Source organism: Amborella trichopoda, chromosome 13, assembly GCF_054954075.1.
Source record: "Amborella trichopoda isolate Santa Cruz 75 chromosome 13, AtrichopodaSantaCruz75HAP2 v2.0, whole genome shotgun sequence".
NCBI lineage: Eukaryota > Viridiplantae > Streptophyta > Magnoliopsida > Amborellales > Amborellaceae > Amborella > Amborella trichopoda.
Window position 1 is genome coordinate 20455436 of NC_142348.1, and position 72089 is coordinate 20527524.

At 35.6% G+C, this 72089-nt stretch overlaps 1 protein-coding gene and 1 long non-coding RNA gene across 10 annotated transcripts; one reads left to right on the forward strand and one right to left on the reverse strand.

Moving 5' to 3' along the window:
• Window positions 1-28512: 28512 nt before the first annotated feature.
• On the reverse strand, window positions 28513-42203 carry LOC18433828 (protein DETOXIFICATION 16). Of its 8 annotated transcripts, none has more exons than XM_006843910.4 (8): window positions 41566-42203; window positions 40173-40717; window positions 39865-39951; window positions 39380-39436; window positions 39027-39265; window positions 30341-30459; window positions 30152-30238; window positions 28513-29013 (listed from the first exon to the last, which is right to left on the reverse strand). In XM_006843910.4, exons 1-8 carry the CDS (start codon window positions 41839-41841, stop codon window positions 28948-28950), a joined length of 1476 nt encoding a protein of 491 aa, XP_006843973.1. In that variant the 5' UTR covers window positions 41842-42203; the 3' UTR covers window positions 28513-28947. The 8 variants fall into 8 exon arrangements, with proteins under 8 accessions (XP_006843973.1, XP_020522663.1, XP_088711453.1 ...); XM_020667004.2 differs by having other exon boundaries at window positions 40173-40753; XM_088855327.1 differs by lacking the exon at window positions 39865-39951.
• Window positions 42204-59472: 17269 nt separating this feature from the next.
• LOC148779072 (uncharacterized) lies at window positions 59473-63067 on the forward strand. Of its 2 annotated transcripts, XR_016047208.1 has the most exons (3): window positions 59473-59759; window positions 62751-62849; window positions 62940-63067. It is a non-coding gene; the product is annotated as an uncharacterized LOC148779072 (long non-coding RNA). The 2 variants fall into 2 exon arrangements; XR_016047207.1 differs by having other exon boundaries at window positions 62751-63067.
• The last annotated feature ends 9022 nt before the right edge of the window (window positions 63068-72089 follow it).

The window sequence follows — 72089 nt, forward strand, 5'->3', positions numbered from 1 at the left end:
GCACCAACCTTGACTCACGGCTAACCATTATCTTTCTCATGTGCAAACAAAGAGGCCAAGGTGGCGTGTTCAAACTAGGTCATGCCTTGAGTCTACCCTCTCTCATCTCTTTCTCTTGTTTCCTCTTTCTTCCTCTCTCTACACCATTTCTTTCGCACAGTAACTCAAAGTAGCAACAAACTTGTGACCCCATCTCTCTTTGCATTGTTCTCTCTTTTGCCGCACGTTAAGTTTCGGAGCCGCAACACCTGCGACCCCATCTCTCTCTCAGCGCCCTTTTTTCCTTTGTCTAGCATAGTAACTCAGAGCCACAGCAAACCTGCGACCCCGTCTCTCTCTCTCTCAGTACCTTTTCCCCCCTTTTGCCACGTGATAAGTTTCGAAGCTGCAGCACCTGTGACCCCGTCCCTCTGTCAGCGCCCTTCTCTTCCTTGCCTCGTATAGTAACTCAAAACCGCAGCAAACCTGTGGCCCCATCTCTCTCTCACTGCCCTTTCCCCCCTTTACCGCGTGACAGGTCCCGTCATTACCTCCTTTTTTCCTCTTTCCATCCTTACTTTGAGTGTGACCACAACAAATCTGTAGTCTCGTTCCTTCTCTCCTACATTACTCGTCATTTCATATGAAGCCGCGACAACATGTAACCTCAGCTTCTTGTAACCCTTTTTTTTCCCTTCATTTTTCTTCGTTCCTTCTTCTATACTGACAGTATCCCGCTATCCATCATATGCTCGATTTGATACCTCTCAGAGCAGTCTCAAGAGTTTTAACATTCAGATTACCACTCTAACTTCCTCTCCATACAGTTAAGTTGAGTCACGAGAGTTATACACACTCTTGCCCTCACTCAATTGGGTGGAATCATCCTGAGTTGGTAGTCGAGAGAGTTTTGATTCCGTAGTTGCTCTGATTGCCAAGTTTCGCAGCATTTGTGCAGATGGAATGACCTCTATCATCAGTTCTCCTTTATCCTTCCTTTGCCAATCAGTCCCTATTTCAATGAACCATTGTGGAGGAGTACTTTCGAATTCACATTGCAAGCTTTGGAGCACAAGAGCGAGACAACGTGTTAAAGTTTGAGGAGAGCTAGTCTCCAAACCGTACTGATAAAGTTTGAGGAGAGCTAGCCTCCAAACCATACTGAAATTTGATCATCTAGTAGCTATTATAGAGTAATCTAATAATTTATCTATTTTCACCTTACACACAATAAGTGGTTCTCTGGAACCACATCACGGAGCTTCTCAATTCAAGCCCTTTAACAAGCATTTTAGTTTCTCCTCATACACTGTCGACATGCTAGCTTGAAATCAATCAAAACCAAATAGAAACCTGAAGTAATTAGGGTATTTAAAATTTTTATTTTATTGATTTCTTCTCATACACTGTCGGCATGCTAGCTTGAAATTAGTCAAAACCAAATAGAAACCTGAAGTAATTAGGGTATTTAAAATTTTTATTTTATTACTTTTAGGAAATTAAAATTTAGGTTTGGGATTGTTTTTAGTTTTTAGTTTTCAATAGGGGTACTTATATCTTTTTTACATATAGAGAATTGAGGGGTAAAATTTAAACTTTTTATTTTTTAAAGACGAATGTTTAGACTAAGTTAGATTTCTTAAAAAACAAGTTAGGTTTCAAGCTTGTTTTCGTTTATATATATGAAACTATTAGATCATAGAGTAAGAAAAGAAGAGTTTATTTTGCATCTTGTGATGAGATCTTTTTGTGGTGGACTCTCTTCCAGACCCTAATAGAGGTATAATCTCTCATCTTTTGTTTGATTTTTCCATTAATTTTTATTTGTTTATTCTCTTCCCCCTTTTCCCTGCATCAATTGGTTTTAGAGCCCACAAGTTCCAACTATCATAATGCCACCAAAACCTACTCTTGTCAACAATGATCTATTGTCACAGATTATTAAAACAGTTAAACAACAATATGCAAAGAGTATGAAGAGCCTAAATCAATTCATGGAGGGTAGAGATTATTGGAATGAATCAGCGGTTACAACCGTTAGAAAATACCATTCATCAAGAAGAGGATGCTTGCAACCATTTAGAGCTTGTGCCAAATCCTGTCCTAGAGATGAATTGAGCCCCACGACCAACTCAAGGTCTTGATCCCAAGATAATTTGTAGGCAAGACCATATATTATGGAAGGTCTTTGAGATCTCAGTGAAGTAGCATCGAGGGAATTACTCAAGGTATATAAAATAAATTTTTTACAAAAGACTAACACAATCTTTCGTTTCACCTTAGGAAAACCCTCACTTACTACAAACTATAAGATCAAATTTTACAATAGTCTTTAACAACAACTATGCCCTTATAATTTGAGCATAGTTTTTATTCAAATGAAATTAAATACAACAAAGTAAAGGCTAAAGTAACAATGTGCACGAGCTTAAAGTATCCAATGGGAAGCCGATCTTAAAAACCCACCGGGTGAACACCGCAATTATGAATCACTACAGATAGCACTAGAAGGGTATGGTTTCAATCTAATCTCAGGTTGCAACAATATTACCACCACATGACAAATATCTCATTCTCATATAGATCTCAAAAATAATATAAGACTGAGCATAGGACCATGTGAAACAAAGGAGAATTCAATCCAAAATGGGCTCAAAACACAATAATCAAAGTTTGGCACTTCTCATAAATCAAGTGTGAAAGAATTGGTTCAACAGGAGGTCGGGCTATATGGTACGCCACTAGGCGAAACCCAAATACCAATCCAATTTCTAAGACCAACCCAACAAGCCCCCATGAGTCATAGATTTCGGTTCGGACATGAGTGTACCTATCAAACCTAATCGATAGTTAGATGGATTACAAAGTGTATCGTGGATTACAAATGCCCCTCAAAGACATGCACGCTTGTGAATGTGGGGTCCTCTCTCAACACGTGTGCGCAATTCTAATAGGTGGATCTTACCTCATTAGCATGGCTTCCCAAAATGCGACTGTTTGTACATATACTGTGAGCAAGCCACATATGTCAAGGTTTTGGGCATATGTCCTTTTACAACTCAGTTATCCTCACATAAGCCTCATACAATTCATATATCAAACAAATTGGGATCCACTAATCCCCCAGCCCTGGCTCACACGACATGAGACGAATGTAGTCATATTGACCCTACTTGGAAGAAAACCCTAAAAACTCTCAGTTCACAATATGTTCCAAATATCTCACCACAGTCAAAACATGTTATTTTGGCTTATCCAGATCCCAGTATGCAAAGAATCCGACAACCACCATGTTCCTAGTCACTCCCGTTGTGACTCTGAGCAGTGTAGGCATTGTACACAATTTCTTGAAAGGCCACAATTCCAACACTTTTTTGCCACAATGATGACATTTGGTCTAGCATTGTCTAGATTTTTAGCTTCATTATCATGTGATGGAGTATAGTGTCAGTTGATCAAAATCATGTTTATACATAGATTCTAACAACTAGATCTCCATTATTCTTAAGGAGTTTATCCCTAGGGGAAACCAAGGGATTCCCTTGGGTGTCTTCACGGTTTTGAAGTTTAGAGTCTCCCTTAGATGGCTTATCTTCGATCATCATGATGACAACTTTGCTAGGTCCGACCCCCTTAGGGGGTCATTTTCAACTTTCTTGTCATTATCTAGGAGCAGATCGACAAGTGTTTCCATTTGTGGTTAGATGGTTCCACCAGTACATAGGAGTGTGGTTGATAGCACCCTTATTTAGGAGTTCCCTGATGGTGAGCTTTAAGTTATAACACTCTTCGGTGATATGAGTATAGTTTTGATGTTATCCACACCACTTGGACTTGTCCTTAACCACGTAATTGGGTTCGACGGGGTCTAGAGGAACAATGAGTCTCGCTTGTAGGATTGTAGTTAATATTGTGGAGAGGGTTTCCTATAGTGGTGGAAGCTTAACTTGTAGAAAGGGTCTCTTATTTCCATTATTTACATTACTATTGAAGTTATTGGTCCTACCAGCTCCCCTAACAATTTGGCCTGACAATTTGGCCTAGTTGAGCATGAGCATTAGTTTTTTTGTTGTTATTGTTATTGCACTTTCGTCTAACTTGTGATGGTGCTGCCACTGTCAGATTCTCTTGTTTCGCACTAATGACAATGACCTTTGACCTTTCATAGAAAGTGACTCGGTCAATCATTTATTGAAATGAGATAGGTCGTAGCACATGGCTGAAGAAATTCATGCACTCTAGTAGAGGGTTCTCCAGGAACATTCTCATTTAAGAGGTATCGGGAAGTGTGGCATCAATGACCTTTGATGCAGATTCCCATAATCGATTGGCAAAGTTGGGGAAAGACTTGCCTAGGTTTTGCTTGCTTGCAACCGACTCCACGAGGGACATTGGTTGTTGTTTTGTCCCTTGATGTTGTTTGATGAAGCACCAAAACAATTCATTGAGATCCTATTGTTGGTATTTTGATACCAATTCTCGGCACCACGTTAAAGGTTGTCCAGAGAGAATGTACTGAACAATGACCTTGAGACTGTGCGGTTTCTCTTTTAGTGCTAAAACAATCAACAAGTAAGTTGTGATGTGATTTTCAGGATCACCTTTCCCATTTAACTTGTTTTCAAATTTTAGAAAACGAAACTCGGAGGAAGGGGTTCAACATCCCCCAAAATGTCCTTAATGTAAGATCTTGGAGGAAGTATATTTGGAACTCTGATCTTAGCTAGGGTCTCTTGGAATGTAGATAGTTCAGTTCTTAGTTGGGCAAGCTCAACTACCTCAAGGGTCTTAACATCAAGGCTCTATTGGTTATACGAAACTAATGGCACAATTTGGGGTGCAAGAGATGCAGCTGATGTGGGCTGCACCAGACTAGGAATAGGCTTAGATTGTGAGGATGGCTGGAGTAGTGTTAGGAGGCAACACAGGCGTAGAAGGCCGGGGTAGTTGGAGCGGCCGGGGTAGTTGAAGCTTGACACGGAACCGGCATAAGCAACAATGTAAGTAGAGGTTAATGGTTTTTTTGGAAGATATGGAGCGGACTGGTACGATTAACTCGTATGATATTGAGTTAGTACAGGAGCTGAATAAGCCACCTTTGAGTAATGGTATGGGACCGAGGCAGCCTGAAGAGGCTGCATTGGTTGGTGATGGTCATACATGACCTGAGAATGGTCATTTGAACTGACTTTGGGACGGACAGTTCGTGGTCGAGCTGGTTCTACAGGAGATGTAGGATGAGAAGTTTGATGGTGTCATCTCACTGACGGGGTTGAACTTACTTGACTCTAATGGTCAAGGGCGAGAGAGGCTCCCTGACTCTGACTTGAATGACAACTCGATGCCCTAAGTGGGGTGTGTGCCTTAACACGGCCAACACACCTTAAGAAAGCCAACAGCATTGGAAAGGAATCTCTCAATTTTTAAGATATATTCCGAGGAGTTGGAAGGATATAGTGATGAAAATTGAAACTTGGAGGTCTAAGATTCACTATCAACATTTGAATGAATTTTTACTTTAGCTGGGAGAGTGGTATCAGAGGGTCAACTAAACAAATATGTATTTCACACTCTACAATGGAGTTAACATTTATTTCTATTGATTCTCCTTGCAAAGAAGCGAAATGACTTAAGAATGTTTCACATGACCTACCAATGTAGCGAAAATCGATACAGGTAATCACAATATATTGTGATAATCATACTACGATTGCAAAAGCATATGATAATTTATAAAATGGTACAACAAAATGTACGGGCTACCAAAAAGGAAAAAAGAAGGTGGACTCGAGGGACCATAGCAAAATGAAAGTTCTTTAAGCAAACGGCATGCCGTGCTTAATAGTGGGTATTGCTGAGCCAGACAAAAGAGAGGAGAGAGAAAAAAAGAAGGGAAAGAAAAAGGAGAGAAAAAGAAAAGAGAGAGAAGAAAAAAAATATGACCTTAAGCTTAGAGGTAACGATCCAAATATTTCTCTCTCCTTCTTCTCTCTCCAAAACATGACCAAACAAAGATGAAAATTTTATTCAATCAAAGTAGGATCTTTTACAATGAGGTATAACATGATATATATAGACTTTCACTCAAACATGGGTGGATTAATCAAAATTTATCCTAATTGCTAAAAAAATATAATTGATTTGAAGTACAGAAAAATCTAAAAATAAAGGCAACATGACAATTTTGCTCTTGTCCAACAATACACAAAATTTCAAAACAGTCCCTACTGCACTCTTGAAATGTGTACGATTTTTCTAGGCCGATTCGGGATTGCTCTGACACTTGTTTGGCTAAAAGATGATCGTTTTCTCATTGGGCTAGGCAAGACGATCAATTTGGTAGCAACTTCGAACCACAAATTATGTTTTTAGGCAACTATCATGCAACTCCAAATTTGTGTTCTAAAATAATTCCATACAAAAATAAATATGAGATAGTGTTAATCCAGAATATGTGAAGTCAAAGAAAAATTTGGCCAATCCTTTGACGAAAAGCCTTGTAAGGTATGGAAATGGTAAAATGTCAAGGACAGTGGCACTAGAGTTCATAAAGTAATCATTTATAGTAGGAACCCAACCTAGTCTTTTATAAGATCAAAACTCTAAGTTCAATGTGGTAATAACAGGTTGTACATTTAATAGTTTGGTTAGTACACAAAAATTTTTTGAGCACCCATTCTAATGAAATCCATACATTGGATAAGTCTAGAAACGACATGTATGTTAGTAGGTTGAGCTAAGCTCTTAATGATGTTTATGAATGTTTATAAGTCAGAGTGTTTCAAATACATGAACACTCTTGATCAACACGTATATAATTGCGGAAGTGAGGCTGCATCCTATGTCATGAGACTTGTCTTTAATCAGAATATAAGTACAATCTCCAAATGTGCTAACAGCTAAATATATTATAGATGTGTAAAATTTGTGAGTTATACTACTAGTCCGTTAGATAGGGAATTAGTTCAAAACTATATACTACCATGGAACCTAATGGACTTTACAGTATATATTTTAAGTGAAGATTCAAATCAAAAGGTAACTTCATGGTGTGCAAATACATTATAGTTGCTTATCTTGTTTTATATTATTTTGAAATAGAGGATGAACTATTAATATTTTTACTTGAGTTTTTTTTTTTTTTTTGAAAGAATACTAGTTAGTATTTCATAATAATATAGTGTTAAAAGTGGTTTTACTAAGTTCTTAATTAATATATAGAAAAAGTGATGGATTTTAGTTCCACATTAAAGAATAGAGTAGAAGTGAACTGTTAGCATGAATCCTAAACCTAGTCTTACTGAGGATGTGACCCTTGATAGAATAAATCAGATTTTGAGTAATATTTATATAAAATTACTCTCATGCCTTATGTTCATGGAATAAAGGAGTGACTATGCAGAGCACGCAAATCGTGCAACTTGCATACATGTGCTACGGCACAAGGGCACTTGATGGAGCACTTTGTACTTAGCGTATGTACAGGCTCATGGTTGACCTCATTTTTTTTGAGATGTAACCTAGACTCGAAACAGTGTATCAGATGGTTGAATGTGTGATCCAATGGCTATAATACTAACCATTGTACTAAGAGGCATTTGTGCATGGTACATGTTGGCTCTTGGCTATGCGGTTATGGCTGTTGAAAAGGTAGATTTCAGTGGTTGATAACGGTTGATGGTGACTGGTAGGTTTTCAATAGTCACAGTATAGTGAACAATCACTACTCTTCACTTAAAGAATTTCTTCAAAGAACGACCTTTTTCTCTATAATTAGGGATCAAACTCTTATAATTAGGGATCAAACTGTTCTTTTTTTTAAAGTTTTTACTACTCATCCTCTCTCTCTCTCCATTTTCTACTCTATTTGAAAATTAAGCCCACTTTCTCTCTCTGCTTTGTGGCAACTTGGTGCTCTACAGGCTCTCCTATTCTACGCAATAATTAGAGAGATTTATTGTGAATTTTTGTTTCTTAATATCCTCATGACTATTTTACCTGAGTTACCTTCTTCCAAACTAAATTATATTAGCAAGAGAGTTAATACAATCTTGATATAGGATTTAGGGTTAAGGGTTTAGGGTTTAGATATTTAGGGTTTGGGATTTGGGGTTTAGGAGTTAGGGTTTAAACATCGTTGTGAATAAGAAAGTCCATCATCTTTAACATGATATTCATAAAATTCCTCCCCAAAACACATCATCCCCCATTTTACCCACCAAACTTTCCAACAAAATATATTGAATTGGCCCATTTGTAGGATACTCAATAACTGTAACATTGGACCACCCAACATTTTTTTTGCCTAATGTTGTCCATGGGCAGTCCAAAGTTATAAATATTGGACAACCCTTTTTTATAGTTCTTTTCTAGTATATATTTTGTTTTTCCAAGCTTTCAAATATTGGACCGCTTTCTAATTATATTTTTCCCTAATTATTTGCGCTCCAATATTCAAAAGCCGGTATTGCTAAATACAAAAGGTTATGAAAATGGAGTAATATTGGCCCACCTTATAAAGGGAGATGGGTCAAAATGTAGAGTGGTCCGATTTAATCGTTATTGGAACACCTTACAAATGGGCCCACTTAATATTTTAGACAATAAACCACCCCATAAATATTTAAAAAAATAAAATAAAATAAAATAAAATAAAAAATAAAAAAATAAAAAAATAAAAAAAAGAGAAAGAAGAAGAAGAAGAAGAAGAAAGAGGCGGTTCAAAACAACAAGCAAAATTGGAAACGAAATAGAAATAGGGAGAGTAGGACCTTGTAGTAAATTCACCGGACTTAATAGACCAAAGGGTAAATTTAGTTATTTTACAACATCTATCCCTAGAATAATAATAAAAAGAGCAATTTATGTATGGATGAAAATCATCAGCATAGCTTTTTTCCCATTAATTAGGGTTGGCTACAAGAATCCTGATCCGTCATTCTGCTTTAGTAAATACCATGCACTCGATGAGGCCCTTAAGTCCCTATATCTTTTTAGACTACTTCCAATCATATCATTTTGGGCCTACCCTTTGCCCTCTTCAATCTTTCCACTTGTACTAACTCGTGCGTCCTAATAAGTGGTGTACTGAGTCAGTGCCACACATGGCCAGCCTACATAAGTTTATTCTATCTCATCTTATCGCCTATTGGTGCCACACCTAAATTTTTAGAATACAAAAATGGGTTACTTTTCTATAGATACAAATAAAGTATGTCAAATACAAAATGGGCCACTTTTGGACAAAAATTATGTGAAGGGTTGGTCAAATGGTCATTTTTTTATTCCCAAAATTTTCCATCGGTCCGAGGATTCCATCATCTGAATGCTTGTTATTTTTGTTTTTAACTTCTTTTTCTTCAAAGTAGGGTTGTGGAGTCGTGTTCAATGCGGTCCCAGAATGCCACCCTTGGACTTCCTAAAAACCACCAAAACCCCAGCTAGGTATGGCCGAAAGTTGCTAGAAGTTATTTAAAGAAACTAAGAAATCTTAATGAAAGTATTGAACTTCATCGATCATTTGTAATTTGAAGGCATCGAAGGGTTCAATGCGGTCTAGGTTTTGAAGAAAAATAAAAATAAATAAAAAGTAGTTCGAGGTTGGTACCCTCGGACCGAGGGGTAATTTAGGAATAGTAAAAAAAAATGACCTTAAGACTGATCATTCGAGTAGTTTTGGCCCAAAGGTGACCCATTTTATTTTTTATTTAATTATTTTGTGTCTGTGGTAAATTGTTCTAATAAAAATGGTGCGACATTGTCTTTTAAAAAGGGCATTTTTCAAAATAAGAGTTGTCACTTTTTAAATGATAGGTACCATTTACATTTCCTTCATTTCGTCGTCGATCAAAAACCACGAAGCAAACAAAAAAGAAAAGAGGCCTTCATTTTCATTCTTTTGTTTGCAGTCTCAATTGCAGTAATCAGGCAGTGTCTTTCTGTTTGTACGTATGATTTTCAAAATTAAGGCTATTTTTCTTCTTCATTCTCAAGTTCTTTTATCTTCATTCTTTGCTTGTTTTCCCTTATGATCTATTCACCTAAATTATATGTTTCTTCTCATTCTTCAGTGTTCACATTTCTTCCTTATTCTTTGGTTTTTTTCTTTACTTTCTACATTTCTGCCATTCTTTTACCGTCTTCATCATCTGCTTCTCTCTTCATGCTTTGGTTCTCGATGCCGACCCTCTCTCTTTTGTCACATGGTCTCCTCTTCATATACCTCTTCATGTTCATAATAATAAAATAAAATACTATCAAATATATAGCATTAATCTATTTATTTTGTTTTAAAATGTCCTTTAAAACATTGAAAGCCACTGATCAACAATAATGCAAGCCAAAGTATATCATCAAATTTCTCTGAACATATTCTGTTTTATTATCCAATTCCCTTCTGTTTTTTTGGGTTCCCACTCGGATTTCTGAGAGATGGAAGAAGAAACCATAGATGGGATAGACTTGGTTATATTGGGAGAGGAATTTTGTACCTCATTCTTTACTCAAATCACCCTACAGCCGGTGAAAATATAGAAACAAGCATGTGCTTTTGTGTACATGGAGATCCCATATTGGTTTTATAGTTCTAGACATTATTCTCAAAATCAACACAGCCAAGGTACTTGGCTCTTAGTCGAGGCGAGTAAATCAGCTAAGTCAGAGTCAAATTGGTCAACTTAATAGACCACCGAAAAATGTAGAAAGGTCAAAAAATAAAAATCTTAAAAAACCGTAAAAAAAAGAAGAAGAAAAATCAAAGACTTAATAGAAATCATTAGAAAACTAAACAAGATTAAGAAAAGTCCATAAAATATGGACTACTAAAAATTTTGATTTATACCTTGAATATTACAAACAAATTAAAAAAATTGAAAAAAATATATGACGATCCCAAATCACCACAAAACTATCTAAATTTCTGAAAAATATATTGGTTATTTTTATTTTTTCTAATGTTCTTTTGGGGGATTTTGTGGTGCCCGACCAGTTGATCACCCAACTTGCCACTGGGGCAAGACCGAGTTATTGAGCTGAATCTCGTGATATTGATTGTAGTAAACGAGTTTGCATTTTCTCATGCTTTTTATTTGTTTTACATTGTCTGAATCCTTAGCTTTTCACTTATGTTTTTCTCTTTTGTTTTCTGGGCTGGGAAGGCAACTGATAGAGCATTTCACTCAAGTATTCCAGTAATTAATACAGCATAAGGCCATATGACTGCATTTTCATACAAGTGCGTGTATAGAGTCTATGGATGCAGAGCAAAGCCAGTTGTTCAAGATGATTTTGAATCAAAATTTTTGATGCATTAAATTGCGGCGAGATTTATTGGTTTGAATTTGTACGGTTTTTGTAGATTATTCAATTTAGTGGAATATGTGTTGTTCAGCCAGATCTTCAATGGGAACTTTTGCTTTAATGTAGTAAAAATGTATTTACCAGTTCAACTTAGTATTGAAGCTTGGCTTATAGTGTATCAAGAAAATAAATGAGAACCAATGATACCGAAAATGCTATTTTTATGATTAAGCTGGGATACTGCTCTCATTCTAAGCATATAATTTTATTTTATTTTAATATTTTGGGTGAGTCAGTGGGGAGAGGGCCCTTACTTTACATCGATCATCACGACTTTAACATTATGGTTGTGGAAAACAATTTGGATTTCAAGCTCTAAATATAGTGTATATCATTAACAAATTATCTAGACCATCCATTTAGCCTTAAAAATAAATGTTCACATATCCACAAGGTCTATAAAATTTTGAGTTTCAAATTTTATTGTTGGTGCTAAAAATTGATTTTAAAGCTATCATAGAGATTTCCGTCGCCAAAAGTACTTTCCAGACAAGGATTTGAGGTGAGGCTGTATTTTGTTGTCATAGAGCCTAGGCCTTGTAAAAACCTCATCCCATCTAAAAATATTTGGATAACCCGTGAGTCCAAATCATGCCATTTGGTCCCATAGCAAAAAAAAAAAACAGTTTTATAGGGCTTCTTTGCTCACCAAGACACTCAAATCATCGTCAATAATCTCAAAAAAAGCAATTAAAAAAATGCATTTGGAGCTTAAAAGCTGCCCCAAATCATGTCCTACTCCCTGGACAATAGGTCATCTACTTCATGGATAATACATCTAGGATTTTAAGAACCCTAAATTATTCTTTTGTAATGGAGGTGATTTGGAAATTTCACATAATGAAACCCCCTTGAATTAGTGTTTTTCGCCTCGATATGTAGAATTTGGTTTATGATTGTAAGGTGTTTCCTACTTGGAGGTGGTCTCAAGTTTAGATTTTTTATTGGCATGTAAAATGAATGAAGAAACTTTGTTCTCAACCAGTGGAAATCCTCCTTAAGATGGCGACCTCTCTAAGCATCTATAGGATCAAATATGACGAGGATAGAGAAAGAAGCATTGGCGGCCATAAGCAATCCCCTAAACAAAGATTCAGAAAGTGGTTCTCAACCAAAGATTGAATGGGATTTAATAAGTATTGATAATGTCCTCAGCAAAAAATTCCAACCAAGGCATGGCTTATTCAAATGAATAGTAGGCTTTTAGAAATCTATAAAAAAGAAATTCAAGATTTACTTGTTAAAAAACTGATTCAAAAAGCTCCTCACCATGGAGATGTTCGGCTTTTTATGTTGAGAAGGCCTCTAAAATTGAAAAAGGAGCTCCTAGATTAGTGATAAATTATAAACCTGTGAATAAAGCATTAAGATGGATAATATATCCAATTCCAAACAAACGGGACCTTCTTGATAAGCTTGTCAATGCAAGTATTTTCTCAAATTTTGATCTAAAGTCTGGATATTGGCAAATCCAGATAGCTAAAAAAGATAGATATAAAATAGCTTTTAATGTACCCTTTTCGGCACTATGAATGGAATGTTATGCCATTTGGTTTAAAAAATGCACCATCTGAATTTCAAAACATTATGAATGAAATATTTAATTCTTTCACTAAGTTATGATAGTCTATATTGATGATGTGCTTGTCTTCTTTGAGTTTATTGAACAACAGTGGAAGCATTTAAAGGTTTTCATAAATCTATTAAAAATGCGGGCTTAGTAGTCTCGACAAAAAAACTTAACCTTTTCCAAAACAAAATAAGATTTCTTAGCCACAACATCTACCAGGGAAGAATTGTCCCTATGTATAGGGCAATTCAGTTTGCAGATAAGTTTTCTGATATCATAAAAGATAAGAAATAGCTCTAAAGATTCCTTGGATGTTTAAATTATATTTTTATTTTTATAAAGACTTTGCCCTAGATGCAAAACCTTTGTTTCAACGGCTTAAAAGGAACCTTCCAAATTGGACTGATGTTCATACCAAAGCCATTCAAAAATTTAAAATCAAAGCTATAGAATTACCTTGTTTAGCACTTTTTAATGCTGACGCCTTTAAAATTTTTGAAACTGATGCTTCAGAACAAGGATTGAGAGGTATTTTTAAACAAAGAATTTATCAGAGAGAACAATTAGCCAGGTTTACTTCCAAAACTTGGAACCCAAGACAGAAAAATTATTCTACAGTTAAAAAAGAAGTTCTTGCTTTAGTCCATTGTGTAACTGAGTTCCAAAGTGATTTGCTTAATCAAAAATTTCTTATACTAAATGATTGTAAAGCAGCAAAAGATATTATCAAAAAAGATGTAAAAAATCTCGTTTCAAAACAAAATTTTGCCCGATGGCAAGGAATACTTTCAGCTTTTGAATTTACCATCGAACATTACAACGGAGACTCTAATTTCCTTCCTGACTTTTTGACCCGATAATTTTTGCAAGAAGGATAAAAGATGCCAGAACTAGGAATAAAAAAGCCCAATAGACAAGAATTAAAAAAGCCAAATGGATATAGTTCTAAATCCAAATAAGAGTCTGACTATAACATCCAAATCTCCCAATGCTTTAATAAAAAAGCAGGGCAAAGATCTTGGTATCTATCACCAGCCAAACTCCTTAAAGGCTTATAGCCCAAGTCTAAGTTGTCACACCTCAAGAATTTACAATACTAATATTCCTGAGAAGTGGTACTCAAAACATATATACAACTCTTGATATGATAAATTTACAGAGGCGAATTCTTACAAAATAACAAACGAAAGCTTAGGCATATTTACAATATCTTCCAAAGTTGCCCTTGACGAGTACTCAAAATGAAACCGTAAATATCCTGAAAAATGTTTACCATAGTTTGATGAGTTTGGCTACTCAGTAAGTGATCATCATAATCCTAAAAAAATAATCATGATTGAAAGATATAAACGAACTTTCAAAATGGAGGTCAATTTAAAAACAATGCGAGCACAAGCATTTTCAGAAATACAAAATTAAACATAATCCAAATGATTGAAATGCATATAACATTTTAACGGCAGTGCATAATTCAAAGATTTCACAAAATTACCCTACTGGCATCCCAAGTAGGTCACCTATATACGCCATCAGCGTCCTGATCGGTCCACTTAATCCCTATCGGCGTCCCAGATAGGTCCACTTAATCCCTGCAGGTCCACTTATACCTCACCGGCGTACCGGATGAGTCTACTTAATCCCTACCGGCGTCCTGGATAGGTCCACTTATACCACACCGGCGAACCAGATGAGTCCACTTGCATACTTAAAGTATTTCTAAATCTCTTTAAATATTTGAAAGCAGTAATATTATGTACTCAACATATCACTGAAATCATTAATATGAATTTCACTGAAACCATTAATAACAGTCACTTTCAATAACATTTCAAAAATAACCAATCAAATATTTTGGGCTCAAATTTAGAAAGGTCAGTTCGTAAAAGCATTCTAACATAATTACCAGTTTAATATGTATAGGAAAAACTCTTATAGAATTTCAAGAATACGGAATTATCACAATTTATGGGCTATCAATTCACAAATAAACATTTCACAACAATGCTATAATCAATTGTAAAAATATCAATTTTTAAATAATAAGGCAGTCATTTGCACATGAATTTTACAATATCTAAATATTCAAAAATAGTAGAAAGAAATATCACAATTTTGCTAAAAGCAGAAATATCACATTTATTTCTAATAATTTTACAGTATCTAAAATTTTCTAACAATAGACAAGAAAAATAAATAAATTTATTTCTAATAATTTACAGCATTCAAAATTTCTAACATAGATAAAATATCACAATTTTTATTAAAAAGGTTATGTTTCAAAATAATGAGGTCGCGTGCACATAAAATTTATCGCACCTGAAATTCATGATAATAAGCAAAAATAATTATTTCATTTATTTTTAAAAAGAATGGATTATTTTTCAAGATAATAATGTCACTTACCTAAAATATTTGAGAAGGAGCTTCCGATAAAAATTCGGTAAGAGAGAGGAGCTCACTGTGTTTGTAAGAGGGAAAGCGAAAAAACCTCTGAAAGACCCCATGACCATGAATTTTTTGTGAGATATAAGGGGCTAATCATGGAAGCATGAGTCCTCCAGCAAAAGATAAGGAGTTAACTGAGGGTAAACATCAAGAGAGAGAGAGAGACTATATGCTAAAAAAAAACGAGAGAGAAAAACAGCTATGCAGTAGGCTGTTTGGGGCGCATCTGTACACTTTCTTTTTTTTTCCGTCTAAAGCATTTTAAAAGGGAATAGTGGGGTTAAAACGAAACGATTGATAAGGTAACCCTTCATGGTACATATGTCCTTGACACATGAATTAGGAAGATGGCATACATACTTAGCATACATGTCATAGCATACATGTCATAATGGAAGTGTCAAGGAACCAACACAAGTGAATGTTAACCTGCCACATCATAGGGCAATAATAAAAGAGAAGGCCCAAATAACGCGTCAAATAAAAAGAATAAAAAAGAAATGGTGATCCCTTAAATGGTCTCCCAATTGGAAATTTAAGTTATTGTTTGGAAACACTTTAAGAAAAGCTAATACTCCTGTCATTAGGCATCCTCAAGAAAGAATGAAGTTATCAGCTATTGAATATTGGAAAGTCATAACTGATACAAAGGGCACAAGTACAACTATCCAGACACTCAAAAGTTACCGACCTATCATCCTCTTTTAATGCCATCGTATTAACTTGTGAAAAGGGAAAATTTAGGGAGTTCCTATGGTTTATTCATAATATAATGAACTATCATCCAAAAATTATATTAGTTTTTTGTATTTTTATTATCATTGCTATTTTATTATTATTATTATTATTATTATTATTATTATTATTATTATTATTATTATTATTATTATTATTATTATTATTATTATTATTATTATTATTATTATTATTATTATTATTATTATTATTATTATTATCATTATCATTACTAATATATAATTATTATTTTATTTATTTATTTTGTATTTATTTATGTTAACACCATTAATATTATTATTATTATTATTATTAGTTTCCAAAAGTTTTTGGTCGTCACAATCTCCCCCCCCCCTTAAAAAAATTTAATGCTCTAAATTGTGTACCTGATTACTGAAAAAGATAGAGATCTTTTTTTCTGATATCGTCTTCTCTTTCCCAAGTCGACTCTTCTCTTGAATGGTACTGCCATAATATATGGACCAAAGGAATCTCCTTCTTGTGCAACACTTGCACCCTTCTATCCAGTATCAAAATTGGCTGCTCAATGAATTATAGGTCCTTCTTGATCGGTAAAGGTTCATATTTCAAGATATGGGATGGGTCGGGCTGATATTTTCGTAGTGAAGAAACATGAAAGACATTATGGACATTTGCCAATTCGGGTGGTAAGGCAAGTCTATAAGCGACACCTCCGATTCTTTCCAGGATTTCAAATGGTCCGATGTAACGTGGGCTCAGCTTTATTTTCTTGCCGAATCTCATAATGTCTTTTTTTGGTGAGATTTTTAAGAAAACTTGATCACCTTCCTAAAATTCTTGATCTCTCCTTTGGTTATCGGTATAACTCTTTTGCCGACTCTTAGTTGTCCTGAGCCTTTCACGAATTAATGTTATCTTATCTATGGTTATCTGGACAATTTTTTACCCCAAAAGCTTTCTTTCACCAACCTCGTCCCATCAGACGGGTGGCCTGCATTTCCTTCCATATAGGGCTTCATATGGTGCCATCTGAATATTGGCTTGGAAGCTATTATTATAAGCAAACTCAATCAGGGGTAAATGGTCATCCCAGCTTCCTGTAAAGTCAATGACACAGGCCCTTAGCATATCTTCCAAAATTTGGATGATCCTCTCCGATTATCCATCAGTTTGGGGATGAAAGGCAGTGCTAAAGGTGAGTCTCGTTCCCATGGCTGACTGTAGCTTAGCCCAAAATTTAAAAGTAAACCAAGTATCCCTATCCGATACAATACTGACCGGAACTCCATGCAACCACACTATTTCTTTAATGTACAACTGGGCCAGTCGATCCAAAGTGTATGTTGTGCGAATTGGCATAAAATGGGCAGCTTTGGTCAGCCGGTCTACAATGACCCAAATGCTATCATGTCCTGAATTTGTTCTAGGCAAGCCAAAGACAAAATCCATAGAGATGTGCTCCCACTTCCATTATGGCACGGGTAAAGACTGCAACAACCCAGCGGGCCTTTGATGTTCAGCTTTTACTTGCTGGCATGTTAAGCACTTAGATACAAATAGTGCTACCTCTTTTTTCATATTATTCCACCAGAAGGTTTTCTTCAGGTCCTGATGCATTTTAATACTTTCGGGTTGTATCGTATAACGAGAGTGATGTGCTTCTTCCAAAATAGTTTTCTTCACACTCTCATCATTCGAGACACAAACCCGACCTTTGAATCTTAGCAAATCCTCACTACATATAGAGAATTCATCTATTTTTCCTTGCTTCACTTCTTCTATAATTGTTATAAGCTAAGGGTCTTTCTTTTATGCCGATCGGATCTGTTGGATTAATTGGGGTTCTGCCTTAATGTTGGCAATTATACTTACCACACCATTAATGGACGGAGTCGGATACTAATCCACTATGTCCACTAACAATCTCATATCTTGGATCATTAGATGAGCTAAGACTCTCGTAGATTTTCTACTTAGAGCGTCGGCCGCAACGTTAGCTTTTCCTGAATGATAATGGATTATACAATCATGTTCTTTTAAGAAATCCATCCATCTTATCTGCCGCATATTTAAATCCTTCTGAGAGAAGAGGTATTTCAAACTCTTATTATCCGTGTATATTTCGAATTGCTCATCATATAGATAATGCCTTCATATTTTCAAAGCGAATACTATTGCAGCTAGCTCCAAGTCATGAATTGGATGTTTTTTCTCATATTCTTTCAACTGTCTGGATACATATGCCACTACTTTCCCATATTGCATTAATACACAACCCAAGCCTTTATGTAAAGCATCACTATAAATCACAAATCCCCCACTCCCCTCAGAAATAGTTAAAATAGGCGCTGAAGTTAATCGAACTTTTAGTTCATGAAAACTCTCATCACATTCACTTGTCCACTCAAATTTGACATTTTTCTGTGTCAATTGAGTCAATGGGGTTGCGATTCGAGAAAATCCTTCTACAAATTTTCTGTAATATCCTGCCAATCCCAAAAAGCTTCGAACTTTAGTCACATTACTTGGTTGTTTCCAATTAACAACGGCTTCAACCTTTGAAGGATCAATTGATATACCTTCCTTTGATATGACATGTCCTAAAAATGTCACTTGTTCAAGCCTTCACATTTACTAAGTTTGGCGTACAATTTCTTTTCTCTTAATATTTGCAATACCATTCTTACATGCTGCTCATGTTCGTTTTGATTCTTGGAATAAATTAAAATATCATCGATGAATACCACAATAAATTTATCCAAAAAGGGGTTTAAAGATTCGATTCATCAAATCCATAAATGCAGCAGGTGCATTAGTTAATCCAAAAGGCATGACTAAAAATTCATAATGGCCATACCTTGTTCTGAAAGCTGTATTGGGAACATCTTCACTTTTAAACTTAAGCTGATGGTATCCAGATCTAAGATCAATTTGAAAACACTTGTGATTCTTGTAATTGATCAAATAAATCATCAATTCTAGGTAATGGATACTTATTTTTCACTCACTTGGTTCAACTGTCTATAATCAATACACAATCTCATAGTTCCATCTTTCTTTTTAACAAACAGTACTGGAGCACCTCAAGGTGACACACTTGGCCTGATAAAACTTTTATCTAATAATTCTTCCGATTGTTGTTTCGGTTCCTTATGTTCTGCAGGTGCCAGTCTGTAAGGTGCCTTAGAAATTAGTGCTACCCCTGGCAATAATTCAATAGAGAATTCAATTTCCCTGTCAGGCGGTAATCTTGGCAATTCTTCTAGAAAAACGTTGGAAAGTTCTCAGATAATCGAAGTGGTATCCAAATTTATCTCTTCCTTCCTATCTTCTTTGATATATGCAAGAAAGCCTTGACACCATTTTCGAAGGAGGCGATTAGCTTGAATACAAGATATTAAATATGATGGGGAGTCTTCTTTGATACCATTGAAGTAAATTACTAGTTGATTCGGAATGCTAAAGGTAATCATTTTCTTATAACAATCAATACTTGCATGGTATGTAGAAAGCCAATCCATACCTAAGATTACATCAAAATCTTGAATTTTCAGGAGTATTAAATCAACCAACAGTTCCTTTTCTTCTATCTTTATTACACATGATTTGTACACTATATTGGTGTTAATTGAATTTTCCATCGGTGTGGCTACCTCTAGAATGTATTCTAATTGTTCTGGTTCTACCTTTAAGTGGCATGCAAAGTGTGATGACACAAATGAATGAGTAAATCCAAGATCAATTAAAACATGAGCTACTTTTTGGAAGATAATAAGAGTACCTTGCATCACTAATTTTGAGGCCTAAGCGTCTTGCTCGGTGATTGCAAATACTCTTCTCTTCATTTGAGGCTTTTGAGCTATCTCTCTGTGCTTTGGACGCTGTTGCATTTGTAAGCTAGGACATTGTCTAATCTGGTGTCCCAATTTTCTACATTTAAAACATGCTCCGGTATTCCAATAACAAGGGCTGGATCCATGGTTTTTCCCACATTTCTTGCATGGTTCTATTGGGCTTTGAAGTGGCAAGGACCTTGACTTCTTGTTTGCTCTTTCAAACTATTGTCAATTAGATGGTGTGGGTGTAACTTTGCTTTTCTGATTTTTCGTCTTTTGGTAATCTTCAAAATCTTTTTCGACAATTTGGGCTTGATCCACTATTTCAACATAAGTTCTCAATTTCAAGACTGATATCCTGCTTCTGATAACTAGCCTGAGACTCCTTTCAAATTTTTTAACCTTTCTTGCCTCATTGTTAATCATATGTGGTGCAAACCTAGTCAATTCAGTAAACTTGGCCTCGTACTGTGCTACTGTTCGATTTCCTTGGATTAATTCCAAAAATTCCATTTCTTTTTAGTCACAAATAAAATCTAAGAAATACTTTTCATTAAATTCCTCTAGAAATACTTCCCAAGTCAAGGGTTTATTTTCTTTGACCAATACTACTTTTGCCATTCGCCACCAGTGTTGTGCTTCACCTTCTAACATAAAGACTGCCAAGGCCACTTTCCTATTATCAGGACATTCCATTACCTAGAATATTTTCTCCAATTGCATAATCCATCCCTCGGCTTCCAGCGGGTTTACAACACCCTTACAAGAAGGTGGGTTCAATTTATTAAATTGTTCGATATTACTCCCACCATTTCCTGTAACTGACTGCTTGGGTGGATTGTTGTTTTTCATCTGATGTTGCATTAGGGCAACCATATTTTCTAAGGCTTTGTGAATTCCTTCCATATTGGCTTCAGCTATTCTGGATCTTGACTTGTCTCAGTCTGTACACACAATAAATGTGATTTTAAGTACATTCTTTTTAAATTTCTTAAGAATCTTAAACCTATATCTCTGATACCATAATTGTCACACCCTAAGAATTTACAATACTGATATTCCTAAGATGTGGCAGTCAAAACATATATACATCTCTTGATATGACAAATTTACAATGGTGAATTCTTACAAAGTAACAAACAAAAGCTTATGCACAATTACAATATCTTCCAAAGTTTCCCTTAACGAGTACTCAGAATAAAACTGCAGTTATCCTGAAAAAATGTTTACCATAGTTTGATGAGTTTGGCTTCTCAGTAAGTGATCATCATAATCCTAAAAAAATAATCATGATTGAAAGATATAAACGAACTTTCAAAATGCAGGTCAATTTAAAAACAATGCGAGCACAAGCATTTTCAGAAATGCACAATTAAACATATTCCAAATCATTGAAATGCATATAACATTTTAACGGCAGTGCATAATTCAAAGATTCCACAAAATTACCCTACTGGCATCCCAAGTAGGTCACCTATATACCACATCAGCATCCTGATGGGTCCACTTAATCCCTATCGGCGTCCCAGATAGGTCCACTTAATCCCTACAGGTCTACTTATACCTCACCGGCGTACCGGATGAGTCCACTTAATCGCTACTGGCGTCCTAGATAGGTCCACTTATACCTCACCGACGAACCGGATGAGTCCACTTGCATACTTAAAGTATTTCTAAATCTCTTTAAACATTCGAAAGCAGTAATATCATGTACTCAACATATCACTGAAATCATTAATATGAATTTCACTGAAACCATTAATAACAGTCACTTTCAATAACATTTCAAAAAAAACCAATCAAATATTTTGGGCTCAAATTTAGAAAGGTAGCAGTTCGTAAAGGCATTCTAGCATAATTGCCAGTTTAATATGTATAGGAAAAACTCTTATAGAATTTCAGGAATACGGAATTATCACAATTTATGGGATATCAATTCACAAATAAACATTTCACAACAATGCTATAATCAATTGCAAAAATATCAATTTTTAAATAATAAGGGAGTCATTTGCACATGAATTTTACAATATCTAAATATTCAAAAATAGTAGAAAGAAATATCATAATTTTACTAAAAGCAGAAATATCACATTTATTTCTAATAATTTTACAGTATCTAAAATTTTCTAACAATAGACAAGAAAAATAAATAAATTTATTTCTAATAATTTACAGCATTCAAAATTTCTAACATAGATAAAATATCACAATTTTTATTAAAAAGGTTATGTTTCAAAATAATGAGGTCGCGTGCACATAAAATTTATCGCGCCTGAAATAAATGATAATAAGTAGAAATAATTATTTCATTTAATTTTTTAAAAAAATGGATTATTTTTCAAGATAATAATGTCACTTACCTAAAATATTTGAGAAGGAGCTTCCGATAAAAATTCGGCTAGAGAGAGGAGCTCATTGTGTTTGTAAGAGGGAAAGCGAAAAAACCTCTGAAAGACCCCATGGCCATGAATTTTTTGTGAGATGTAAGGGGCTAATCATGGAAGCATGAGTCCTCCAGCAAAAGATGAGGAATTAATAGAGGGTAGACATCAAGAGAGAGAGAGAGAGACTAAATGCTAAAAAAAAACGAGAGAGAAAAACAGCTATGCAGCAAGCAGTTTGGGGCGTCATCTGTACACTTTTTTTTTTTTTCCGTCTAAAGCATTTTAAAAGGGAATAGTGGGGTTAAAACAAAACGATTGATAAGGTAACACGTCATGGTACATATGTCCTTGACACATGAATTAGGAAGATGGCATACATATTTAGCATACATGTCATAATGGAAGTGTCAAGGAACCAACACAAGTGAATGTTAACCTGCCACATCATAGGGCAATAATAAAAGAGAAAGCCCGAATAACTTGTCAAATAAAAAGAATAAAAAAGAAAGGGTGATCCCTTAGGGCCATGCTATATAAATGGCCTCCCAATTGGAAATTTAAGTTATTGTTTGGAAACACTTTAAGAAAAGCTAATACTCCTGTCATTTCGTATCCTCAAGAAAGAATGAAGTTATCAGCTATTGAATATTGGAAAGTCATAGCTGATACGAAGGGCACAAGTACAACTATCTAGACACACAAAAGTTATCGACCTATCATCATCTTATAATGCCATCGTATTAACTTGTGAAAAGGGAAAATTTAGGGAGTTCCTATGGCTTATTCATAATATAATGAACTATCATCCAAAAATTATATTAGGCAATGATTTTTACCATAACATGAGATTCGAGCACCAACGACTTCAAGAATAGGTCCATTGCGATCATGACTCGAAGGGGTTCGTTTTGAGTACTCATAGACTCGAAATGGAAGCTCGAAAAGTATCATATCAAGGCTAGAAAGAAGGCACATTTTTCGGCACCAGAATTCCACTTTTCGGCAACCTCCAAAATCACTGAAGTGATCAAAAGAACACCAAATGGATTCCCCAATGATTTGAGCTGAGCAGAAGGGCAAAAAAAAGGCAAAGCAAAGAGAAATCAAGTTTATGGATTTTAGCAAGAATTTCAAAACATGGCAAAAAATCCTTCTCGAGCTTGCTAATGGGTACCAAAGCGATCCCCTTAGCAAGCTCAACATTCTTATAGCATTTGCTCAATCAAAAGGTTCTCAGAAGAAGCCAAAAGGAAGCCCGAAACATGGCCATGGCAAGAGGCCCCTTTTTGAGGGATGGTTTTGCCATTTGGAAGTTTGTGGCTAGAGGCAATTTGGTCAGTTTTTGTAAAAACGGGATTGATTCATTAAATCACTTTATTTGTATTTTTCAACAATTTTTCTTTCTTTTGATCATCCATCCATGTTTCAAGGGTATGATATAAAAGCATGTTATGTTCATTTGTAACCCTAAGCTCACAAGTTATTGAAAAGAGAGTGTTCTTGAGCTTGTTTCCTTAGTGCATGCATTCCCTTCATGTTTGAGAGAGAGGAGAGAGAATATTTGTGTCCCTTAGTACTTTGCCTTGCCCCTAGATCAGCAGCCAACCACCTAGCAACTACCGTAGTCCATAGCCCACTTCAAACCCTAAACCCTTCTTCTAACCCTCTCTACCCAACCTAAGTCCACCATCCCTTAGCCCATTGGCACCATCCCTTAGCCTGAAGGTCCAGCCTCATGAGAAGAGGACTCGAAGCGGCTCGGTTTACAATTAGGTAAACAGTCCCCTTTCTTCTTCTTGTTTTACATCTCTCCCTTCTTCTTCCCCTTCGCTCTCCTTATCACTTCTGGACTGGCAATCACTACCGGTCTGTTACTCTTTTCTCCCTCTCCCTCTTGTTTCTCTTCCTCCCCCACTCGTCTAGCGCGGCAGCATTTGCCGGTCGGTCCATCTCTTTTTTTTCCTCTCTTGTTTCTCTACCCTTCCCCTCTCGCCTGGACCGGCAGGCTGCCGATCCATCACTCTTCCCTCTCTTCTTCTTCCCCCCTTCTCTCCTTCTCTTTTCTGGACCGGTAGTCACTGCCGGTCTGTCACTCTTTTCTCTCTCTCATGTGTCTCTTCCTCCCCCTCACATCTGGACTGGCAACAACCATCAATCCCCCTCTTCTTTCTCTCTCTCGTTTCTCTGCCCTCCCCCTCTCACCTGAACTGTTTCGTCACTTTTCCCTGTCTTCTTCTTCCCCTCTTCTCTCCTTCTCTCTTTTGGACTAGCCGTCACTGCCGGTCTGTAACCCTCTGCCATCTCTCTCTCATTCTCCCTTTCCCCTCATCTAGACCGATAGTCACTACCGGTTCGCCCCTTCTCTCTCTCTTCCCTCTTTTCTTCTTCCCCTCTTCTCTCCTTCACTCTTTTGGATTAGCAGCCGATTTGTCACTCTCTCCCTCTTTCTCTCTCTCTCTCTCTTGTTCCCCTTCCCCCCATCTGGGCCAACAGCAATCGCCAATCCGATCTCTCTATCTCTCGTTCCCCTTCTCCTCCCTCATTCGGACAGGCAGTAACAGCCGGTCTGTCTCTCCCTTTCCCATCCTCTCTTGCCCTCTCTCTCTCTGAATGTTAAGGACTCATAATAATTTAGAAATAGTTGATACTACTCTGAACATAATAATTTAGAAATAATGCACTTTCATCCTTTTTTACTTTGCTAGTTTACCAGGCCACAAATGTGTTCCAATTCTTTCATTTCTTATCCAAGATGGAGCTAGGAAGAGAAAAAACAAGAGGACCCTTCCCATTCTTCAACTGTTTCTTTCCCTTTATTAAAGTTCCCTCTAATTTATAGTCTCCATTCCTTTTATTTAAGTTTTAACACCTCTAATTTAGGGTCTCCATTCTGATGCCTCAACATAACGTTCAACCATCCATTTCCACTGTTAACATATAAAAAAAAAAAAGGGGTATTTCGATCATTTAGTGTATACACAATAGATGCCTATACTGGTTAAGTTAGCTCATCCTCCAAAAGTTTCCAATATTTTTTTGTGCATGTTAAGATTTTTTTTTTTTTCTTTTTTCTTTTTGGTGTAAGATAAGTATGGATGTTAATGGGTCGGGTCTGTGTACGGTTGGTCCTAGCCAAATATACATGGGAGGCCAGACTCAAACCCGGACCCGGACACGGATCCAACAAGGTTCAAACCACCCCCAACCTATGCCTACAACTCGGGGCATGGCACAAAGAATCTGCTGTTATCATAACAATAATAATATAACCTTTATATTATAATAATATTTATTTCATTCTTTCACTAGGCTAGAATGTGCTTTGGTCCTTTTTTCAAAACTTTATCATTCCTTGGGGAAAACATAAAGCCAAAAGTTTATATATCCTAGCGCATCACACCATATATTTACACTCTTGTTGAAACCTATCCATGAAGATATCAGAAGGAAGACATAAAACGGCCGAATCGAACTCTCAATGCATGAAAAAGAACAAACAAAACTAAAAAGACAGATGAGGTATGCAAAAGGTACATAATCCCCATACTATCTTCAAATAATTTATTTTATTTTTTCGGTTTCCGCTACTCTAGGACTCCTACTGCGCCTAGCTCAAGAATAACTTATTGGTTCTTATCAATACGTGGATTATCACAGGAGAGCAACAAGAAGGGCATGTACTTCACTAGAGTGAAACATGAAAATTGTATTACAAAGAAAGAAAGTTTCTAGGGGATTGGCTCAACAAAAGGAGAGCAAATAATTATCGCAACTATACCCCAAAGAGAATTTTTATCATTAAAGGACCGAAACCTAGTGCTGGTCCCCCCCTAAACAAGGTTTTGGTAGGCTAAAAATGGTTCTAACCAGTGGTTTAAAAACGGGATCAGTGACCCAGATCAGATACCTCAAAATTCACTTGGATCGGTGAATCGGTGATCTGGATTGGGAGTCGACCGAGTCGTTCAGATTAAGCCTTAAAAAAAATCCAAAAAAATTATTAAAATTCATTATAGATGTTTTTTAAGAATCCAATAAGAAATATGGGTACTACATTATCATTTTATTTTTTTCATCAATTTGTCAATATTGAGATGTTCTTTCCCCGTTTGAAGTTATGTTAATCATTAAATTTGCATTATATTAAAGAAAAATCATAGAATCATCATTGATAAAATATATAATCATACATAGACTACAATAAAGAATAGATTAAATCGATGAAAAAATGGCCACTAAAATATCAAATTATTGTATTATCTTTTATTTTATTTTTTTTCTTTTATTTTTTGATGACATTATTTTCTTCTTTTTATTTTTTTTAGAAGATAAATTGTTTTTTGACAAGAAATTCTTGTTGTATTATTATTTATTTCAATTTTTTTCTTTTTATTTTTTTGATGATATTATTATTTTCCTTTTATTTTTTTTGGAAGATAAAAATAAAACTTTTTTTTTCTTTTTTATATGACATTATTTTCTTCCTTTTTATTTTTTTTCATGACATTATTTTTCTCATTTATATTATTTTTTCCTTATATTTTTTTGATGATATTATTTTTTGCCTTATTTTGTTTTTGAGAAGATAAAAATAGAACGTTTTTTTTTTGTTTTTTTATGACATTAGTATTTTCCAGTTTATTATTTTTTATGATATTATTTTCTTCCTTGATATTATTTTTTATGATATTATTTAAGACAAAAATAAGACACATTTTTTTTGTGACATTATTTGACAAAGGAAAAATTAGTTTTTATGATATTTGACAAAAGAAAAAAAATTAATGCCATGGAGGTTCAAACCTGAGACTTCCCATGTAGAAATCTAACGTGATAACCAACTCCCCGCTACACCACATTTACTATATTATGCTATAATAAATCACTATATTGATTTAACATCTCAATGTTGGGCATTGAGAATTGTCACACATCGAAGAGAGGTGGGACAAACCTTGGGTATATAAACAATTGAACTATCAATTCTTCTAAACGATATGTTGGGATGGGAACCACGTGGGGTGCACATAAAATTTTTGAACACGCGCAACGCACGTGAGATGTATTCAAACGTGCGACACATACAAGATGTATACACACGCGTAGAGTATGGTGACGTCAGCAGCACGTGCGCAACGCACGTGAGATGTATTCAAACGTGCGACACACACAAGATGTATTCACACACGTGGAGCATGGTGATGTCAGCCACACGAGATGTATTCACACGTGTGGAGCATGGTGACGTCAACCGCAACAGATCTTGTGACATCATACTAGCGAGAACCGCTAGTTTATGATGTCATGAGTTTTACACAAAAATCGGCACGGGGTCACCGATTCCCGTGCCAACTCGGGCGAGTCCGTTCTGACTCGCCGATTTTTAAACGAGGGCTTCGCAAGAGCAAAAAGCCAGCAAGCGTAGGCTCGAAAGCCAAGAAGCCAGGGCGCTAACGCTAGCTAGCGCATCCGTTTTCTTCGCTGGCTCGAAAGCAAGAAGCAAGGGCGCTAATGCTAGCTAGCGCATCCATTTTCTTGCTGGGATTCGTTGGTTTGCTTTTTTACCCTGCAAGAGCTGAGCGAGTGAAGTATACTACACGAGGCATTAAAGCAACAGCTTTCGCGCTTGGTGTAGTTTTCTTTTAAAACCACTGGTCCTAACTTTTTGCTTATGCACAAAGTGCCTGCTCTCAAGACTCTAACCCGCGCTCTTGCGTTGGCTACCCGAGCTTTTTACCGACACAAAAATCGGTATAGGGTCACCGATTCCCATGCCGACTCGGGCGAGTATGTTGCGACTCGCCGATTTTTAAACCACTGGTCTTAACCTTTTGCTTATGCACAAAGTGCATGCTCTCAGGACGCAAACTCACGCTCTTGCACTGGCTACCCGAACCTTTTACCGTCGTACCAAGTGATGGCCCCTTATGGAAGGTTCTTCCCTCCTTAAAAACTTATTTTTCCGAGGGAGTTTTACCGTCTTGCAATCATTTTTTCGCGACTTCTCTGGGGTTTTGTTGTATGGGTTAACGGCATTAGAGGTGAGTTTCATTAGTGAAAATTTTAAGCGTTTGGGCTGTGAGAAAGGAGGCAATCAGAGAGATTTGTAGTTGCAAAACGAGTTTGGTATTCATTAGGGACTACTAACTGAGCCGGTTTTCACTATTTTGTTGTGACATCAGTACAAGAGTACCCCAGACAAATGTAACTCACATGTATAGAAGCATATAAAAAGTTTCCCTTGTTTTTTTTCTTTCAACAAGATTTGGATGTACAGAAGGTTTTGAACTTCTGCTTGATCTCCCCAGAAATGTCATTCAACACCTGCAAATTTTGAAGTCTACATCTTACACTATAGGTTGCAGTGGCTCCATCCCGATGACCATGTGAAATGTGGTGATGAGGGTCATCATCTGAATCCCAGACTCACCATCCAACCCATTAATTTGAAAGTGCTGAATGTAGTGACCACAGTTCCCATGTGGTTATGAAGATAATATTATATAGAGCATGTTTGTTAAATTGTACAGACCCCAAAAATGTACTCACTGATACAAAATGAGCCGTCCAAACGATGGAGCCATGTAACAATCTGTTCTGCATGATAATGTCCTTGCTTTTCCTTGTGTCGTGGCATGGATGATTTTAGATTTCTTCAGGGGGACATGTTCCCTGTTTCAGGCATGTGAGAACTAAAGACTCTATCTTTTGCCTTCCTTGCCTGGACCAGCACAATTCAAATTCAGAAAACAACTATCCGTTGATTGGATGCAGATAAATCAAGAGAGAGAATCTCATCCATGTCAAAGTAATCTAGGACTTAAAAGATTGATCCTTAAGAACAGATATCAGGCATGAAAGTTAAAACATGGGTGGCATTTGATTTAAAATATTAGTATATGGAAATGCTAAAACATGAACTGCATACGGAAATTAACTAGAGGACTAAACTTCTTCTTTAAACCTCATGAAACTATGTAAACTAGAGATGCCACATCTTTTGTATAGCACAGTCACAAAAATAGAGACACAATAAGTATTAATTTTCAGGAACCAGACATTGGGTCAAATCAATTTATTTTAAATGAAATATGTAATGTGCAAAAAATTGTAATATTCTGACTAATAAAATAATTAAAAATTAAGATGTTAAGATTAAGCAAGTCAGGTAGTAATTGCAGGGTTGTTCCTTTTGTGTAATTAAGAAGGTGAGATGCTTCATGCTATTTCCTGAATAAAACATGGCTGGCGGATGTAACAGTCATCCAATGAGTGTTAACTTTTCAATCCTTTATCTGATCTTGGTGATTCACAAAGTCTAGGTATTTTAGCAGTTTTTCTATTTTCAGCATAAAATCTTATTCTGAAGTATACTCATAAAAATAGCTGATGAATTTTATTCTAAGAGAAAATCCTTTGCCTTGCTTCTACTTTGTGTTCATCTCCTCTCTCTTCCAGGTTTGTACCAAATTGGAATTACGGCAGGCTCCCTTGCATTGGATAAGAGATTGGATAGCTGTAAAAAACTTTCAAGAACCCAGTTGCACAATCAAAGGCAGATTTGTCCCAAGAGAATTGTTCCCAAAGCAATATTATCTAGTGTTTCAGATTGTGTATTTCTATGGAGTCCCAATTTTTCTTTCCAGCTCTCTCTCTCTCCCACACCTAAATTGGAAATTGTATCAGCCATTAGCAGTCTCTTTCTTGTGCTTAAATGGGAAACTATTTCAGCAACCTTTCTGGCTAGAGTTATTGGTGTTGCATAAATAGTAGTTGAGTATGCCCTTTTTTTTCAGCCATTATGAATATAAAGCAATCATCAACAAAAAAAGAAGATTAGAAAGCATAAGATGACTTACATCTTCTTGCCAATTAGTGCATATAGTTATAGTGGACAGCAATAACACCTGTGCAAGAAGCCCACAAAGAATTCCCATCCAAAGTCCCTGTGAAAAGTCATTAAAACACCACTTTTTCAAACTAAATAAAGTATAACCATTTAGAATACTCATTTTTTAAGGGTAGAAGCCAAGACTATGAAACCTCACCTTACCACCCACATGGAAGACAAATGCCAACAGAATCGAAGCAGGAAGACCCACAACATAATACGATCCAAAATTGACAAAAGCCCCTAGCTTTTGCCAACCGCATCCTCTCGCAATGCCTATGCATAAAATAAAATGAAAGAACATTGATCATTACTCTTACTTGTCCATGCAATTTAAACCAGACAATCGGCTGGAACAAGGTCATGTGAAGGGACTGTTGCCCAGTCCATCTAGGTAGGCTTTTCATTCAAAATTTTGCATTTCCTTTAAAACAAATGGAAACAGTATAGGGATGAACCGATGCATAAGCTATGAAGAATTCAAAGCACTAAAGTCTCTCTCTCTCTCTCTCTCTCTCTCTCTCTCTCTCTCTCTCTCTCATGAAAAGAATTGTACATCTTTTTGTTCATTGAACAGATTTAGTAAAAATTATTTTATGTTTTGAAAGTAATGGAGCTTTCAAAATTAATATCTAGAGCAGTAAAACTATTTATTGTCTTGAAAGTAACTGAAGCAAACCAGTGGTCCAACTGAAGCTAACATCCTCACCAGTTCAATGTCTGATATTTTCTTTTTTTACTGACACACATAATTTATTTGAATTGCTTATAGAGGTGAATTTTGAATTGATTATTCCAGAAAAGCTGAAAAAGTGCAACTGAATTGAAACCATATAAAGGAATTCAAAATATAAACAATTAAAGAACATAAATTATTTTCATAAAATCATTATATTGACTGGGTTAATCTCTACTTCATACTGAGATTAGTATGCTCAACGTTTGCCTAGCTAGTCTAGGATCTCTCGCATCAGAAAACGTGGTATCTACTGAAGGTTGATTTCAAGTGATGATGTTATTCCACTGTCAATGCTTTCTGATGTTAACATAATAGGAATTTCGTTTTAGACGAGAAGGCCGTGGTGGGAATTCATACTTTGTTAACACAAAAGGAAAGCTGGCCTTACCTTCTTTTCTAAATATACAGTCAACATAATAGTCTATTTTAAAATGGCAGAAGATACTGTTTCAGAAATCTCTGTTGATAATACCCCTTCTTCTAGTTCTAATTTTCGTCCTATGTTTTCAAAACAAGATTACCTTTTTGAAATAACTTATACCCCTGAAAAATTTTCAGAAGCCAGTTCTCAGTTGATAAACCCTTATCATGTCTATGATAAGTCTAGTTTAAATTGGACCAAAAAAATCAAAAAGTTGTATGGAAAAAAAAAACCTGAAGCTATAAAAGAATATGTTCAAGCCTTTTCTCTTGACCAACACCAAATACCTAGTACCCAATCTAAACAATATGTTACCATAACCTTACCTAGAAACCTATTCCCCTAATGGCTTAAAGATGGTTATACTTATATCCATTTTGGCGCCATAAAGCTAGCCCTGACTTTTCATGGAAGAAAAGGTATGGAAGCAATTTCCCGAATTGCTTTGTTGGATTCTAGGTTTTTAGAATACCAGCATGCATGCATTGGAACTGTACAAACAACCATGAACGCAGGAACCATATTCGTTACCTTCTGCCCAAACTTTAATATCCCTATCAAAGACCATCATTTGAGTTCAGCTTTTAAAGTCCAGTTGCAGATTACAGACACCAAACAGATTGAAACAGCCACTGCAGCTACATTCCATTATCAAATGGTGTGTAGACTACAAAACTATGCTTTTGATATAGTTACCCCTTTGTCCCCAGAACAAGAAAACACAGCATTGTTTGTTAAAGTTGATAACAATTCCCAATCTTTCTGTCATTATACTCCTAGACAAATCTCTTGAGAGGTTGCTTGAATTAATTCCATCTACATGGGTGACAAATTATGAAACTCTTCAAAATCAATGTCAGCCATTGATACAATCAGATTCTAGAATGACTAGAATGCCAGATGGAACTGTGCAGATAAATTTTTAAAATCAAAGGATAGCTGAGAACCAGACAAGAGAAATATTTCCAATTCAATTTCATGGATTGCTTGAAAAAGTTTATGAACAGGAAAGCCAGTTTATGAACAGAAAACTTCTGATGGCCATAACTGGTTTCATACTTGTGATTGCTCTACTTGTCTTGAAGAAGTTTTAGATGATTTTCCAAAAAGAAAAAGCAAAAAAAAAAAATCGTCACAACAAAATCTTCATCAAAGATATATGGAGGGTGATCCATCTGTTGGTTTGCTTGGAGAAAGTTCAAGAAAATGTGATTACTATGTGACATATCTGTGTTCTCTCTTGATGATGAGCAAACTTCAGAAACCCTATTGTCTATTGCATATTCAGACGACAATGAGGTAAATGAAATAAGCAATACTCAAATCTCAGAGATATTGTCTCCATAGGAAAGTCATGTAGAAATAGCCAGTTTACCCTTGCAGCCAACCCCAATAGCCTTGGTCCAGACACTCCCTGAACATTATGTAAAACCTTTGTCCATAACAGCCTTTTTTGATACTGGAGCATCAGCTAGTATCTTAAAACCAGATTTGCTACCAAAACAGTTATGGGAAACATGCAACCAAACGTTTCGAGCTACTAATGGTGAAAAATTTACCATAAACCAGATTAGCAAACCCATTTTGATAAAACTTTTTCCCAAACTAGTTATCCAGCACAAACTGTTAGGATCCCATTTGCCCAACAAAGAACTATTACTTGGATTTGATGACCTACACCAAGTAAAACATCAATGGACCTCCAAAGGATTACATTATAGGAACCTAACTTTACCCGGGATTGCTTCATTAGACCAACCTAACAGTTTAGAAGCCATTCAACAAAAAATTTTGACAGACTGTTGTGCAAATTCCCATACTGAGTTTCTCAGAAAATGCAAAAACCCTCTTTGAAGAAATCAGAACTTTTATGTCAAACTACCTTTCAAAAAGAATGAGGACATAAATCCCACAAAAGCTTCACATAGAGGTTTAAATCCAGATCTTTTGGAACAAGCTAAACTAGAAATTCAAGATTTGAAAAAGGAACAGTTGATTGAACCTACAAGTTCTCCTTGAGCTTGTGAAGCCTTTTATGTAAATAAAAGAGCAGAACAAATCAAAGGAAAACTTAGGTTAGTAATCAATTATCAACCTTTGAATGCTTTTCTTGCAGATGATAAATTCCCTCTGCCAAACCAAACTGCACTATTTTCCCAAATTTCTTATGCACACATCTTTTCTAAATTTGATTTATTTTGGCAAATAGGAATTCATCTAAATAATCGTCCTAAAACAACCTTCTATTTACCAAATTATCATTTTCAATGGACTGTCATGCCTTTTGGTTTAAAAAATGCATCTACATATTTTCAAAAAGTTTTAAGCAACATTTTTTAACCAATATCAATACAGGCACTTGGTATATATAGATGATATACTCTTCTTCTCTCCAGATCTTGATAATCATATTCTTCTATTAGAGAAATTCTATTCCCTGTGTTGTAAATATGACATCATGCTTTCTGAAAAGAAATATGTTTTTGCTACGACATAAATTGATTTCCTTGGTATGCATTTCCATAACGGAATGTATAAACTCCAGCCTCATATAGCAAAACACTTATTAGAATTTTCAGATATTTTATCTTCCGTAAAGTAGATTCAACAAGTTTTACGAATTGTAATTATATGTCCCCTTTTATTCCAAAGCTTGCTCTCTTCACTAGTCCACTTTATCTCCTTCTGAAGAAAAAGCACCACCTTGGACGAAAAAACAGACTGAGTGTGTTCTTGAGCTCAAAAGACTTTCTCATAATCTTCCTTCTTTAAAAATCCCATCTACAGGAAATAGGATCTTACAAACTGATGCTTCGGATGAATTTTGGGCATGCATCTTACTTGAAGAAAAAGATAACGAACGAATAATTTGTGGATATAAAAGCAGAAAATTCAAATAATTTGAACTTCATTACCACTCTACATTTAAAGAAATCCTCACTGTAAAAAGAGGAATTGAAAAATTCCAATTTCATCTGATAGGACATTTTTTCGTGGTAGAAATGGATCTTTCAACTTTTCCGAATATGCTCAAATTCAAGAACAAGATACTTCCAAATCCACAGTTACTCAGTTAGGCAAGTTGGTTTTCACAATGGAATTTTGAATATAAACATATTTCTGAAAAGAACAATATCTTAGCAAATATGTTTTCTCGAAAGAAATATACTGAAGATACTATGCTTCAAATCGTCCCCTTCTGCGAAGCCATAATAAGAATGGATGAGAATGAACCAAGAGATGTTCCTGATGAAATTTATGATATCATACTCACCAAGACAATGGAAGCACGAGATGAGACTCTGCAACAAATAATGCATGAAATATTAATCAGAAATCATGGAGAGTGTTTTCAAAGAATTCGATGCCATCCTACATATCTTTTTTTATCCTTATTCCAAACCAGACACTATTATAATATGCCTAAAGAAGCCTTTTGTTTTCTATGGTATATCACCCAAAACCACCATATCTGTTTAATTTTCATGTGAGAAAATTATTATCCTATCTCAGACATTGTCATTTTCTACAATTGAATAATTATGTCCATCCCAACCCCAGAGCTTTTAACTTTTACAAGTTCTTATTAAAGCATTACCATTATAATTAATGGATTGATTCCTTTGATTATTATCACAGACCATATGTTATTATAGCCTTCCACCTAGACCTTCAATCCCAGATATATTCTGAACATACTGTCATCACCCAACACCCCCATATCCAAACCATTGGATGGTATGATTCTAATCTCCTGAATTTTTGGTTATTTCAAACTGAGCTATGGAAAGAGCTAAAAATTCTCAATGTGCTACATTAATAGAATCCAGCCAGAATGGATTCCTTTGGATGTCTATGCAGGAACAACAATATGGAATGATGACACTCCCCGAAGTGCTGCCCTTCTACACCAATTACATATATGGCTTGCTGACCATCCTCCACCACCTGAAGGACCAATTGATAGCTCCAGTGATGATTCTTATACGGGCCCCTCACATAGTCCATCCAACCATTCATCACCAAGTTATGATTCGAATGGATTGCCCCTTGACTATGACATAGATTAGAAAGTCACTTGTCACTCTACTGTTCAAGATAAGGCCACCTGTCACTCTACTGTTCAAGACAAGGCCACCTGTCACTCTACTGTTCAAGACAAGGCCACCTGTCACTCTACTGTTCAAGATAAGGCCACTTGTCGCTCTAGAGCGACTGATAAAGCGATACCTATTTGAGGTATTTGTCATTTTTCCAATTTGGTGGACAAGCACATTGTTTCTCTGAACTACATTTGATCTTGAGATATGGTTCATCATAAGATTTTCCCAATAGATGCTTATTGTTTTCCATCTCTTTGACAAATTCAACTTGGTTGCACAGTCTTTTTAAGGCATGGAGAACATATCAATATAATTCACCAAAACTGGTGTTTTGAATAGTAAGCCCCTGATTTTCCATAGTCTTTGTAGCTTCTTTGCCAAGAGTCCGAGGTACTGATTCAAGATAAAATTGTTTTAAGTTAACGTCATCAATTCCTCCTATCTTATGGTACCTCTTATTCATTTTTGAAAAGCATTTTTCAAGATCTTGTCTCTTGAATGAACAACATTTGAGTTGAAAAAATTCTTCTCTTGCAACGATTTGTTCATGTTTCACTAGGCCTGAGAATTCTGCAACAAGATAATTAAGAAATTCAATAATGGACTCACTATTTCGCAACTGTATTTACTTGTATTCTCCAAGACTTATGTACTAATTAAAAAGTCTTCCTCTTAATCTAACAATGACTTTAGAAATTGTACCAGTTAAAGAATTAGCCGGATTTAGCATTTCATAATGCATCCATCCTTGGATTTCTCTAAATCTGTCATTCCATCAAGATGGTGGAATGTCATCAATTGTAAAGCCTTTGGAGGAGTCACCATATGTGGGGATCCGTTGAGGTTCTTGGTGGTTAGGTGGTCTGAGATTTTCTTCTATTAAAGGGTCAGGTTCAGATGGCTGTTCTGAAGGATTCATCATCAATAAGGATTCAGAATCCATACTAGAAGAAGATGTATCTTCAATAAATGTTTCAGATGTATCAGTCATATCATCTGAGGACTGGGTTTCATTTTGAAGATTAACTTCAGGCTCTTTTGTTAAGTTCTTAAGAAAAGAACTCATATCATTTAACGGTCTAGAAGGAATATTCATCTGAGCCGGAACAGAAGAAGCCACAACGTCTGATTCAGTGTCAAAATTTTGAAACATTTGGGTTTCTTGTTTTGGTATTTGGGAACCAGTGGAAGGATGGACAGTGATTGGTGGTGGAGTTGTCTGGGGACTAGAAATTGAACATTGAGATGAAGATGGGGTGTGCATATTTGGTTTTTTTCTCAATTGGGGAAAAAACATTGCTTCGAGAAATTGTCTTTCCTGCTCAAATGTCCTTAATGGTCTGAAACCATAATTTCTAGGAGGAATGAGACCAGTGGCTGGGTAAAGAGTTCTCGTGGGAGGAAAAGAGTCTGGATTTTTTAAAGTTGGATAAGCCTGGGTATGTGGAATTGGTAACAAGGGTTGGTATTGGGATTGGTATTGATACTGAAGATATTGAGATTCATATTGCGATTTCCAAAGGTCTTTTTCAAGGCTTTGAAGTTGTTTTTCCAAGGAGGCATTCTCTTGTCCTTTTTGAACTAACAAATAAGATTGCTCATTGATATCTTTTACTGTATACAAGATATGCATCAATTCTTCATGCAACAGTTGAATTCTTTCTTTTAATTGAACTATAATATCTGATAATCCTTGCATCTAGGTAGACATTGCATTTTGCTTTTCTTCTATCCGAAGTAGTGCTAAATTCTGAGATTTGGCATTCTCAGCTTGCCAATTTAAACTAGCTTCGGCTGGAGAAATGGACTTTTGTAAACCAGTGTTGTCTATTACATTGGGATTCTTAATTTTCCATACATGCTTTTCATTTTCTTGTCTCTCAAAATCATGTAAAGGAGGAAAATTTGAGGTATAATTTTAACTTTGTGGATCAACAGCTAAAGATTTATCTTCTGGATCATCCCATCCATAAGGAACTATTTCTGCAACAGGGAATTTGGATTTTTTATTTGAACAACCATATGTCACATAGTAATCCTACTTTCCTGAACTTTCTCCAAGCAAACCAACAGATGGATCACCCTCCATATATCTTTGATGACGATTTTGTCGTGATGATTTTTTCTTTGTTCTTTTTCTTTTTGGAAAATAATCTAAAACTTCTTAAAGACAAGTGGAGCATTCACAAGAATCAAACCAGTTATGGCCATCAAAAGTTTTTTGTTCATAAACTGGCTTTCCTGTTTTATCAAAAGCAACAACAGGAACTTTTTCAAGCAATCCATGAAATTGAGTTGGAAATATTTCTCGTCTGGTTCTCAGCTAGTATTTGATTTTGAAAATTTATCTGCACAACTTCATCTGGCATTCTAGTCATTCTAGAATATGATTGCATCAACGACTGACATTGATTTTGAAGAGTTTTATAATTTGTCACTCATGTAGATGGAACTAATTCAAGCGACCTTTCTTGAGAGATTTGTCTAGGAATATAATAATAGACAGGTTGGGAATTGTTATCAACTTTAATAAACATTACTGTGCTTTCTTGTTCTGGGGAAAAAGGGGTAACTATATCAAAAGCATGGTTTTGTAGTCTATACACCATTTGATAATGGAGTGTAGCTAGAGTGGCTGTTTCAATCTGTTTGGTGCCTGTAATTTGCAACTGGACTTTAAAAGCTGAATTCAAATGAGGGTCTTTGATAGGGATATTAAAGTTTGGGAAGAAGGTAGCAAATATGGTTCATGCGTTCATGGTTGTTTGTACAGTTCCAATGCATGCATGCTGGTATTCTAAAAACCTAGAATCCAACAAAGCAATTTGAAAAACTGCTTCCATACTTTTTCTTCCATGAAAAGTCAGGGCTAGCTTTATGGCGCCAAAATGGATGTGGGTATAACCATCTCTAAGCCATTGGGAGAATAGGTTACTAGGTAAGGTTAAGGTAACATATTGTTCAGATTGGGTAGCAGGTATTTGGTGTTGGTCAAAAGAAAAGGCTTGAACATATTCTTTTATAGCTTCAGGGTTCTTTTTTCCACACAACTTTTTGATTTTTTTGGTCCAATTTAAACTAGATTTATCATAGACATGATAAGGGTTATCAACTAAGAATTGGTTTCTGAAAATTTTTCAGGGGTATAAGTTATTTCAAATGGGTAATCTTGTTTTGAAAACATAAGACGAAAATAAGAACTAGAAGAAGGGGTATTATCAACAGAGATTTTTGAAACAGTATCTTTTGCCATTTTAAAATAGACTATTATGTTGACTGTATATTAGAAAAGAAGGTAAGGCCAGCTTTCTTTTTGTGTTAACAAAGTATAAATTTCCACCACGGCCTTCTCGCCTAAAACGGAATTCCTGTTATGTTAACAACAGAAAGCGTTGACAGTGAAATAACATCATCACTTGAAATCAACCTTCAGTACATACCACATTTTCTGATGCGAGAGATCCTAGACCAGCTAGGCAGACGCAGAGCATACTAATCTCAGTATGAACTAGAGATTAACCCAGTTAATATAATAATCATTATTTAAGGACAATTTAAAGAGCTGGGGAGTTTTATATACCGGAGAGCACAGATTGGATCCCGTCCATGAAGTTTGAAGCTGCAAGGATCGGCATCATTTTTGCCACATATTGAACGACTTCTTCCTCATTGCTGTATGCATATCCCCAAATTCCACGTACTATGACCATTGTAGAACCCACAATGACACCCACTGTGATAGCCATCAACACCACAATACAGGCTGCTAGTTGTGCGGCTTCTGGTTGCCCAGCACCCAATTCATTTGAAACTCTTGTACTGTAAGGAAATGGAGAGAGAGAGAGGGAGGATTTCATGTAACATCTCATATATAGGATAAGGTATATAGGAAGTGCATATCCAAGTGTGAATCAAATATATGTTGGATCTCACCTTATAGCACCTCCGAGACCAAAAGGGATCATGAAAGCCATTGAACAGGTGTTAAGGCTGGGTACACATGACAATTGCGGGTTATTAAAGAAAACTTTTGAAAATTATAGAGAACGAAGATGGTGTTCAATAAGTAATTTGTCTATCAGGAAATAATAGTGTTCAATAAGTAATTTGTCTATCAGGAAATAATTCTAAAAAAAAATGTTTTTCCAGGATGCTTTATGCAGAATACAAAAACAAATTTCAATTAGTTGTGCGACATTGCTCCACTTTTAGGTGGGGATTAAATTATATATTTTCCAATCTATATATGGTGTATAAGAGAGAGGGTAAGAATGTGTCTATTGAATAAGGGGCAATTTTGTAAGTTTTTATGTTGTACCCAATAATACTGGAGATATTCAGAAGAAATATTTACCTGCTGATAAGTAGAGACATTCAGCAATAATAAAGCTAGAGAAAGAAAAGGATATGGAATTCACCTAATTGAGAGTACCGATGTTTCTAACGTTGGATTAGGAAGAAGACCGGACATGAGTACCAACATCTCGAATGACCAGAATTCCAAGCTGTTCAAGAGTTCAATGTCATGAGCCAGTCCAATGATTCAAGAGGATACTGATTTCTGTGGTTCAGAAATTTTCCTGATTGAAACTCCAATTCAATAACCCTTTCAGATAAACTGAAAGTATGGGTTGGGTTTTTAGGTTTCTCTCCTTTCTTTTTTTTTTTTTTTTTTTTCAGTTTAAATAAAAAGAAAGGTAAAAGAAATGTAAGAGAGTTAGCATACCAAACCATGAGAGCAGAAGGGATTGCCAATCTCAAGAAGTGCCAAAGATCATGAAGAGCATCCATTGAAAACCCAGACCAGGTCTTTTTACAGGAAGGTGAAAACTTGACATAGAGCGCTAAAAGAACCACATTAATCCAATAAGAGATAGAATTGGCTAAAGCAGCGCCTCTAATGCCCAAACCCGACTTGAAAACCAGAATCCAACAAAAAAGTAGGTGTAACAGAGCAGTGACTGCAGAGCTTAGCATCATAGGAACAACAATATTTTGGGTTTGGAGAAATCGATTATGAGATTGCAGAAGACCATAAGCAAAGAGGCTCGGGATCATCCATCTTGCATAGATGCCAGCTCCATGTGATATATCTGAATCTTGACCCAAGGCCCCAAGGATCTCTCCTGTGTAGGCCCAAATGAAGGCAAGGGGAATACTTACTAGAAGAAGTACAAACATGGATCTCTGCGTATGTATCCCAAGCATGTGGTACTGTTTTGCTCCATAGGACTGTCCACACAGTGTATCGAGTGCGCTTCCCATCCCCAACTGCATATGTGTGTATGTTAGAGAGAGAGAGAGACCCTATTCAGGATGAGACAAGAGAGAGAAAGAGTGAGAAGGAGATGTTCATAAGATACACCTAATTTAGAGAGAGAGAGACCCAATGAGCAGGGAAGAGAAGAGAGAGGGGGGGGGGGGCACCGAGAGAGACATGTATGTCAGTTATGTATAATCCAATTTAAGCCTCTATTGTGTCCATGAAAACAACAGAAAAAAGCATACATTAATTTCCCGAGATATGATCAATCACTGAGAGAACAGATGAAATACATTACATTTCGGAGAGGATAAAATGCTACCTAAAAAAGGAAATTGGAAACATAAAAAATAGTAAGGATGTACTCAGGAAAATGGTTTATCAGTTTTTGTAGACTTTCATTCCAACTAGAAGTGGTCTAGCTTTAACTACAGTAACTAGCACAGGGAATATTTTACAGGTTTGCTCTGTTCATCTCTGCACTGGCAAGGTATTTCAAAATTTCATTGTAGTTTTCCCTTCTTCCATTAACAACAATTAAGTTGAAAGCAAAACCAGAGGGACAAGCATTATTAGTAACTCAAATAATGGGTAATTCAGCAACATTCCTCAACAAAAAATTTCAAGCAAAAATAGAGGATATAAGAAAAAGCACAGAGAATTACAAAAATAGAGAAAAAAACTCGAGAAAGCCCAAATTGCAGACAAATCATGAAAGCTGGTATTTAAGCCCAAAATTGCAGGGAAAATCATGGAAGCTCATATTTTAAGCCCCAAGCAGCAGAGAAATCATGGGAGCCACCCGGCACAGAGTGTGAATATAAAAAAGAAAGCAAGTGAAATAGAGGCCAATTACCAGTAAGCTGAAACCGGTGACACCGGCAAATGAAGTAGCCATGGAAGCGCTAGAGAGAGAGAGCTCCCCTAAATGACCAACATACATAACAGAGATCACTTGAAGACAGTATTGCAAGAGACTGACTGCTATGAGCGGGCCTGCTAATTTCACTTGCTTCTCCGCCTCCTTGAAAACATCTCTCTTCGGCCATCCGAACAACGTGAACTCCTGAATACCAGCACCACCTTCGCCCAGTGATATCAGAGGCTGTTTCAGGTCGGTCTTCTCCTCCATTGTTTCAGTCACAGAGATTGAGAAGAAGAAATGGAGAAAAGAATCAAGAAAGACGAAAATAAAGCTCAAGATGTGAAAAAAGCATCTCTCCCTCTCAGAAATGAAGAAGAAGAAGCAGAGAGAAAAATTATCTCCCTCTGTTCACAGGAGAGGCAGCAGCAAGATAGATAGATGAGCAATAACCGCTAATTATCAAGAGAAAGCTGGTACACATGACCTTAGGATAAAATTTTTTCATATGAGAATATTTTCGAGAAAATATTTTCATGCCAACCAAACATGCCATTAAATCTGTTGTTTGCCGCCGTTTAACACTAGAAAGTGATTGACGAGGTCTTCAACAATGTTCTCAGATTTGCTTTCCAAGTCTTTTTTGTCAAAAAAAAAAAAAAAAAAAACAGTCTAGTGTTTTGTCGAATGGGAAGAAGACTTTATATTTTGTTTAAAATTTAGTATAAATAAATTAGATATTTATATATAAAATATATTGAAAAATTTTAAAATAAAAAATAATAATAATAAACTAAAAAAAATACACTTATATAGATATTTTTTTTATTGGCCAAAGCAGACTGAAGCAAATTCGAAGCGGTCTAAATTTGACTAAAGCAGCTCGAAATAATCTGAATCGGACGAAGCCACAGCACCTGGTTTCGCTTCTTTCCGATTTATGTCTAAAATCCGAAGGCTTCAGCCGAAGCGAGCCCAACTTAATAACATTGGGTTTTAGAAATGGATACGGTTGGTATGAGTCCGAAGTGTCATGTGTAGAAATGCGTCCCCTCATCATGATTTATTTCTAGGGTATTTTACACCTACTTATTATAAAAACCAAAACTGATCATTTTCTAAAGAAAGTTTTAGATAGCAACTTTGTCTTGTTCTTGTTCTCGGGAGACTACAATTCCACATTTATCTTTAAGATGGACGTGGGATGCCCTGGGGGTGCAAATGTAGTTATGCATCCCTTGACGCATAAACTATTATTCTTTTAGAAATTGGATCGTCGGTCGAATTGGTCAACTATCAGTTTCGAACCGATTGGGAACCTTAATCGGCTCCTTGGATTTTTAGGGATTTTTTATTAAAAATAAATAAAATAAAAAAAATCTCGTGTGAATATGTGGAAACTTGAAATAATGGGGTCTTAGATGAGGCTGGTACCCTAGTGGCTCCAAGTTGGCTTGGAGATCTTTAAAACATTGTTGAGTACAAGGAAAAAGTGGTCTGTGAGTCAGCGGACTCACTAGCCCGCACAATCACAAGCGTTTATCTTTAAGAAGAACATCTGCAACTAAAGATTCCTATCCAATGGGTAGGAAAATATTCTAATAAAAATGTTTTAAAATTTTATTTTATTATATTTTATTTATTATATTCATGACCATCATATGGTGTAGATCATGGATCACTACAAATTTGGATCTAAAATTGATACAAATAATAAGTGTTCAAGGTAGATCCCCAATGAAAATAGTATGAGTGGAGAGACTCATAAAAACCGGGTCCTATACACATTTTCAATGGAAACTAAAGTTCCTCTGGTGTTTGATGGCAAGGAGAAGTTTAATCAAGTTTCAACTGCAATCAAGAATGTAAAGTGTTCACATTTCTACAATTAAAACTTCAACTTATGAAATGTTAGAAAAACTGAACTTAGTTACAAACAAATGTAGAGTCGATTCTGGCATTTTTGAAGCTTCGAATTTACCAGCAACACATGAACACGACAACCGGCTTTTGAGTAAAGAGTTTCAAAACCTATTTTGATGGTCGTTGATAGTGACTCAATTTGCTTACTTCCAGGAATCAAACGCTCTTGTCTTGAGAAAATCAATATACTAACGAGTTGTCATGCATATCCTCCACTGCCAAGTGAAATGCTTGTTCAAGTTTTCTCGGAGTTGTACTCTCCAGAAAAACTTCTACAGAATACGGAGTTCCATCTAAATTGCCGCATCTTGATGATGTAGTCACCCCCTCGAGTGTAGCTCTTCATCCATATCTTGGATTTATGTGCTTTAGATTGCGTCTGTAAGACCTTTCAATTACCTATGAAGGTTGTTTATAAGTTTTTTTTCATAATTTTGCTGTTTTAACCCTCAAATCGTAGTCAAAAGTATGTGTATGAAAATAATGAGGAATTTTGTCACCAACTAGGATTTTTTGGTATTACTAGGTGGCTTTGCCATTTACCAAATTTTATATTTTCTCTATAACTGGGATTCACCCATGAGTCCTCAACGTCTACTAATATGTTTGCTTTAAAAACATTAAGCATTATTTCAAAATACATCCTTTAGAAAGCCATAGTATTTGGAAAGTGAAACTTTGTTTTAATATAAAGAGAAAAATTGTGCATTTTCCATCCCAAATCGATAATTTTTCATTTCACTTCGTTTTTGTTTTGCTTTTCATCTTGTTTCATCCAACTTTCCTCACTCAAATAAACCCCTCTTTGGGTTTATCAGAAATCTTTTCAAATGGTTATTGTGGGTAGCTCTTCATGCCCCTCTGTGTGATTAGGATAAGTTGAATATTACAAAGGAGTTTTTTGTAACTGGATCGTTTTCACCACCCCTCTCGGATTTGTATGGCCTCTCTGACTGGGCTAAGAGAGATTGGAATATTCCATACTCCCCTTATGTGAAGATTATAGGTGAAAACAAAGTTTTTAAACTTCGGTCTAAGGATGAGAAAGGTAGAGCTCTTCATCATCGTTTCTGTCGATTACGTGGGAGCCTACTCTCTTTAGAATTGTGGAAGCCTTCAAATCATAGGTCCCACATTCAGAAGGAACTTTGCTGACTAGGTCTTACTTGTATCCCTCTTCATGCCTGGAACCTAACCATTGTGAAAAGGATTGCAAATGTGTTGGGTGTTTATGTGGATATTGATTGGGACTCTTTTTGAGTCCCGGTTATTAGAATATCTGGATTAAAGTCTCGATAGGAGCTCATTCTCCCATTCCTGACAAGGTTCATCTATCTCTTGGAGAAGACGCTTTTGAGATTATTGTTCTCAAAGTTACTGATAGAAAGAGTATCAAAGATGTTCCTGTTCCATTGAAAGGTGGGGGTGAGTCTCTTTTGCCGAAAAATGGGAGATCATCGGAGCTTGCACAATGGAAAAAATTTGGTTAAAAAAAAACATAAGCAGTCCCCCGCAAAATTTCGCAAAGAGAAATTCAATTTTCACATAACTCCAAAAAATTCAAAAAAGTGGATTGCGGTGGGTAGATTTCCGATCATACGGAGGGGTTTTCGTTCGGTTTTGGTAAGCATCAGAAGTGGTTGTTCCTATTAGCTTTCCTGCTAGGAAAGTCTTGGAAAAAGAGTGTGGAAACGAAATTATGGAGTCACACGTGAATGGGACAAAGGAGGATGTCTTTTATCGGTTTGTGCATGGTCCTTCGGAAGATATTCCTGAAGGTCCACCTCTTTTTTTCGAGCTTGGATTTGGCTTGACTCCCAATAAGTTGGTGGAGGTAGTCCTGGAGGAGATAGTACTCCATCGTTTCAACTTATTTTGAGTGGGGAAAGATCTCAAGTACAGCTAGTATTATTTCTATCTGAATCCACTGTTAAAGGTGATCCTCTTCAAAATAATAAGGAGGATAATCCCTCGCCGGTGCTCTGTTTCCTGCTGGTTCACTACAAGAAGTTCGGTGAAGCGTGGCGTTTATTGATTTTTGTGGGGCTTTTTTCTTCCATGATGCATCCATTGCTATTTCGTCTTACTGCTGCTAAAAAGAGTCGAACTCGATTCGACCCTCTCCTTGTTGATCCACTCGCCATTATAGTGACTGATCCGGAAGAGCCTTTGTTATTGGAAAATGATGTCATTTAGCCGAATGATGTCGTTCAGCCCCTAGCGAATGAGGTAGTGAATCCAAGTCCCTTGGAGGCCTTTGAGTATCAACTAGTTGTCGCTCTTGACGCCACATTGGTGAACACAGATGTTTTTGAGAATGCATTACCTATTATGGGTCTTGAAGATGATGCACCTCTAGTTGGGAAAATGTTGGTTGATATGGGTATTGAAGAGACTCCTCTTGCTATTGTGATGAACAAAATCAGAAAGATTCGAAAAGCAAAATCTGAGAATGTAGACAAGCAACCTAAGACTTCTGGCATTGTCTCGAAGGATAGTGAAGTTCCTGCTTTAGCTGAGGACCGTACTGGGATGGCTGAAAATAAGACATTAATTGACAAATCAAAGAGTGCAGACAAGAAGAAGAAGGTCTACCATTAGGGTATCCGCTCTTCTACATGTCTGGAGGCCAGAGTTGTTCCCAAAGGAGGGTAAATGGCTGTTGTGTTTGCTTTAAGGGAACTAGAGGTGGTGAACATTTATTCAGAGTCCTCATCCTCGCCCTCCTCGACTAATGAAGATGACTTTCAATCCTTATTACTTGAAGATGCTCATTTCGGTGGTGGCCGTCCGTCAGGGCCAGTGTCCTCTTCCTCCTCTTCTCATTTTTAATGAATATTTTGTCATTGAATGTGAAGAGGTTGGGGGACCCCAGTAGGAAAAGAGATGTTTTATTTTTAGTTTATAAGTTTAAACCAGTCATTTTGGCTTTATAGGAGACCAAACTTCCTAGCCCAACTATTGTGGGGGTGAGGGAAGTTTGGGGCCATGGGGCAATTTCTTTTGCTGATATTGATGCTGTGGGTAGTTTGGGTGGTCTCTGGATTCTTTGAGATCCAACTGTTCTTGTTTCCTTTGAGACCATTGTTAGAGCTGATTTTCTTTTGTTGGGGTTTAGAGATCTTAATTTGGGGTTTTCATGAGGTTTTATGAATGTTGATGAACCAAATGCCTCCTTCTTAAAATATGGCTTTATTTATGATATGCATGCTATTGTACAATCTATGCCGTATCCAGTTGTTCTTGGGGGGGATTTTAACCTTATTAGATGGCCTGATGAATGTCTTGCAAGCCACCCAATAAATTTGTTTATGAGAAAGTTTAACAACTTCATTGAATATATTACTTGGTACTAAGTTTACTTGGTCCAATAATAGTGTACGAAATCTTGCTATGCCCAAATTGGACAAATTTCTTATGGGCGCATGTTGGTTGGAAGCTTTTTCACTTGCCTCTGTGAAGTCAGTGGTGCATCTTTCCTCTAACCATGTTCCCATTGTTCTCACTACGGGAAGTCTAAGGGGTGGGCCTAAGCCATTCAAACTAGAGGTGGGATGGTTGGAGGAAAAAGAGATAGTTGAGATAATAAAAAGAACATGACTTAATACGGTGGTGGTTGGTCAGATGGACTTTCAGATTCATAAAAAATTGTTGAATGTTAAGCAAAGGTTGTTAGAATGGAAGCGGATTAAAAAGGTGGACATAAAGGTGAATATAGATGTGGTCTCAGCTCAGATTGAGAATTTAGAAGAGAATATTCAAAATATGGATGAAATGATTGAGGCTATAGTTATCGAGCATAATGTCAACTTGAAGGAGCTTGAGGAAATAAGGAGGGTAAAAGAAATTTATTGGAAGCAACGTTCGAGGAATAAGTGGTTGAAAGAGGGTGACCTTAAACACCAATTTTTTTCATGTCATTGGTTCGTCTAGACGAAGGAAAAATGATATCTCAGGATTGACTATCCTTGGGGTTGATCCTGAGGACAGCCCAACCACGGAAGAGGGAGTTGTGAATCATTTCAAAAAAACTTTCTCTAGGGAGAGTTTTTGAATCCTAATTTTTCTAATATTCTCTTCAAGGTGTTGCAAGGGGAATAAGCTAATCTTTTAGAGAATCCTATTTGTATGGAACAGTTAAAAAAGATTGTTTTAGCTTTGACTGGTGATAAGGTGTCTGGTCCTAATGGGTTTCCTTTGCTATTTTTCCATAAGTTTTGGTCAATTTTGAAAGATGACCTTCTCGTTATGGTTAGAGAGTTTTTTATTAGGAGTCAGATCTTTAAAGGTATTAAATGCACCTTTTTTGCATTAATTCCTAAAAAATCAAGTATTAGTGAACTCTCTGATGTGAGACCTATCAGCTTGCTTGCAAGTGTCTACAAAATCATTGCTAAAATAATTGTTGAGCGACTCAAAGAAGTTTTACCGTTCCTTATTTCAAAGTCACAATCGGCTTTTATTAAGGATAGACAAATCACAAATAGTGTGTTAGTTACCCAAGAATATATTCAGTCTCGTGTACTCAGTAAGAGGGAGGGGGTTATTTTGAAGTTAGATATGGAAAAGGCTTATGATAGAGTGGAATGGGGGGTTTTGTTAGAGATCATGAAGCTGATGGGAATTGGTGCAAGATGGAGGAGTTGGATTTATAGGTGTCTCTCTTCTGTGTACTTCTCCATTCTGTTCAAAGGAAGTCCCATTGGTTTTTTTAATGCCTCCAGGGGACTTCGCCAAGGTGATCCTCTATCGCCTTTTCTTTATACCATTTATACAGAGTGTTTTAACCTCATGTTGAGTAAGGTGGAAAGGAGGGGCTTTCTCAGGAGTCAAAATTGTAAATTCAGATATCACAGTGTCTCATCTTCAGTATGTGTGTTTTGTGATGCGCAGGCCAAGCAGTTGGAAAATATTACCATATTTTTAGAAATTTGCGAAGTCGTAATGGGGATCAAAGTAAACCTGCACAAGTCTTCTTTGGTAACCATTTATTGTGGAGTAAGTGTGGCTGAGAGCCTGACATATGTGGTGGGCTGTAAAGTGGGATCCTTTCCTATATCTTACTTTCCTATTTTTTACTCTAAATTCCCTATTGCGGTTTGGGATAGGGTAATTGAGAAAGTGCAAGTGAAACTTGATTTATGGAAACATAAATAACTATCTCTTAGGGGTAGGGTTACATTGTTGCGGTCTTGCCTAGCAAATCTCCCAGTATACCAAATGTCTTTGGTCCCCTGCCTCGGTTGGGAGAAGATCAGAGAAGATGATGAGATATTTCCTTTAGGGATCAAGTGAAGAGCCTAAAGAGTTTCACTCAGTTAGATGGGATCAGGTGTGTACTCCCAAACGAGAGGGCCTGAGGATTAGGAATATTAGAAAATTTAATGAGGCTCTTCTGTGCAAATGGTGGTGGCGCAGTGCACAATTCAAAGATCATCTTTGGTTTATGGTGTTACAGTCAAAGTATGGGATGGATAATCATAATGTATGGCTTGGTGGTGGGAGAGGGAAGGAGATTTCTTTCACCTGGAAAGGCATTTATAAATGTAGGCCTATGATCTCAGGATATTTTAAATGGAATATTGGAAATGTCCAACAGGTTTTGTTTTGGCACCATAAGTGGATTGGAGAGTTCCCACTGAAAATTGCCTTCCCTGACCTTTTCGTGTGGCTGTTGAACCTGATTTACTCATTGGGGATGTTGTAGAAAGAAGAGGAGAAAGTTTTTCTTGGAATGTCAATCTTAGATATCAAAGGCTAAATGATGTGGTATTCTCTCAATGGTGTGCTTTGATGGAGTTGCTAGACAAGGTTTATATCTCACATGATGCGGAAGATGAATTGGTTTGGGAAATTGAGAGTGATGGTATTTTCTCAGTTAATTCCTACTACAATTTGTTCTTCCATGATTGCTACAAATGGTCCTTTCTTGAGATGGTTCAAATATGGAAATGACCTATTCCTCATAATGTTCAAATTTTTATATGGTTAGCGGCACAATACAAGATTTTAACTGTAGACAATTTGATGAAGAAAGGTAAAAATTATGCCTAATATTTGTCTACTTTGCAAACAAGATGGTGAATCTGTTGCACATCTATTGTTGCGTTGTTCATACTCTTCTCGGATTTGGCATTAGCTGTTTGGGGTAGTAGGAATTTCCATGGTAATGCCAAGAGGGTTTCTGAGTTTCTCTCTCAGTTCTCTCTTCATTTTTTCCAAAAAATTGGGAGAACTATTTGGAAGATTGCGGTAGGAATGCTTATGTAAGACGTGTGGAACGAGTGGAATAGAAGGACTTTTGAAAGTATTACTCCACCCCCCCAAAAGGTGATTCACCTAATTAAATTGTCAATATGGTCTTGTTTATCTGTATCCAAGGAAGGTTGGGGTATTACAAAGGTGGACGTCATGGCCAATCTCTCCAATCTCTTTACTCTTGGGGTAAGGAAGTACAAGCAAACGAGTTTATCGCTTGCTCCCCCTCTTGGTTGCCTTAAGATTAATTTCGATGGTAGCTCTATGGGATATCCAGGTCCGGCTGGTATTGAAGGAATTATTCGAGACTGTTTGGGAACACGGTACTTTCCTATGCATGACCAATTGGGACGGCAACTTCGAATCGAGCAGAAATGTGTGCTTTACTTAGAGGGCTGTTGATTTTCAAACACCATAACCTGGGTATCAATTGTATTGTTGAAGGTGACTCATTAAATACTATTATATGGTGTAGAAAGGAACAAACGGTTCCTTGGGATCTTCAATCATTATGGCTACAGATTTTGGACGTCTCTGCTTCCTTATCTGTTACGTTCTCTCATGTCTTTCGAGAGGCCAATGGGATGGCTGATGCTCTGGCTAAAGGGGGGGTTGGGCTTGATTCTCTTACTATCTCTGATGTTGTAATCTCCTTTTAACATTTCATCAAAATTTTGAATCTTGGTCAAAAAAAAAAAAGAAGAGAAAGTCAAGTTTATATATGGAAATAACTTTTTACTGTGTTTGTTGAACAAGAGGAAAGAACGCCAATACAGAGCAGGCGGCACACACACATGCAAGCAAGTACATGAATGAAAGTGTGCTCGCAGTGCACTTTGTACAACACATTTTCACATATGCACTCATGCATGGGTGCGCATTTTCACATACGCACTCGTGCATCATTTTCACATATGCACTCACACATGGTGTGCATTTTCACATATGCACTCATGCATGGGCGCGCATTTTCACATACGCACTCGTGCATCATTTTCACATATGCACTCACGCATGGTGTGCATTTTCACATATGCACTCATGCATGGGTGCGGTTTAGGTTTATGGCTTATTGTTCTCTAGTTTTCCTAAACCATGTCACCATGTATTGGTTGTCGTTGTTGTGTGCGGAAGCTTTAAACCCGATGCGTTGATTTTTGGCAAATAATGTACCAGAAAAATAATCGAGAAAAAAACAAACAACAAGGAACAAAAATAAAGCATGAAATAAATAACAGAAAAAGAACACTAGGAATTATATGGATCGTCACAATTGTGACTACATCCATGGGCGAAGACAATCGATGTTTTCACTAAATCAAAGAAAGAAAATTACAAGGCAACTTACTTGAGAGAACCATAGACTTAATCTCCCACAAAGCCTTCTTCTCCACAATTTTCTCTCTATGCAAAAACCCCAAAAGCTGCCATTCTCTATGTACTTTCTCTCTTTACAATATATCTCAATAAGAGAGGACAAACCCAAAAGTGCGCCCACATATGGCCTACTTTTTCCACATATGTTTTCTATCTAGAAAAGCATCTTTATATAGAGAGAATAAAGCCTCAATAACAAGAACGTCAAACCAATCTCAACTTTTCTAACTTTATCAAAAAGGAATTTTATCCCTATCCATGGGGACTCACAGCTTTCTCATAATCTAAGTAAGACTTATCTATAAACTTAGATAATAAACAATAAGCTCTACTAAAATAAATAGGAAACCTAAATTCAAGGAAATCAATCCTTTAAAATTAAGGATTCAAGAATTCAAGATAAATACCAATAAATCTCCACCTTAGCTTCAATTCCAAAAGATATTCCCATCGACTGTCTTTTCGACATGCGTCTCCACAGGCACTCGCTTGGACAACACATTAATCAAGTCCAAGCATAGGTTAAACTTTTGTAGTGGAACCGACTTTGTCAACATATCTACAACATTCTTCTTAGTGTCAATCTTCAGTAACAAGGTATCACCTTCAGCTATGATCTCACGAATAAAATAATATCTGACATCAATATGCTTCGTCCTTGCATGATATACCTGGTTCTTCGTGCACTCTGCCTGTCACAATAAATAACAATCCCATCCGGTCGTAAGCTCAAATCGCTTACAAGCCCTCTATGCCAAATGGCTTCTTTCACCGGGTCAGTAACAACCATGTATTCTGCTTCAGTCGTAGACAAGGCAACAACGGTTTGTAAGATCGATCTCCAACTGATTGGAGCTCTTGCAAGTGTAAATACATAACCTGTAGTACATTTCCTACAGTCTAAATCACGTACAATGTCAGCATCAACATAACCAACAACCTTGTCACCACACTTGCTATCTTTATCAAACATCAGACCCACATCTAATGTACCCCTTAGGTAACGCATGATCCATTTTACCGCATGACAATGCTCCTTTTATAGATTAGTCATATACTTGCTAACAACACTAACGACATGAGAAATATCTGGACGAGTGCAAACCATTGCATACATGAGGCTTCTAATTGCACTCTCATAGGGAACACATGACATGTATTCATTTTCAATATCTGAACTTTGAGATAATGCTGCTGACAACCTGAAATGTGCAGCAAGAGGAGTATCCACAGGCTTTGAATTTTCCATTCCGAATCTAGCGAGGACCTTCTCAATGTACTCCTTCTGAGATAGCCGCAATTTACCCAACTTTCGACCTCTACATATCTTCATGCTCAAAAGTTTCTTTGCTGAACCTAAATATTTCATTTTAAATTCTCTGGCAAGATGAGTCTTTGAAGTAATAAGCATATCATCCACATAAAGTAATAAATAGATAAACGAACCATCAATAAATTTCTTAAAATATGCACAATTGTCATACTTTTGACACCCGTGTCCAATTATGAATATATCAAAACGTTTGTACCAGTACCTAGGAGACTGTTTTAGGCTGTACAACCACTTCTTCAACTTGCAGACATGGTCCTCATTTCTTTTAACAACAAACTATTCTGGCTGAGTCACATAAATCTGTTATTCTAACTCTTCATGAAGGAATGCAGTCTTGACATCAAGCTGCTTTAAATCCCAATCAAACAATACAACTATCGCTAGTAAAACCCGAATAGAAGTGTGTTTCACAACATGAGAGAAAATCTCATTATAGTCAACACCTACTTTCTACGCATAACCTTTTGCAACCAACAGTCTCAGGTGACCCATATTTCTTCTTATAAACTCATTTACAACCAATGGCTCTCTTGCCTTTAGGTAACTTTACGAGCTCCCAAGTATGATTCATTTGACGAGATTCCATTTCTTCATCCATGGCTTCACTCCACCTACTACTGTCACTATCATGTGTAGCTTCTTTAAAAGTATATGGCTCTTGACTTGTGGTAGCCAATGCATATGTCATCATGTCCTCAAAACTGTACTGCACAACTAGCTTTTTGTTCTCTTTCCCTTTCCAAACTGAGGCTCTTCTTCAAGTGGAGTAGATTCAACGACCTCTTCACGGTCAACATCTTTCTCCACTCACTCATAGGGAATTTTTGGTATATAATTTGGAGTATTTTCTGGAGTTGGCAATTCCACCTCAACTGCATCACTACTGCTGCAATTTTCCTTTTATGCACCATTCTGAATGTGCTTTAACATGACAGATTCATCAAACTTAACATCACAACTGACAATAAACTTAGGCGACTTAGGATCTAGGCACCGCATTTTATAGCCCTTAACCCCATTCGTATAACCAAGGAAAATACACTTCTTTGACCTTGGACTCAACTTATCATTCTTCACATGAACATAAGCAGGACAACCAAAAATTTTTAAATGAGAATCAGTAGCAGGTTTTCCGGACCATACCTCTTCTAGTCTTTTGTAATTTAATGTTGTAGATGGTGACCTGTTGACGAGGTAACATGGCGATTGACTACCTCTACCCAAAAGTCCTTTGACAAACTAGCATTACTCAACATGTTGCGGGCCTTATCTAGAAGTGTCATGTTCATGCGCTCAACAACTTCATTCTGTTGCGACGTCTTCAGAGTGGTGAAGTGGCGAACAATTCCTTTTCTTTTGCAAAAATTCACAAACAACACTGAAGTGTACTTTCCACCATTATTAGTCCTCAAGTACTTGACCTTCTTTCTAGTATGTCTTTTGACCATTGCTTTTCACTGCTTGAATGTGTTAAATACATCTGCAGTTTTCTTCAATGTGTAAATCCACATCTTCTTAGAGAAATCATCTATAAAGGAAACAAAGTATAGTGATCCACCTTTTGAGATAACTGATGTAGGGCCTCAAACATCTGAATGAATATAATCAAGAATACCTTTTGTGGAATGATCTGACATGCGAAACTGCACCCTACACTACTTACCATAAACACAGTGCTCATAAAAGTCCAACTTGTACTTCTTCACGCCATTGATCAATTTGCGTTTGCTAAGTTTCGCTAAACCTTTCTCACCCATGTGGCCCAATCGCATATGCTACGACTGAGTCAAGTAAGAATCACCATCATCAGATACGGAAATGGTTGCTCTATCTGTGATAGTATTCCCAAGCAGCACATATAAATTCGGTCTGATCTTCTTTCCTTTCATCACAACCAAAGCACCTATAAGAATCTTTAGAACTCCACTTTCTCCAACAAATTTGTAGCAATTGGAGTCTAAGGTACCTAGAGAAATAAGATTTTTCTTCAAATCTGGAACGCGTCTAACATTAGTCAATATTCTGACAACTCCATCATACATCTCAATAGCAATTGTCACAACACCAATGGTCTTACAAGCTGCATCATTTCCCATCAAAACTGATCTACCATCAATGCTCTTATATGTGGTGAACCAATCTTGATGAGGGCACACATGATAGGAGCATCCTGAATCAAGAACCCACGAGTATTTACAGTTATCACAATTTATCGAGGCTGACAACACATTATCTGTTCCACTTACTTAGCTTTCATCAACTATATTGGCTGCTTCAAAAGTTCGTCTTTCTTCCTTTTTGAGTTTCCAACAATCATTCTTAACCTACCATTTTTTCTTGCAATAATTGCAATAAATATTATTATTTTTTATTTGGATTTGGATCTAGACCAGCCCTGTCTTTCATGTGTCTTTCCACTTCTCTCTACAGATCTCCCTCTAGTCACTAAACCATTTGCATGTGAGAGCATTATCTTGTCTCTTTCTCAAATCATTAGAGAGAAGAGTCGAATTCACATCCTCCATCTCTTTGGTTTCTTTTCCGTAAAACAATGTTGTGACTAGATGCTTATACGAATGAGGAAGTGAGGATAATAAAATTATATAGCATTATCCTCATTATCCATTTTAACACCAATATTCAATAATTCACAAATAATTTTATTAAAATAATCCAGGTGTTCATGGATATCTATACCTTCATTCATCCATAGGATGTACAATTTTTGCTTAAAAAACAGTCGATTTGTGAGGGACTTCGTCATATACAAATTCTCAAGGTTCGACCAAAGATTTGATGTTGAATCCTCATTGACGATATTAAATAGCACTCTACTCGATAAGCATAATCAAATAGTGCTTATAGCCCTCATATCTAAGTCTTCCCAGTCATCATCAAACATGGATTCTGATTTCTTCGACTTTCCTTTCAGAGCTTTATGTAAACCTTGTTGCACTAGTAAATCGCGAACATTGATTTGCCAAATTCAAAAATTATTTTTTCCGTCAAATTTTTCTTCCTCGAATTTTGCATTCGAAACTTTTACCACCATACCGACAACCCCAAATCGGTCTTTGATACCACTTGTTGTGAGCAAAAGCTCTAAACCTGATGAGTTGAATTTTTGTAAATAAAGTACGAGAAATGAATCGACCAAAAAATAAGCAACAAGCAACAAAAATAAAATAGGAAATAAATAACAGAAAAAGAACACCATGATTTACGTGACTCGTCACAATTGTGACTACATCCACGGACGAAGACGATCGATGTTTTTCACTACATCAAAGAAAAAAAAATACAAGGCAACTTACTTGAGAACTATAGACTCAATCCCCACAAAGCCTTCTTCTCTACAATTTTCTCTCTATGTAAAAACCCCAAAAGTTTCCAATCTCTATGTACTTTCTCCCTCTACAATATATCTCAATAAGAGAGGACAAACTCAAAAGTGCACCCACATATGACCTACTTTTTCCACATATTTTCTCTCTCTAGAAAAGCATCTTTATACAAAGAGACTAAAGCCCTCAAACCAATCTCAATTTTCCTAACTTTCTCAAAAATGAACTTTATCTCTATCCATGTGGACTCAAAGCTTCATTATAATGTAAGCAAAACTTATCTATAAACTTAGATAATAAACAGTAGGCTCTACCCAAATAAATAAGAAACCAAAATTAAAAAAAATTAATCCCTTAAAATTAGGGATTCAAGAATTCAATAGTCGCAACACTGAACTTCATGTTACCGACACGGTGTGATTGACACCAAAATTATGTTTTATGACCAAAATTATTTTCTATGATAAAGTTTGTGGTGCACCTTACTTTGATTGATTGTTTAATATTGCAACCTTATGAAAATGTCACCGTTTAAAACCAGATTTTCATTAACAACCAATTGTTATGGGTATGAAAAGTTAAGAAGCAACATTTTTATTGGTTATTCTAAAAGGATTGACAATGAAGTACCCTTGTGAGAATCTATGTTAACTTCCTAGGGGTGGTTAACTATACGTGTTGATTTACAATCTTTTTTTAAATCAGCCCGCATAGATGGTTAGCGGCTTTTTCCTTTTTTGCTCAATATGCACTATTTTTTTAATTATAAATTTGATAATTAAGGTTGAATATCGAGTTTTCAAGCAATTAGAAAGTTTTCGACACCAAAAATACATATGGCAAAATCTAGAAGTGCCATTTACTTGTAATGTATAAAGTAGGCACCTTATACAAGCCTCACCCATTTTCATTTAGAAAAATGGTTTGATAGGGTTGCAGTTCTATCAAAATAAGTAATGCCTCATCTCATAATTCATCAAAAAATTCAAGCATTGGAAAACCTTTGTATCAATAAAATCGTCTTGCACGTATTAGTTGTGAAAAAAAAAATTACGATTTTAAGCTCTAAAAATACATATATTATAACAAATAATCTAGACCGTCCATTTCACCATAAAATTTTGTTATTGGCGTTGAAAATTAATTTAGATCCATCATCAAGAATTCCCTCACGTACATGATATTACACAGCGGTTTCTCATATTATATAAGACAAGCGTTCAATAATGTAAAGGTTTTCAAAACGTTTGAATCTTGACTTTAAGATTTGCGATTTTCAAGCACAGGGCACCATAGCTTCTTCCTTAGATAATTTTAAAAATGTAGATCGTTTTTAGTCAAAAATAGTAGTGATGTTTATTAACTAAATGACAAAAGTGTAATACTCAATAGGGCGGCTTTGGACTTTCCAACTCAATAGTCGGACCTTTCCTTCTTTTATTGTGGAAAAGCATGTGATGGTTTTGTAAGATTTAGATTCCTTGCAATGAAAGCTTTAAAAATCACTGACCGGGACTGGTTGTCGAGAATTGGTGAGGCTGAAGGAACTGGCCAAGCTCCCTTCTTCCCACATTTGTTTTTAAAGTATTTATATTTTATTATATAAAAGCGATCCCACCTCCTTTAAACAAATTTTTATCAATTTCTTTCTTTCTTTTTCTCATACTTTATCTTATGATGGCCCACACATCAAAGAACAGAGGCCCAAATCCATCCAGATTATAAGGGCTTGTGTCCCGACGTCCATGTCACAACTTCGATGTGGGATATTTTGTGAACGTAAAATAATGACACGCCTCTTTTGCTATGTTTGGGGCTATCATCCCTTTAAATAGATTCTCAATGACTAAATAATTTTGTGAGAGTTTTAAGTTGTAGGCATATTACCATCAAACGGGATTCTTTTTATCTGAGATTTTCTTAATCACTCAAAATCAATTTGAAAACAAAACTAGAGCTCAAAAACTGCTCCAAATGAGTTTGTGCACTATATTTCTTTTTGATTTATATACAAACAATGAAACCTTTCGTGTAAGTGGCATTAGAAATTATAAAAGCAAAAATAAAAAAATTTATTTAGAAACCATTTCTTGCAAGTATATATTGTGAACAATGGAATAACATTTTGTGAGTACCACCACTAAGGGGCAAATGGTCATATTTTAGAAGGTGGATTTAAAAAGTGTGAAAACTAAATTGCAAAAAGTTCATGTTAGGAAAAAAGAAACAAAATGTGCAAAGAAACATATGGCAACCCTCTTTTGAAATTTTTCCCTTTTTTTAATTATATTCAAATCTTTGTTTGCTCCCAAAGAATAGTTGATATTGATTTACGTGAGGGATATAGCCCATGATCTCATTTCAACCTCAAAAATCTCTAGAAAGCAAAAGCAATGATCCATATATATTTACATAAGGAAAAGATGTCTCAATATTCATATATTTTAGAAAAATAATGAAACTATTTTTTTTTTGGAACTAAAGAAAAACTATTTTTAAGGATTTTTAGTGAATTTTTAAAATTATTTTGAGGTCAAAACTGGCCGATTCTCCAATATGGATTGCCGATCCATCAATTTGGCTTGCTTTTTGGGGTGATTGATCCCGGGTCACCGATCCAGTTTTTTTTTTTTAAACCTTGGTTGGAAGATGTCGCAGAGAGCAAAGGAGGTCAGCAAGTTATTATAAAAGTTATTGTTTTAGTCAAGATCACATATACTATGCTTCCTTAGGTGCATAGTTTGCTTCTACTCCTTCGGTCACATGATCTACTTGGGAGGATTTTTTTAATCTGAAAATTTGGCAAACACTTAAGAGTCAATAGATGGTGAGATTGATTACAAACAGGCCATTTACTTTTTGTATAAAGAGGTAATAATCATTTTTTTTCTTTAAATTTCAAAATGGGTGATTGTAAGAGCGTCATTTAACAGACACAAAGTTGCACAAAAAATAAAAAATTTTCGGACTTTGTGACTCACCCCAAGCCATCCAAGTTGCCATCTAATGAGTGGAAATAGTTGTGACCTCTTTGTAAGAAAGATAAATGATCTTTTTGTAGACAATGTCATAAATGATTGTTCTAAAAAAGATAAAATGATAGTTTAGTTTTTTAACACTTAGATCTCACGCTCCAAAAAAATATAACGGTATTATTTCAATCTCAAGACATTATTTTTTTCAAATGCTTAGAGGGTGCAATTAGTGAATCTGTTTTTATTGAGGTCAATCTACATGTTAAATAGATTATATTCTCAAAATTTGGTATCCAAAAAATTAATGTTAAGTTGGGTTTTATCCAAGGGAATAAACAAACAGTATACTCCCAAGGGAGTAGGGTATTTTTTTGGCATCACTCAAAACAAAAAGACAGAGATGCTTACCCATCAATGTCGCCTTTTCACAGTAATACGAGAATTCGCGTGGAAGACCCGGGGCGGGGGCGTCCAGTTTCTTCCTCCACTTAAATTTTGTCTTTTCCTTGCCGCTGAGTAGTTGTCTCGTCGCACTCAAAGAAATTTGTTTGTAAGTTATTCATTTACATTAAAAAGCAAAAAAAACAAAAGAAGAGGAAAGGTGCGTCGATATCTCTACTACGTCATTAAGTATCCCATTTTTATATTCTCTATTGTCGGTGACAGACTTAGATGACTGCTTGGTCTTACGATGGTTATGTTGGTCTTCTCCGTCACAGCTTTGGATCGATTGTTTAGTCTTATCAAAATATTGCATACGTGTTAAATTAATATACGAAGTTTTGGGCACCGATTGTTGAAGGTGACTAAGCGAAGGTCATTAAATGGTACCAACAGCCAGATCTTAAGCCTTGGAACTTTAGTGGCATTATGGATAGCATCATCCTGGTGTTAAGGTCCTGCGAAGTTATTTTCGTCATGTCAAAAGAGGTTTTAACAGTACAGCTGACTGTCTTCCTGAAGCCGCTACCGCGTAGGGTAAGGGCTTTGTGTTTGCTAGTGTTTTTTCATTTTGTTTTTTAACTTTTCTTTTATTTTCATTTTGTTTCTTGTAACTTCGTTACCTTAATGGAATAGCTACTGCGTGTTTCTTTAAAAAAAATAATAATTATCTGTTCCGATGAGCTAGACTTACTTTAGAGCATGAATCTATGCTCCTGTAGGTGCATAGTGTACATCTTCTCCCTCGATCAGGAATTACTTTAGGCTGCGTCTGTGCTCCTATAGGTGCATAGTGTACATCTTCTCCCTCTATCAGAATACCTATTTGGAAATAATTTGTTTCAATCTAAAATTCTTGAAACTATCAAAGAATCACTAGATGTTTATTCTCAAACAGAAAAAAAAAAAAGAAAGAAATAATAGTAATTTTGAATTTTTTAATATTTAGATATCACCTTCTAAAAATTGGATGGTCTCTATTCAATCTAAAGACCCTTTATTTTATGTTTTTTCCAAGTGAATAGAGGGTGCAATTAGGAAAGTTTATTAAATTAAAGTTAATATTTGAGTTGAAGAGGTTATATCACTAAAATTATGGCACTCTAAAATTCATGTTATATAAGGGTTTATTTGGATACTTGAAAATATATTTCCAGAAAGTTTTTTTTGTGAAGATGTTACATTTCTGGTGTTTGGATCGAAACTTACGGGCAAAAAAATATTTCTCCCAAAAATCATTTTCTTCATTTCAAGCCAAAAATAATAAAAAAAAATATGTATCCCTATCTTTACCCTTAGAAATTGATTTCCAGCTAGATTTCCTCGTTACAGAGATGCACACTTTGTAAAATATAATTTATCTAGCCAAAACACCCCCACGAATTAGGGAAACTATCTCAAAATTTAAATTTTAGAGAAAGAAAGTATCTTAAAATTTTAGAGAGAAAAACTATATCTAATTTTAGAGAGTGAAACTATCTAATTTTTTTAAGAAGTCAAACTATTTTCAAATTGTAAGTTTTAAAGAAAAAGTATCTAAATATTTTAGAGAGAGAAACTATATAAATTTTAGAAAAAAAAAGTATTCAAAATATTTAGAGAGAGAACTATCTTAAATTTTAAGTTTTAGAGAGAGAAAGCACCTCAAAATTTTTAGAGAGATAAACTATCTCAAAATTTAAGTTTTATAGTGCGAAAGTACTTACAATTTTTTAGAGAGACAAACTATCTCAAAATTTTAAGTGAGAAACTCTCTCAAATTTTGACATTTAGATAGAGAAACTATCGCAAAATTTTTAAAGGGAAACACTATCTCAAATTTTAAATTTTAGATAAACTATCTGAAAATTTTTACGGATAAAAACTATCTCAAAATTTTTAGAGAGAAATTATATCAAATTTTAAGGTTTAGACTTTAGAAAGAGAAACTATATCAAATTTTAAATTTTAGGGAGAGAAACTATTTAAAAAAATTTAAAGAAAGAAAATATCACAAATTTTAAATCCTAGATAGGAAACCACCTCGAAATTTTTAGAGAGAGAAACTTCTAAAATTTTTTAGAGAGATAAACTATATCAAATTTTAAGATTTAGAGAGAAAGAGTGCTTGAAAAGATTTGAAGAGAAACTATCTCAAATATTTAGAGAGAGAAACCATATCAAATTTTAAGTTTTAGAGAGATAAAATATCTTAAAGTTTTAGATAGAGAAACTATATCAAATTTTAGAGAGAGAAACTATCTCAACTTTTAGATTCTAGAGATAGCAAGTACCTGAATGTTTTTAGAGAGAGATAAAATATATCAAAATTTTTAGACAGAGAAACTATCTCAAATTTTTAATTTTAGAGAGAGAAAGTACTTGACAATTTTTAGAGAGAGAAATTATTTAAATTTTTATGGAGAGAAACTATATTAAATTTTAAGTTTTAGAGAAAGAAAGTATATTAAGATTTTAGAGAGAGAAAGTATATCAAATTTTTGAGAAAAAAATAACCTAAAAAATTCATTGTAAAAAAAAAAAAAAAACTGCCTAAACATTTTTAGAGAGAGAAACTATATCATATTTTAAGTTTTAATTAGAGAGGTATCTTAAAATTTTAGAGAGAGAGAGAAACTACATAAAATTTTTAGACATAAACAACTATCTTAAAGTTTTTAGAGATAGAAACTATCTCAAAATTTAAATTTTTAAGAGCAAATATTTTGACATTTTAGACAGATAAAATATCTTAAAATTTTTGAGTGATAAACTACTTGAAAATTTTGATAGAGATAAATTATCTCGAAATTTTTAGAGAGAGAAAGATATCGAGAGAATCTATCTCAAATTTAATAATTATAATGAAGAATACAATCATACAATCAAGCATTTAATGAAAATTATAAAAAAAGCCATGAAAATCATGTACCATCCAAACAACAAAAATCTAGTTTATAGCCACTACTTTTCTCAAAAAATACATTTCAAAAGAAATAGATTTTTTTAAATAATTTTTTTCCATGGATCCAAGTGGCCTTTAAGTTTTTTCCAGAAGAAACATGTACGCCGGCCGGATTATAATATCTTTTGATATTACTTAATGTTGTTGTCTAGATAAGAACCGCCCAGTCCATGTGCATATGTCAGTTATGCTTGATAAATTGTTGTCAGGCGAATTTTGCCCACAACTGAAAATCATCTAATTCTAGAAAGCCTTGCAATTTTCCAGTGTACATCATTGAGCCACTCTCTTACCTTTTTTTTTTTTTTTTTTTTTTGATCTCTTTATGTCCAGATTCGCCATTTTCACCTTTTGTTTTACCTTTTTCACCATTTCTCTCTGAAAAAATCTTTATGTTTCTTTGTCACTTCTCTAAAGTATTTACACGACACTTTTTTCATTCTATCAAAAGTTGAGAAAATTTGGGATTTTTTCAATTTTGAGCTCCGATTGCTTGGTTTTGAGGTGTGACTGCATGAACTGTTTGATATCTCTCTCGCTCTCTCTCTCAAATGATTAATTACCCAATTTGGATTGGTTTTTAGGAGGACAGATCCAGTTCCCTTAAAACATCGGGAGCAGCTTGTTCACTGTAGGTACCAACCAGTTCCTAATCTGCTAGATCCTGCAGTGGCCAATTCCATGTAATTTTTATAAGCTTTTATTTTTTATTTTTATATCGTTATTTACTAGAAGCCCAACATTTCTCATGATATTTTTATTATTTCCTATAGGCCCCACATTTGGATGACTCCACACCTAAAAGGTGGAACAATGTTCTTTCCTCCATGTGGCATTTTATAGTTCATTGAAACCGAACTTTTCTCTAATATCTTCAATGTGGAAACTTTTGTGAGTTATGAGCATATACCTCATCTAAACAATCAAAGTAAGGTGCACATCTAAATTTTATGATCTAATGTAATCTAATATATATATATATATATATATATATATATATATATGGGAAATGATCCAATGCAACAGTTGTATAGTAGTATAATGCAACCACACCTCTAGAAAACCATATTTTTGTCATTTGTATGACCCTAAATTTTGCATCCACATTCTCTTCATTCTCATAATCAATCCTACCAAAAACAAATTCAATATGGTCAAAATTAGTAACCATCCAACAATGAATCTCGACCATCTATTTGATGAATTTCAAGATCCAGGCCTTAACAAATTGAAAATCACTTTTTTCTTTTTTTAACATTATTAAACTAATGATGATAACGCTATATAAAAACTTTGGGAATAAAACAATGCTTCTGAGGCCTATATCTAACCATCTAAATAAAGTGGACGGCTTATATTAATTGGGCTAGAATGAAAACTTTCAATAGCATTTTTTTCAAAATTTTATTTTTCGTGATTGTTCTTTAGAATGAAAAGAGTGTACATTTAAAAATTTATATCAAACAAATATCTCTAACATAATTTTTGAAGATAGTTGCATTATACTACTATACAACCGTTGCATGAAATCATTCATATATATATATATATATATATATATATATATATATATATATATATATATATATATATATGGTTTTGTTAGCCTACACCTCTTGTGGTGTAGACCCTTAAAGTGCTCGACATTTTTAAACATTTAGATACCTTTATCATATAGTATAGTAACTTTTTGTTTAGGGGTATTTTAAGTAATTAGTTAAGGGTAAACTAGAAATTCTTAATAGAAAAAAAACTTTTATTAACAATAGTGGACAAGGATATCACCGATATGGTGTGCTGTGTGCGACATCACCCACAGGATGCATTAATTGTTCTTAACTACTAAGGTATTTTCTTATAAAAATATCCATTCTACTATTCTAAATGACAAAAAATTCCCCTACTTGAAAAATTTTGTATTACAATTCAAGGGTATTTTAGTGTCTATTCATTCTTTTTCTTCTTTTTTTTTTTTTTTCTTTTTTCCGTCTTAGACCCACAAGTAGTCCATTACACTAAATTGACTTGATGAGAAATAAAAAAAAAACAAATCTAGGATCTAAAACTTGATGGCACTAAAACCATTAATTTATCAATCAAAGAAAACTACACTAATATGCTTGGGAATAATAAAAAGACATAAGAAATAAATACGACAAAAAACAAGAAAGAGAGTGGCGGACATTACCTTAACCGAGTTTATTACATCCCACACTGAGTCACCACCTTTCAATGACGGGGGATCAATGATCAACTTTTAATCTCAATCTTGAGAGTGCAATTAGACCAAAACCTCCAATGGAACATGAACTCCTTTAAAAAACTTTGCTCTCAAACTAAAGCTTAACCCCTAGATACCCTAGTTCAGAGAGATAATATCTCATTAATAAATCCTTAACCCTTTAAGCTATGTGAGAGATGTGAGATGAGAGAGAAATCCTTTCTATATGGGGTGTGCCCCTACTATGATCATGAGAGAGAGAGAGAAGAGAGATGTGTAGAGATATGGGAGAGGGCACCCCTTTCTTTTATATACTCCTTCAAGGGGTTTAGGGTTTTCTGAGGTTTTCCATGACTTGCCTCTTATTTTGAGATTGAATATGCAACATTAATCTTGGGTGACTTGTGGGGTGAGAGATATGAGCTCTCCATTCTATAGATAGACTATCAAGATCATATGGAAGGTGCAAGGACCTTTATCCCCCATTTCTTAAACTATTTTCTGATCAATTAATTTAAATAAAAATATCAAAAATAATATTGTGCTTTCTTATTTTCATGTACAAGTCTTCTCACACTTTCTTTATTCAATTTCAAAGCTTCATTCAAAGACAAAATATCTAAAACACAAGCTTTCTTCACCCTCAAGCCATGAGCTTGATACAACAAAGGAAAGGTTCCATAAGGTGGGGCATGCCACCCTAGGTGGCACTTCATGGGCCCCACCAAACTGCCATGGTAGGCCCATATACATATTTGGGCCTCCCATGAAATAATATATATTTTTAAATAATATTATGATTTTTAGAAATTCATAAAATCATATCTAAATAATTAATCAATGTAAAATCAATATCTTTGTTTTGATAAATCAAAATTCCATAAATAAAATACCCAGAGATTTAAAAACATTCAAATAACAATTCTAGAAATCGTATAACATTAAAATAAATATAATTAAATATTTTGTTGGAAAAATGATCCATATGGTCAATGAATAAATAAATAAACACTGGGGTACTCCACTTTTTACTGTGGACTATAATCCATACTTGCTTTATCAAAATGACCCAGTGTTGCCCATGACCAACACAGTCTATGCTGGGGCTCATTAGTGAGTCACCAAAATCTAGCCTATGGGCAAAGTGTCGTAATCCCAGTATGTGAATTTCAAGTTCTCCCTTAGAGACGTACCAATGTCACCTAGACCTGATGCAACCACAATTCTATAGTTCTTTAGGGTAATCTCTCGCACATGCAGAAGCTTCATCCTGAAAGGTGGTTTGCTTTCCCAATATGGCTTTCATATGTGCATGTTGTGTGATGGTATGCGGATAAGGCTTTGGACCCCGTCTCTGAAGGTCTCCATCACACACAAGGGTCATACAGTCCCTTGGCTCATTCATCTGGGCATACTCCAACATCATCAAAGGATGACCCATTATAACCTTTATCAGTTTAATCTCTATGCCCAGGTAACATGGGTTTTTCCCAACTGACTAGCTTAGAATGTCAAGCTCAGTCTGGTATTAGCAAACATCGTTTGCTTAGTATAGTCCACACATGATGACACTCCCACTAAGTTCAAGTTCCATTTTATCGAACGTTCAATTACAGGCACTTATAAGGTCTTTAATGGCTACACACACCAAATATCTCTCACTTGTCCTATGAAGGCCTTACATTCACTCTTCCTCACTTCTCTCATCCCAATCTCTCTCACATGTTTCACAAAAGCATTTGGTGTAAGCCCCTTTGTAAGAGGGTTTGCTATCATTACCTTCGTAGGTATGTAGCTAATCTTGAGCTCTTCCGATCTCTCTCATTACACCGATAGTAGAAGCATGGCTTCATGTGCTTAGAGTTCTTGTGGAAACATGACTCTTTTGACACAAAATCACAGCCATGTTGGTGCAGAAAATCCTCAGTGCCTCACAACGTACGAGGCCAAAGTCAAGTCAATTAAGAAATTTTTTAATTTATACGACCTCCTTGGCTGCTAAATAGTATGCCACGTACTGAGCCTCTATAGTGGATGATGCCACCACATCCTATTTCTTTGACTTCCACGAAACTGTCCCCTTTCAAAGCAAGAACACATATCCAGATGTGGGCTTTGCATCATCTGGATCCCCTAGGTAGCTTGCATCCGAGTACTCTTGATTTGAAATTTCAGATCCTCCTCCAATTACAATTTGTGTCTCAACAATTTTAACTTATTCTCTCTCAATACATTAATTATGGCTTTCGTCATCAATCCTTTCACAAAGGAGTTATAGGGCAACTCCTCTTTTCCTTTACTGCTTGGATCTCATCCCGAACGTGGTCGTAGTCCAACTTTTATGTTGCATCGCGAATCATGGAGTTTTTGTTACAGAAGATCATCACGTACCCTCATTGTATGGAGTCGTATCTTCAGGGGCTCAAAGGACTTTTCAATTAAGATGCTCCCTTCTGTAGCGATACAACCAGTGCCGCACATCCGAGTTCCATGGTTGAATAACATTATAGTCTGTTGTTCCAGCTAGCCTGTTAAACACTAACAGGTGCTCCCACTGTAATATATAGTTTATCTGGATCTTTCATGATATAATACATGTATATCTAAATATCAAAGCAACTAAAAGAATCGTGGGACTGTAGCAACTCCCACTCAATTATTGCGCACATAACATATACATTCTTAACATTCTTAGGCATATATCATGAGGTAGTATAGCAAGTCTTATACAATAAGTAATTCAATGAATGTCGGTTCACAATATGCAAAACCTTCTTGAACCACAAAACTTCAACCACACAAGTCTTTTTCATAGTAAATTCACGCAAATCAAGTTATTTAATCAATGCAACATGTGTCAAGGAAGCCTTGCAATATGATATTCCTACAACATTCCATAAGGTTCATGGTCTTAGAATATAGCGGTTTAGAATGATTTTCCATAAAGAGTTAGTGGACCTTACAAGACTATGAAGTTTTCTTAAAACCATATTTATATACTTAGATTTTTCTCAAATTATCCAATTTAATTTTAAAATACATACTTACTCTTCAAAAATCAATTTACTGCATTCACTTTCAATTATCTACCAAGTCATGTTTACAGTCACAAAACCAAATCATAAAGTCCATCTTACAATTTTATCCAAAATAAAGTATGACTAAAGAATAGTTATAAAAACTTGACAGATATGGAGGCTTTTATTATAAGATCATCAACACATACAACACATCATATAACTGAACATTATTAAGAGGATGGTCACTAAGACTGAATTCCATCAGAACACTCCCTTCGTGCTTACATATTTGAATAAGACATACCCATATCTCGTGTTTCATATTTAAACTCATAATCCTTGATCAAACCACATCTCCATGTGTATCACTACCTTAAGTAGTTCATACTCAAGCACAAGGAGGCACAAAAGCATATGGTATTCAAAACCAGCTCTTTCAAATTTGTTAGCACCTGTCACTTAATATCCATACACTCCATACATATTTATAAATAAATATATAATAAAAAAATATGTAAAACATAAATTAAAAGGTTATTGAATCATCTTTCCCTATTTGACATTACCATGCAATGCGAGATAGATTTCAACTTCAAAACCATGTAGTGTGGTACTTGGGTTTTTCTGATTCTTTGTATTTACTTGTTGACAAGCTTTTGTGATATTGGAAGAGCACACATATGATGAAGAAGCTTTTGATCACTATCTTTTATATATCAACGAAATATCTATCTCTTCGGCCTTTGGATTCTCCTATACATATATAAAAAAGTACTTTTCTTCATCCCACCATTTCAAGTATCACAAAATTTAATTTTCCACTGATCTTTAGAATTTTTATGCTCTCATCAAGTCTCTCTACATATCCCTTCATTGCCAAGAAACCAAGATGCTTTTACATGCATTGTGTTTCTTCTACATGTTGCAATTCTCAGATTGAGCAATCTTTACACAGAGTGTCATATCTCACCAACTTTTTATTACCTATCTCTGAAGTTTTACTGTTATAAACCATACTCAGGGCACACTATGAAACCTTTGAATGAGCCCTAAAAAGGCTGCTATTATGAGGAATACAAAGATGTGCATTAACATGCCACATCTTTCAATTTCCTGTAGAATAGAACATGAGCATCCCATGGTAAAAATATGATATCTCTCAACTCATAAAGAAATTATCTTTGAATCCTTTTGACTATTGAAGTACACTTGAAAATACAAAATAATGCTCATTTCCATCCCTAAATCATACCATTTAGTGGGTCTACGATTTAGTGATATTCATGTCACAATACAATTTTTCAGCAAATAATTATGTTTCGCAATTCTAAATAAAATAATCGTTTTTCTCAATTCACAAAGGATTTATTCCTGAAATATTTTTTGTTAAATACTAGAGTCTAAATAAAAGAATAACATCATAGTATGAATCCCAAATATTATTTTTCTTCAGATAAATAAATAAGTGACATTCACATCACAAAATAAATCATACTGCAGAATTCCAAGACGAATACTATATAGTCAATTGTCTTTTCTCTCCACCCACAAGGAGTTTTATTTTCAAACTATTTTGTTTGAAAGTATACACAAAATGACAATAATATATTTCTATAGACCTCATATCACTCTGTTAAGTAGGCTTGATAAATATAGTTTTTTATATCTCAATAAAAACACACCAAACTGCAGAAAATTTAGGATGACCTCTTTTTAATCCAAAATTTTTATTCCTTACTGCCCATGGATATTTCTATCGCAAATAATTTTTATTAGAAAGACTCAGATAGGCAATCTAGAAACTTAGTGTGAGACATAAAACATTAGGTAAAAAATGAAAATAAAATCATGACTTCGAAGCCATTGAAACAATTTTTGTTACAGAGAACAACATTTGCTCAGCATCTTATAGAATGACTATATCTTTCAAACCAAAAGGGATTTCTTCATAAAATTATTTTTGTTTGAAATTAGATTCAATTTCATTATTTACATTTAAATTTCATCTAAAACTAAAATCACATTGTTGATAAAAAAATTAATGGAACTCAATGGACAGTTCCTGAATTTTGCAGGGTCAGAATTGACACCCTTCATTGATGAGTCCATAACTCTCAATTCCCCCAATATCTCCCACTGAAATTTTGCAAGTATATCTTACTCTAAAAAACACATAATATCAATGAAGTATGCAATAGATAAATTGTCACGACCCCACCCCCTGAACCCCCACCGGAGGACGATAGAGTGCGCGAACGCTACTAGAGGTCGCTACGTCACTTAGGTGGGAGTGGCATCAACATGTATTAAAAGTGTGGAATAAAAGAAAGTCACGATGAGAAGATAAAACTCATCCATCAAGCGACAAAAAGCTGAATAAATTTAAACCATTAACTTCATTCATCTCCAAAAGTCTTTACAATAAGGTTTGAGGCTTACAAGCCTAACATTCATCTCAAAATACTATATAAAAAGGAATAATACATGGCAATGCCACGTGGCACCTACAAAGCCAAGAAGAAACTCCTGAACCAGTTTGAACTCCGAACACCCGCTATCACTGGTCCACTGCTCGCCACACGCGATCAGGCACTAATGCTCTACACAGATGAAATAAGTGGAGTGAGCAATAAGCTCAGTAAGTAGATCACTGCCCTTACATTCTTGGCTATCAGTATATACATAATAATATGCCCATGGTTTGTCAGAAATCACATTTGTTTCACAGAGTATGGGCACACATCAAAGTATATATGAATGCTGTATAAAGATGGTAAGATTCAATTAACAGAGAATTTCTTATTCTCAAGAGGACAACAACCTTGTAAATAGTATAGATACAGTCAGATGTCCACAAAGAATACCGAATTCAAATAAACAGAATAGATGAATTCAGATAAGCAGAACATAACAAGTTACTCCCAAAGTAGAAGTCACATCGATCAGGTCAAGCTAATGCTGAAACTTGAGACTTCTACCCTCATCTAGGAGGGAGGATAATGACAAGTGGAGGTCTTACTTTGTAATATCCTCACTCACGTACACATCCCCAGTGCGCTTTGGGGCTTTCGATAGGCTGAGGCCTTGTATGACACGACCTTCGCTTGTTCCCTCAGGCGAGAGGGCGTTACACTACCATTGGAGGACCCAATGCGTAGTGTTCATGGCAATTTGTGGGGTGCGACCCTCCCAGTTAATTATAGTTACATCTCGACTTCTCTCCTATCATAGGAGTCGAGGTACAATATGCCCCACTACCAATGGAGGACCCATTGCGTAGCAATCAGATATCAATATTCGTATAATAAAAACAAAAGGTCTACTACCAATGGAGGACCCATTACGTAATAGTCAGATATAAGTATTCATATAACAGAAACAGAAAGTCTACCACTAATGGAGGACCCATTGCGTAGCAGTCAGATATGAGTATTCATATAACAGAAACAGAAGGTGTACTACCAATGGATGACCCATTGCGTAGCAATCAGATATCAGTATTCATATAACAGAAACAGAAGGTCTACTACCAATGGAGGACCCATTGCGTAGCAGTCAGATATCAGTATTCTTATTACAATTTACAGTATTCATTATTCATATGACAGAAACCAGGTATCACAAACACAGGGTGGCGGTATTGGTATCTCATGATAACATTATCAGAGTCACAGAACCTCGATGTCGGTGAGAACAGAATAACAGTAACAGTGTCCATAAGTGTTACAGCTGCAATTTCAAGCCGTGACATCCAGTTATAACTTTCAATTCATTTGGAATTTAAAGATAGTTCAAAAAATCAAATTTGTGCTAGATGCAACCATCTTTCAAATAGGGAGGGAGGGGTTGTTTGACCCCTCAAAAGTATAAATAAAGCCATTAAATTTGAAATCTGTTGTGCAGTGAAGGCAGTGACATGTCTTTAAATCTTAATCCATAACTCGAAATCAAGATGAGATTTCAAAAAGTGCTCAACATGTGAATTGGAACTTACTTATGTACCGTTCAAATGGCAGTGGTTTGGAAGAAAAAGGACACATTTTGGTTAGTCGAAATCCGTGATATCAGGGACACCGATTTTGTGCTTTTACTAAAACTGTCCATGGTGACCTATTGGCATATTTCGAACTCTAACTTTACATACATAATGAATCACAAAGAGATGAAAATATGAACCTTGAAATAGACTAAAAATCTTTCAAATGGCTATGGTTTGGCTGTCAAACTCTCTGTTCAACAGAAGTAATATTCTTGGAAGTTATCACAATCTGCTAATAGTAATATATATACATAAAACAAAGCATATCTTCCAAACTATCAAGAATATCAACTAGTCGAAAACACCAAACTCAAAATAGACTCATAGACCTTTCTAATGGTGGTAATTTGAGGTTAATCGGATATCATTTTCTTAGTTAAAATCTCATCACAACAGCAGGTAAAGTCCTTGGAAAATCACAATGCAAACATGACATGTTCCGAAAACTATTCCATGACGTCAAATCATTCAAGGTAACAACATGAAACCAAATCTAGCTTAAACTAGACTCACAAGAGCATCAGCCCACAAATTTTTAGGCTCAACAAAAATGATAATAGTGCCTAACAATTCAAATGAAGAAGGCCAAATATCTAGAAAAACAGAGCACAAATACATTCATGCTATCTTATTCTTTTACCCA

Bases quoted from the DNA above. Each gene is read 5' to 3' on its own strand.
- LOC18433828 (XM_020667004.2), bottom strand. From the start codon at position 41,841: ATGGAGGAGAAGACCGACCTGAAACAGCCTCTGATATCACTGGGCGAA. The intron at 40,754-41,565 runs GTAATTGGCCTC...CATCCTGAATAG, and splicing joins TCACCGGTTTCAGCTTACTG to GGTCTCTCTCTCTCTCTAAC. The intron at 39,437-39,864 runs GTGAATTCCATA...ATGTGTACCCAG, and splicing joins ACATCGGTACTCTCAATTAG to CCTTAACACCTGTTCAATGG.